The sequence below is a fragment of the Mytilus edulis genome, chromosome 8 (genome assembly GCF_963676685.1).
Source record: "Mytilus edulis chromosome 8, xbMytEdul2.2, whole genome shotgun sequence".
NCBI lineage: Eukaryota > Metazoa > Mollusca > Bivalvia > Mytilida > Mytilidae > Mytilus > Mytilus edulis.
This window is the reverse complement of record NC_092351.1, coordinates 44,355,666-44,417,241: the sequence shown is the minus strand read 5'-3', so window position 1 is coordinate 44,417,241 and position 61,576 is coordinate 44,355,666. Positions and strand designations below refer to the sequence as shown.

The following is a 61,576-nucleotide window of genomic DNA, read 5'->3' as shown; positions in this document are numbered from 1 at the left end:
TAGGACTTTCGAACAGCGGTATACTACTGTTGCCTTTATTTAACTACATTTTCAGGAACACGTTGGTGATTGACATTTCTTATCGGGATGTTTAGGATGTTCTCTACTTGGTTTCACTATATTTAAAAAATTGCAGAAACAATTAAGTTATAGGTCCGTGTCTTTAGTTATGAGATACTAGTATAAGTCATTCTAAATTTTATTTTAAACTATATGTAAACCAATGATGTAAAGAAAAGCAGGAATTAGTGCGTACAAACTTTTTATTGATTAAACCAGAAAAATCTGAATATATGACAAAGATTATTTGAGAGAATTTGGGGTATTCTGTTTACTTTATTCACACCTATACCTATTGTATGTTAACCTCTAAATTCCTTCGTGTTATCGTTGTCGTTGGTGTATTGTCTCTTAAAATTATACCTCACATCTCCTATTATTCATACAAATATGTTCGACAAAATTTTCTCAGGATTGCCATACAGTATATTTTACCTGATTAAGATCAAGTACTGGGTCATTGACTTTAATCTATGTATATCTATTGCGTTAATAAATGTTTAAGATATATATACAAGTCTAAATTGAAAACACCATTCAAACCTATGATTGCGTTGGATAAATACCGCCATTTTTATACGCGTCCAATCCATGTAAATCAAATTTCGTTGTAAAGGAGTCTAAATACAGCACAAACGACATTTTCCAAAAGACCAAAACAGTGAAAAAGTATATTTTAACAAAAAATTTACAAACAGGTCGAACAACTGATGTTCTTAAAACCTGCTGACTGCATTATATATATGTTTATCCTGGGTTAAGCTATTTAAGAGAGTAAACGCGGTAAAACCAGTGGACAGTGTACTTTTTAACGGAAACTACAATGGTACAATCTGAATTAATTTTAGGAGAAAACTATTATTATTGTGTAAACATGCCAAACAGATCTGAAAGGAATATTAATGAGTTGTTCTATGGAACGGATTGTTTCGAATGGTCTGGTTTAATATTTTGGACTATGACTGAAATGACTTTTGTTTTAAGCAACAAAAGAACTTAATATTAATCCACGTATCTCATAAGATTCTGCTTCATGCACATGGACATGACTTAAGTTGATAAGCAGTTGTTCAAAAGTAGGCGGAATCTCCGTTCTTTGTGTCGGACAGAGTTTTCAAGAAGGGTGGAAAGGAATTCATGTCAAATAAATTGAAAACTGAGAACATCTTCAAACATCTGGAAATTAGTTTTGGTAAGCGTAATGTTATGAGTGCTCAATTTCAAAATAACATATATAAATCATGAAGCATCATATATAGTCTAATGTGAGTATATATTTCAAAAATTTGGTTTTCTATATATAAGAATAGAACTGGTTTTCTCGTTTAGTCATATTATAGGTTACTATGGGTATGGTTTTTACTAAATGTTGAAGGCTGTTTGGTAATCTGTAATTGGTCGCATCCTTGTACTACATGGTCTTGATGGATAATTGTCCCTTTCTAATGATGTGTGTGTGTACATCTAAATTAATTTATTTTTACGAAATCTTACTCCGCCGTCCCATAATGAAACTGTATACTCTACATCATTTGATTTCTCTCTTAAATACATGGTAAATTATTCTTTTTTCTAAAATGATAAATGACTGCAATTTAGACTCTGTTCATTGTTGAAGGCCGTCCGGTTACCTATAGTTATCAATTTCTGTGTCATGTCGTGTGTTGTGAAATGTTGTCTCACTGACAATCACACCACATCCAGACAATTCAAAGATTGAAGATTGAAGCAGCTTCTAAAGAAGCCATCCGTATCATACCTTACCTCTGTATCATGACATCATTCAAAGGATTACCATATTAGGGCTATATGTAAAGTAATCCTCCTTTATGGAGAGAGCTTTTATAGGCTCTGCCTGTTTTCTCAATCCCTTTCATATCTTAATAAAATATGTTTAAGATAAAAATAAAAAAAGTAATCCTCCACCAGGTGAATATTCACAGTGATTGTATTATATTCTATGTATAAAGTGTTATTAACTGGCTGTTTCTGTATTGGCCCTTTTATAGATTCGAGGTCAAGTTAGCTGTATTGGACCCGAGACTCGAAGATTTAGGCGAGGGGTCTGGGGGCCGCTTAAGGCTCCCAGAAGCTTTGAGAAAAATAACGCAAAATCGTGCATTCTGAGCGTTTCCCAGACTCTTTCTTGCATTGAAACGGCATAATTAATTTTTAGATATTTCTTTCGACAATCAGGTCTCAAAGCAAAAACAAAGATTCATTGTAATTTAAGACTTTTAGGTATTAAAGACAACATTAAAAGACCGATTTGTAGGATAAAGCAAAAATCTTAATTCTCATAATTATTAATACCGTATAGATCTGTCTGTCTGTTCTTGTCTTGTATTGTGATTAGACTTTGGTGATTTTTTATGACTAGATTTAAATATAGTGACATTGCAGTATTATACTAAAAGTCCACACTTAGGCGAGTGATATGAGAGCCAAATTTACATTTTTAATGCACCTACCTAACACACGGCTAAATTGTATATCACTGGAAAGCTAAGAATGTGTACTTTCTAAATATCCCGGTCGTCAAAAGAAATTATGGTGCATTTTTTTTTAAATCGAGGTCAAAGGTCATGGGTGCAATTTCAATTCACGGATACTTCCAGTAGAAAAATCTAGTCAAAACAAATGCAAAAACGAAACAATTTTACAGGAATGCTGTATTACTGTTGGAAAAATATATTTCTATCATAGTATTAATTAATTTTGGTTGATTTTAACGGTAACGCATGTTACGTAACGCTTTCTCTCGGAATATTTGAAAATCAACCATTAAGTCACACAAATGTATATGTAGTCGCCCTTGCATTATCTAAATCTTATAATACCTCCATATCATTTGATTGCACGTATTTACAAACACATATCTGCAAATTTGATATAAAATAATCCGAAACAAAATATTTGAAGCAAGGGGGAAATATAACATATGACGTATTTTGAATTGTTTAGAAAAGTCCCATGATGAGCTGTACATTAAAATTGAGGAAGTGTATGGTCTCCTGTTAATTTGAAAGCCTGTCAACCGCTTCAAGATCAGACAACCATAGGGCAGAATTATTTTATTATTGTAGTGCAATATGTTGAGTCTGGATCATATCGCAATTTCATTTACATCACTAAATCAGATATGATAAGAGTAGTCTAACTAACATTACTAAAATGAGTAAAGTGCTACTAGTATATTTATATCAACAAAATTGTGACAATTTTAATATAAAACATCACAAGAAAAATATGATCACTCATTGTACATCAAACTAAGTTTGATTTTACTTTAGTCGGCCGCCGTGTATCTTGAGATATCTAACTAATCAAACAACACTTGACAAAGTAGTTTGTACTTATTTTGAATTACGCTAGTGATGACGTTCGGCTTCTTTGGCACTAAGTATTACTTTTTTATATCTTGTTTCACCGTTTCAAACGGAGGACACGGTTATCCTAATATTGAACCTTTTATTTGGCTTTCTTATGTTAAAATTCCGTTAGAGTATAACCTAAATGATCGAAACGTCGGACCAATGGGATGTTGGACCATTTAGGTGTCGAAATCTTGCGATATCGGAATATTATAGCTTCATTTTAACTTGTAATCTCACCATTCTTATCGGTCAACATATCCATACAAAGACAACTTCCTTGGCATGGGCATATATCAGTACAGCAGAGGTTTTGCTCAAAGCAGACACAAGATCTACTATATACAGATTGAATTAAAAATTGGGAATGGACATGAGGGATTTGTCAAAGAGACACCAACCCGTTCAAAAAGCAGGCAACGGCCGAAGATCACCAATGGGTCATCAATGCAGCAAGAAACTCCCAAACCCGGAGGCGTTCTTCAGCTGGCCCATAAACAAAAATGTACTAGTTTGAAATGATAATGGACGTCATACTAAGCTTCGAAATATACTCAAGAAATAATAATAAAAAATCACACAAAACTAAGAAAGGCCAGAGGCTCCTGATTTGGGACAGGCGTAAAATTGCGCCGGGGTTAAACATGTTTTTGGAGATCTCAACCCTCCCCCTATACCTATACCAATGCGTGAACAGATCAAATCTTGTAGCAATTTGGATGACATCATACCGGACCGATGTTGCCTTTTACCAAACCAAAGTCATACGGAGAACTTTTATTGTTTCTGTAGTTAGGTCGACTTGTCTTGGATAAAATGTTGACCCCCAGAAGAAAAATAATGCCACGTAGAATGTATGCCCCATTTTCAATTTTTCCAATCTCTTGAGCAGTCAAACTTGTTAATAGTTATCAAAGGTGTGTCCATAAATACGGTGCATTTGTAATAATAAACCTAAATGAAAAAGATTAAAACAAATATTTATAGATATACATACATTCTACTAACGCCATACATCTAAGAACTTTGTCAAGAGGAATATCGTACGCTTTATTAACTGCGGCAGATGCGCAATCATCCAAAAGACAATACAGAAATGTTTTGAAAGCAGGTGGCATAATTTTAATTTAATAATCCAGTGAAATTTTTTTAGATAATGGATATTCATCTGATTGGATTACAACTTTACCCCATATATGCTTCCGTAAAATACTAGTAGCTGCATAAAGTGCTTGCAACCAGTTTCGCAGTCACTGCTCAGATCTTTGAATTTGACAGACTGTATATAACTGTCATTTTAAACGAGTAATTTTCCGTCATTACGGCATAAGACAAAATTATAGAGCTACTGTATACAATATTGGATGTACCTTGGCCTCGTTGATGCTGTATATATGTAACTATAAATTGACCATATATTTTTAGTTTTTGTTGAAGCTGATAATATGTTCTGTAGTTTTCTCGTCGGCTATTCTGGGGCAGAAATTTATTAAGCCCGGTTAACTGACCAAGTAATTAAAGTTGTTAACCAGAATACTTCCTTGTGTACAGGCACGTCATCTTTAATCGTCGAAATGTTAGTAAAAGCTGTGTTATGTTCAGAATTAAATAGCTCTTTACTTTCTGATTTTAAATTTTGTAACAAATATTTAGCGATGCAAGCTCGATGGTATAAAGATTTAATAGTAAAATTATCATGAGTTATTTTGTAAATCAGATCATTGTAGGAGATATATGTAGTAACACTCAATACAGCTTGCGTTTGCTCCTCAAAGGATACCTTATAAAGTTGTGTACCTTGCTTATAGGCTTTATAAATTTGCAAAATATACAAACAGACAAATCAGAATGAGTTATAGATCTACTGTCCTCGTTGATATATGAGAAGAGACTGGTCGGCAGAATTGGTACATGAAGTACAAAATCTTTGTACAGCGGACAAAACAGAAGATGATAGGTTGTGCTTACTTTTAAAATATTTATAGCAAATCTTATGATATTTTGTATTTTCAAATGGGATGTTTTAATTTTTTTTCATATTCATCGACCAGTCTTCTGTAAACTTCATCTTTTAGTTTTCCCACAGCGGCAATCATTTAAGTGTTTAACTACATAGTTTCTATGTAGTAAATACATGACAGACTTTGCATATCTATGTCAATCAATGGATAGTTTTTGCTTTTTAGCATAGAAATGGTTTCATTGTGAACTGGACTGTGAAAAGTTTGACACGACTCGGAAGATTTTCTACAATTTTCCGATACGATTCCTTTTTTAGAAAGGGGTAATTCTACAGAACTCAAAAATTATGTTTTACTTAAATTTGATCTTAATTTCGGACGATTTCATATCTATTTAAGCTACACTGATGTTAAAGATAGAAATAGAACCGTTTAAATATGATTTATAGTACTCTAATAGCACTATTAAGTACACGGAAATCGACTAATATATTCAGTAAAAAAACGATAACGAAATAGATAAGGGATTCCGGAAACTATAGTGATTTTACCCAACATCATAAAATTACAGAAACTCGTGATTTTAAGAAATGTTGAGATAAAGTCTTGATCCTGAATGAAAAAACGATAACTGATGAGTAATTTGGTGTGTTCTAAAACGGATAGAGTGCAAAATCATTTAATAAAAATTTAATTGTAGATCCGAAAAGGTCAGGATTATGAAAATTTTCGTACAAAATGTCAAATATTTAGAAGGAATGCAAAAGCATGCGGATTTGCATTTGTAAATAATGTTTTTCATTATTCTAAGAATCTAATTCACTTAATTATTCTGTCTAAAAGAAGAGATACGACTAATTTCCTTTGCTTGACAAACATGTCGTAGTTTTATAATATTCAACTAATTTCCGAAATAAACGTCAATTTTACAAAAACTGCACCGTACGATTTTGTGACGACCGGGCAAAAATCAAAGTTAAATCATTATTCTTTCATTTAAAAAAGAAATTAGCCGTGTGTTAGGTGGGTGCATTAAAGTCCTTAACTAGACGTCTTTTTCAAATATTACACTCGCCTACACTAGGGAACATCTTCGCCTTGCGGTTTTACGATCTTTTACGGTATTAATGATTCTCTAAAAGTATTGTTGAAGACCATTCGGCAACTATCAAGATGAAAAACAGGAACACAATATTTGACCATTGATCATTTGTATTTTTTCTACGCATTGACTTTGTGAGTGGTTATGTCCCCATACTCCTTTATTATCTGTAAAAGGGTCTCAACACTACTTAGCGAAGTTTAACCTTTCAATGTAAAAGGTCATACATGGCCGAATGTTTTTTTTCTTCAAATTATTTGATACCGGGAAATATGTGACCTTACTTTAATTCAAACCATGTCAGCTATCTAGTTTTATTATATACAATAAAACAAACTGTTTTGTATTCTTCGATATCAATTTCAATTAACAATGCAGAAAGTACAATTTTTTTTGTGAAAACTAAAAGTCGGGAAAATGGAAACATGGAAAATGAAAAACATCCAGGGGATACAGAGAGTGAAGAGAACTTGCTTCTTGCAAGACACTTTCCGTGAAAACAATTTGATATGAAAACAACCTTTTGTTTCATTTTTTTTTTTACATGAGGCATTTGCCTGATTTGCCTCAATGTAGTTACGGCCCTGGCACATTATGAAGTGTCCCGTGTAATAGGGATGATTTGCTCATATCATTTAATAAAACAATATATAGAGTTACTATTTAAAACCTAGCACCCAATATTTTTTTTTTAATAATACAACTCTGTTGTATTTAAAAGATAAAAAAAATCCGTGAATAAAATGGTCATATCACTGTAGTAAAAAAAATACCGGATTTATTTCATTGCTTTCCGTTACTGTTTTGTTAATATAATGTCGTCCTAAAATAATCTAAAACAAGTCAATATTTTTTTACTTTTACATTTGGTGAGTATTTAACTTCATAATATCGCAGGGACAAATGAAATACTGATGATGTTAAACCTGAAACTTGTTAGCGAATTGAAAACATAGCCCGGCGCGTTTCCAACACTCCAAGTATTGAGTACAGAGAAAACGTGCTCCTGTACATGTATGATGTAATCAGGAAAAAGTTGTATAACGATGCATAGTTGATCGCTTCAGATAATTTACTCTGTTGTCCCTGTGAATCAATATTCAATTCAAAACAATGACTAGAAATGAAATACAAGTATAAATATGAAAAAGGTGTGATATGATTGCCAATGAGACAACTTTCCACAAGAGACCAAAATGACACAGAAATTAACAAATATCGGTCATAGTACAGCCTTCAACAATGAGCAAAACCCATACCCCATTATCAGCTATACAAGGCCCAGAAATGACAATGTAAAACAATTCAAACGAGAAAACTAATGGCCTAATTTATGAACAAAAAATGAACGAAAAACAAATATGTAACACTTTAACAGACAAAAAACACTGAATTACAGGTCCAGACTTGGGACAGGCACATACATAAAGAATGTGACAGGGTTAAACATGTTAGCAGGATCCCAACCCTCCCCTAACCTGGTAAAGTGGTAAAACAGTACAACATAAAAACGAACTATAAAAATCAGTTGAAAAAGGCTTAAATGTATTTATTCAAATTGTTGTGTTGAATGTCTTGAAAACGATAACATTATTAACAATTGTGAGGGGAGTGGTAATGAGAGCATTCATGTCGATCCGGCCAAAAGGCGATCTGTTGCAAGTTGTTCTATCCCAGGTTGATCCGTCCCAAGTGGATCAGTCCCAAATATAAAAATGTTTATAAGGAATGAAAACAATGATATATATATGAATTCAGTGTTATTCTAAAACGTTTATGAATTTTATAATAATATAAAAGGTGGACAGTAAAATAGTTGGCTTTTGACATTTATTTGAATATCAAATTTTCATAAAGATGAGTTGAGAGATTTATTAGAATATTTTTTCAAATCAATTTACCACCTTACATAAATACAGAATAGCATGTGCAGTATGAAACAATTATGTTGATAATGATTTTATTACAATTTTCAAGAATATTGCATGGGTTAGTATAATTGTGATAAACACTTACATTAAATTGTAACTGACTAATATCTGAATATGGACCATAATTTGGTATTCGGCCTTTGGTTTCTTTTTGTATCCTTTTTTATAAGTTCTAAAACTTTAACTTTTATTCTGTGGGTTGTGTTGGTGTTAGAATAGTATTAATGGAACAATTGAGTTTTTCAACAAAAAAATAATACATTTTGATTCACCGTTTACGTGACAGGAAACCAAACAGGAAACCAATCTTTATTTTCTTTATTTTGCACAATATATTTCAAAAGACATAAATAAACACCATTACTAGTGTTACTTGCTTCATGTTAATATTTAAAATCTATTTTCAATGTTAAATTAAAGTTTTTTTTAAACGCGATAGGAAACCATAAGAAACCGAAAGCATTTTTTTAGTTGTATTTTATTGCAAAATCTGCTTAAAATAATCTGAACAGTATACTTTTTCTTAAAATCCATCTTAAATGTAACAGTATTATAAAACTCCTAAATATGTGCTTGTTTTGAAAACAATTAGTACAATTTATTCAGAAATTTCCATATTTTCTTCATTGATACAGGATACCATGATCGTTGTATCTTGATGTTTTAGCCAAAAAAAATGTATTTATATTTGGTTTTGAAATTCCAGTTATATACAATTTATTCCAAATTATTGGCAATGTAAAATTCTTTAAATCCAGTAGAGAAAAAAACTTTTAACTTGGAATTAAAATCTTTAAAATAGGCACCATTTTATAGTTGTGACCTGTACACCATCTACATGGTTTCCACATTTTAACCTACTTTATTGGGCTAAAATCAATAAAGTACTTCCTTTCAAGTCATGCATGGTAAAAGTTTACTTCTCCTTTGACAAGTTTATTGCGTTTCTAAAAAGTGTTTGCAGAACATGAATAAAAAAGAATAATTAAAAATTGTGACAAAGATACCAACTTTGTACATTCCAAGTGTAACGGTATATTAACATGTATTTTTTATTAAATTATCTTTATTCACCTAAAATATCCAGTAATATTTACTGCTGAAGCGAAATCAATCCAACGAGCATCGGCACAATGATAAGAGACGTAATGTCTATTGAATTTTCCAAGGACACTTTACATCCTTATCAGGAAACAAAGTGTGTTATAACGTCTGTCAAATCTGAAATCGATTTCGTCAAGTCATTGGGCATTTATTTTCACACAAGATCGTATGTAACATTATGCACATAGGAAAAATAATAGACCCCCTGCGCAATCTCTTTGAAAATTGTATTTTCCTTTTTTAAACAAGACGAAACAAGTCTACAGATTATGTTTGCTAACATCCCGTTGGAAACAAAAACAATGTTTAGACCTAGTATTTCATACATCCGGCCGTAAGGACGTGATCACATATTAGTCACATGTTTCACGTATGACCGGAAATGATTAGAACTTAACGACAAAAACAATTTTAATAAAAAAAAGGAAATAACTGGACTTCTGTTTCGTTTGAAATGTAACGCATAACGATAACGTCATTTTCTAACTTAATTATTACGAAGAACAAAACTAGAATGTAAATCAGCTCTGATTTACCTGTTTGAACATCTCGCGAGAGTTCATATTTGCATATATATATATTGTTATAAAGAATTCTATTACAACAAAGCAGATTACATCATCTAAAATTTGCGTTACGAAATTGGAAACCAAAGTAACGCTAGTGTTCTTACACCTGCTACAGAAATACTTATAGTTCTCGGCATTTTCTTCTGACTATTCTTATTGGTCGATGTTCTTTATTATTTGAAAGCAAAAGTTACGAATTTGCCGGTGACGATTATCTATAAATCAGTCAGCGTTATGCACTTCGGAAGCGAAAAGTAACGCGAGAAACAACACAAAAATACGGTTGTATAATCTTTGAAATTTGTTAATTTCAATTTTTTTTCTAGGGAAGAGTAGCATACACTTGTATGTTGATAAAAATAAAGGCATCTTTAGATGTAGTTACAACTTTTTTTACAGTAATACATATTTTTATCACTTTTCTATAGTTATAGGAAACGAGCCCAATAGCAAATTATGGTCCATATAGAAGTCATTTTATTTCATTAATTGTTTATGTCAGACCTCTGACTGATAAAACATATTTAACAGAATTTAGTACCATCAACATTACTCATGTTACTCAGCAGTAATTCACATTTTTTCGATTGAGTCTGATTTTAACAAGTCTTTCAACTGATGATATCACAATTTCGATGGTACAAACAAATACAAAACAGAGAAGACAGTTGTGAAAAGAAAGAATAGTTCATTGTACATTTCTTCTTCATCATGTTCATATTACCTGAAAAAAATATAACAATTAATTTTAAGAACTTCAAATAAAAGACCTTGTTGCCAGCCATAACTAAATTTTATCTATCATGAATATGATTGAATTAATTGATTACGACTGGCATTAATTTGGTTAACTATCATAAAACATTTGTTGAAACAACAAACCGATTATAAGAGACTTATGATTTGCTTTAAACAAGTCATTATGATGATTACATGATTATATGTTCCATAGCTATGTTAATATATATTTATCGCTTCTATGTGTGAATTAATTAAATCTTTTTTCCCTATGTAAATTCTAAGTTATCATGGAAAAAAACTTAAATTTTGTATGCTGATGATGCTTTACAAACTGTAGCAAAAACAATCATACTAATTTTTAGTATCCATTTAAAATATTTCATCTGAATGATACTCAAATATTAGGCATACTTCACTAACCTGCTGTCATTAAGCATCCATATTTTTTTTTATAAATTCTATTGTTCCAATTTAATTCATTTAATTATTGCCATAAATAAGATTGATGAAAATGACGAAGGAAAATCACAAATGAAAATATGAATGCCAGTTTTTTTAGCAAACCTCAGATACTGTCACATGTTTGGCTTTATAAATATTTTGATATGAGCGTCACTGATTAGTCTTATGTAGACGAAACACGTGTCTGGCGTACTAAATTATAATCCTGTTACTTTTGATAACTACTTTTTGCAGATAAAAACCTGCAATAATTTCTGAATTCTAAGTAATTGAATTCTTCACTAAGCAGCTGTCATGACCATGATGACTTTCTTATAACAGTCAGGGGTACTACTCAAACAAAAGATTTCAAAATCACTTCTTTGAGTGATTTTGACTGTGAAATATTTAAAATTTTCACACAGACTTTTCAAAATCACCATGATCATGATGATCACTGAAATAAGTAATTTAAGAAGTTAAAATGTAATCACTTCAATAAGTGTTTATAACATTTTTTGGATATTTTCCCCACAAGCTTGATTTTTTTTATTGGTAAAAAACCAAGAATCCCATTGAAAAATCAACTAGGTACATGCAGACATTGTCTTTTGCTTGATAAGCCTGCCAGTTTTTCCAGTTCATTTGAATATTCAAAATCTGTAATAATTTGTAGATCAGGTCATAACCTTAAAATAAATCATTCTAATTCTAAAGAAAACCAATAAGGTCACATAATATTGTTGACCTTTGTCTGATAGTAAGAATAGTTAATGAATATTTATTACTGAACAATTCCCAAGGGCACTTTCCAAAGCTTTAGCACACTAACTTACTGCCCAAGCGCACTGGTGAAATTGATATCCAAAGATAAAGGGATAATTGATTTATGTAGGAAAATTATAGAAAAGTTTGTGAAAATATGGAAAATCAATGAAATTAGCATTTGAAGATCAAAGGAAACTTTAGATTTTAGTTGTCCCTGAGCATTTTAAGTCTTAAGATATAAATGTATATTTTGTTTTTACAGGCAGTCCATCAGCTGTACAAATGTTTATGGTGTTTTTAATTTTACCATACTTTAATTAGCAGGAAGAAGAAACATGACTGACTCACAAACATCAAAATGGTACAAGGTAGACTTGAGTTTGTTGAGAGTAAAAGGCTTTTACTTCTTTACTTTTGCTGGTATGTTTTATAAGGATTGCATATATGTATTATAAGTTTTTCCATTTAATCTACTTGCTAGAATTGTATGAATTTAATAAATTTATGGAGTATTTTTTTATGAGACCGCAACCAAAGGCCCCTCAAAAAAGACATTTCAAGCTAAAGATATGATCTACCAGTAAGCTGGATTCTATAAAAGAGGGGCAAAAGATACCAGAGGGACAGTCAAAATTTTGACTTGTAAAACAATGTTGTTTAAAAAGATATACAGCCCTTATTTTTAGTTATTTTGAAATGGATAAAAAAAAGTAAGATTCTTATACATTATAATGTAAGATCATGTATACATGAAATAAATCAACATGATCAAGCAGGCTTGTAAAACAGCATATATTGTTTGCCCAGGTGCTATTGCATTTTAACCATTCATTTAAAAAAATGAATACATTCAATTTTAAAAGAAGTACTTTGGGAGTAATACATTTATATCCAGATCACAAGTAGGAAACGAAAGCCCTGAAAATCTTTTGATCCAGACTTTTTTCAACTTTCAATTTCAGTGTATATGAATTTTAGTTATATAAGCAGAATTTCATCAGTTTTAGGGAACCAGCAATTCCCTTTAGGTATATTAAAAGAGTCTATGCTCAGTCTCTGAAATGAATCCTTACTTAAAAGAATCAGTTTTATTATCTGTTGGTTTTCTAATTAATTCCTGGTATATTTGCTTCTATTAAGTCATGTAAGTATTACACCATGAGATTTAATTTCTGAAATTTTTTTGAAAAAATTTGCTTTGAATTAACAGTATTCCATGTATTCTGAGGGTTTTACTATTATTACATTAATGTCCATCCTTTTACATACATGTACATGTTAACTAATTTATTTTGTTTTGCAGCTGTTGGTGCTCTTTTACCGTTTATGGCACTTTATATGAAACAGATAGGTATGACAAAATCACAGACTGGAATAATTTATGGTCTTATGCCATTTGTTGGGTTTTTAGTCAGACCTTTATTTGGAGCTGTAGCAGACAAATTTCAAAAACACAAATTAATTCTAGTTCTATGTTGTGTTCTAACAGGGTTGTGCTTTAATCTTATGATTTTAATTCCATCGAAACATACCGAACATACAAAAGTGACGACTGAAATTGTGTGTAGTCAAGGAGACTCATTTTTAAGAGATTGTTACCATGTCAACGAAAGTATAAACATAGAAGCATGCCCCATGTCATTCCATACTTATGTTACTAAAGCCAAAGAGATTTTTAGTGAGGAATCTTTTGTCACAACAATTGTGAACTCAAGCAGCAGTAATGATGTGCCATATGTTATCAGCACAATGCCAAATGAACAAAATGTGGCAACAAAGTCTAAGCTTTCATGTAATTTGAATTGTAATTATAAGATAACACCAGAATTACCTCAAAAAGTATGTTTCACCAATGCAACAGGCACATATGATGCGGCTGAATGCTACAGTGTGAATTTAAATATTGGTAGATGGGAATCTCATATTAGTTTTAAAATTCCAGATCTTGGATATTTGTTAAACAAAGAAGTTATATCAAATAGAATCAAAACAGATGACCAAGTGTGTAGGACTTTTGACCTGAAGGATGTAGTGTACAAGGGTCAAGAGTACTGGCAGATGTTGTGTAGTGATGACACTGATTTTGTGTGTGACCTTGAATGTAGCCATGTTGACACATGTACTCATAAAGTAGCAAAAGATCTAAGTCAAACATCATTTTGGTTCTTTTTTATATTGTTTTTACTGGGAAATATTTTATTTGCTCCTATAATGAGTTTGGGAGATGCTATATTGTATGATCTTCTAGGAGAGAAAAATAGGCACAAATGGGGTAAACAGCGATTATGGGGAACAGTAGGGTTTGCTATGTTTGCTGTTGTATCAACCTTAAGCATTGATGCACTTTCAAAAACCAACATGAATAGTTTCAGTGTATCATTTTATTTATTTAGTGCCTTAAACCTATCAACAGCTTTAATATCTTGTGTAATGAAAATTTCACATAACCTTGCATGTGGACAGTTGCTGAAAGGAACATTAACTCTGCTACGTAATCGTAAAACTGCAGTGTTTCTTCTAGTTGTGTTTTATTTTGGATCATTGACAGGTGCCATAGAGGCCTTTCTCTACTGGTTTTTAGAAGACGAACTTGGAAACAAGCTGAAAATTATTCCAGGGTTATGTTCATTAATAGCTTGTTCAGCAGAAATACCATTATTGTACGTGTCGGGTTATTTTATCAAAAGATTTGGACATATGTATTGTTTATATGCTGCTTTCTTTGCATATACTTTACGATTTACAGCATATTCATTCCTTACAAATGCATGGCAGGTTTTACCAGTTGAAATGTTACATGGTATTACATTTGGAATTATGTGGGCTGCTGCAACATCATATGGCAGTATAATAACACCTGAAGGGATGTCTGGAACTATCCAAGGACTACTGAGTGGGGTTCATTTTGGATTTGGTAAGTACATGTATTGTGTTTGTGTTTTGTATTCATAGCTAGTTGAACATGTTGAAATTCTTAATATTTTACTTTTTGAAATTTTTAATATTTTTCCTGTTAGATCTACCTATATATATAAAAAAGAAGATGTGGTATGATTGCCAATGAGACAACTATCCACAAAAGACCAAAATGACACAGACATTAACAACTATAGGTCACTGTACGGCCTTCAACAATGAGCAAAGCTATACTATTAAACGAGATGACCACATTTTGTGTGTCGTTTCTCTTCTTTCCACACTAAATTAATCATCATGCCTTTGTGTTCTATAGGTAACATGCATAGTTGCATTTGTCATCTATTCTTATGACTATTCAGTTTGTGTTATTTTTGGAGAAAAGATAAAAGCATCCGGATATTGTTTCTGTCATCAGACCAACTTTTAAGACATACAAGACTTCTGGTTTTAAACTTGCACATTATTTTCATAAGAGTACTCAGGGATAAGTCAATAATTTTCGCGTTGATAGAGACTCTCTATATAATATAGCAGTCATCACCGTGGAGAGGAAACTTGGATTTGATAGTTAATCATGATAATAGCAAATACACTTTATTTATAATATACGTATGTTTGTAGTATACAGAAACGTGAAAATAATGGAATTAACAGAAAACCAAAAAATAACGGACTTTGGAAAAAGGGAGAGGCCTTAAAAAAAATTGTCATATCTTCAAGTACCTATGAATTTTTATACCTTTTCTTAAATTCTCCAGACATAAAATCTTTTGCAAAAATTCTCCCTACAACAGTTTACATACTTTCAACCATTTGTCAACCAAGCTCTAAATGGCCGCGATTTCATGGGCTTGTTCTAGTAGTTATAAAAAGAAGAAAGAAACAAAGTGGAATGGAAATTCAAACTCAATTAGTTGAACTCAAACTGACAACGCCATGATAAAAAACTTAACACAACCAAACGAAAAATAAAAGTATACAAACATAGAAAACTAGTAATTATAATATGCGAGGTCAGATAATTTCAAAGACTTAAAAAACTTTAGGAAATCTTTCTGAAATCAATGTAAGTTGTACAGTACGCCCAAGGAGTTTGTAATCCCAAACTCCATACTCCGATATTTTTCCTGGTGTAACACCAGGAAACTCCGACATCCCTCCCAAAATTCTCGGAGAAATTTGGGAGTATTCCCTCCGACTTCCGCGTAAATCCGCTACCTTTTGTTTATTGTATTAGCGACATCTCTCCCAGTCTGGTGTGACGCGGTGTGACACCAGGTAATTAATTGCCCTAATCCGTCTGATCTATGCCGGCACGCGACAGTCAAGGTATGTGAGATTTCTAATGTAATTAAACAATTGTATTTCCTGTCTATTGATTATCAGGTTATATCTGATTGCTTGAAACAAATGAAAGATTAAAATAAAAAGCAAAACGTTGTTGTTAATTCTTTCAATCTTTCAATTACACTGTACATTTTAATCAAGTTTTTAAACAACTATATTTGATTTTGACTTCCGTTTTTTTATCAGTAAATAAATATTTAATTTACTAAAAGAGATATAATTGTGCAACAATAAACGGAGAATAAATGAGGGCAGTTTAAAGAAAAATTACACGTTTCAAAGTTTTTTATACTACAAGTAAAAAAGAAAATATTATTCACTATCTGTTATGCTAATAATTCTACGCCATTTCCATTTTACGATTACAAAATAAAAGTTTTAAAATCCAAAACGTTGTTGTTAATGCTTTCAATTGCATTAAAGTTTTATAAAAAAAATCTATACTTGATTATGACCTCGTTTTTTATTTATCGGTAATTTATGTAACTTACGAAAAGAGACATACTTGCGTGAAAATAAACGGAAACTAACGCTGAAGGTATAGAATGTGAGCAGTGAGTTTAAAGAAAATTACGTGTCTTAAAACTTGTATATGCAAGTAAAAAAGAAAATACTATTCACCATTCGTTATGCTTAATAAGTCTACGGCATTTTCTCTTCACGATTAGCATTACTTTAGGATATAATACATTTCGGCTACAACAGGAATACTGCTATAGCTGCATCAACTCGTCGTTGCATAATATTCATTTACGCACAATGAATGTAAACTTTTGTATTGTATTTAGAACAGTGATCTTTAAATATTTTTTGCCGTGGGAAGACGACACGCATCTCAGTGATCAACAGTGCGTGGTTGAACTTGAACTTGACTTCGCTCACAATATTGAATGCTAAAAATAGTGACATCAATTTTGTCCACGAGATTTTTATTTGGCGGGAAATAGTATCATGTAACAGTAAACTCAGGTGACCTTTCTGGATAACCGTGGGAAAATTCATTGAAAGTTCAAACTTGCTTTGTAATGATTGACATTTGTGTGCGTTAAGATTGAGGCTCTAGAAGGTCCTTTTACAATTGATTAACCAGATTCTAAATTTTATTCCTTTTCTGAATAAACGAACATCAGCCTTTTATTTATACGTTTCTCAGTCAACAGAGGACATAAACCTGGACATTATTTATACTTCCATAGTCAACACTATACATTAATGGTAGATGAAAACAGGATGCATGTCGTTCAGTTCCTGATGGGCGTTGGTAAGATCCTCTGTGAAAATGTGTCGATCGTAAAAATCCGATCCACATTTTTTTTTACATATTTCTTTCTTGTACGATATAATTTCATTTTAATATTCTATAGTATAAATTGTTGAAATACTTCTTTTTATATTTCGCCGAGGACTTTTAACGAGCAGTAAAATACGGATTGCGCTAATCCAATTTTATTTAAAAAAATAAAAGATCAATAACAGATCATAACAGATAAAAAAAACACATGATTTTATTTCTTCATATAATTAAATAAGGTTGTGATTATTGTGTTGTGTCTGGGCGGGGAATTATCTCAGTATTTATGAATATAGGGCTGCCACATTGCATACAAAACTATTTGTTTCTTTTTTAAATTCAAATATTTTAAGTCGGTAATCTACCGAGGTAGTGAAACATAATATTTTACATTTCAAAATAAATTGAAAGTAACAGAGTTCACTTGTTGGTCCGATAAATTAACTCTAGGGTTTGATTTAGATTGGACAAATTACCGTAAAAACATCATTTTGTTTTAAGCCAGTTGATATTAATTATATAATATTAAACTATTAATGAACCGGATATTGCTTACTGAGTAGGTCATAAAAGGTTCTAATTGTGGTAAAATCATCTTTGTTGAAACTTTGTTGAAAAAACAAAAATTATGACCTGATCGGACTATAATGAAAATACTAAATAAGTGTTTTATTCGTATTTTTATACGTTTTTACGTTTTATTTCATATGACAATGACATGGGCATATACATACAAGAATAATTATCTTATTTTAAATAAAAATGTCACACTTTTATCTGACAATGAATGGACATTTAAATAACGTATTTTAAAGCACACAGGTGCAATCAAGATCGATTAAATGTACAAAGGTAATAAATCTGGCTAATCCGATTATGTTGTCACGCGTCATTAATTTTCAGTTCATCCGATGGGCAATAAACCAATTAACAGCCACGCGGTGTTGGGAGAGAATCTTTGGAGGAAATTGGGAGTAGAATCCGTGATTCGCGGTGTCACACCGCTACACTCGGAAATCGGTGATAAAAGTTCGCGATTACAAACTCTCTGGGCGTACTGTAAGTGTATACTGATAATTGCAGTTGATTTGTACACATTTACATGTACATGTATATCATGTATATGGAGATCAGTAAAATGAAAGGCCATATTAAACATTAATTATTTCTGTCCTTTCCTTAATAAACTTGACACTTTTAACTACCTGTGTGTTATAAATCACCAAATCAAGGGAGGTAATAAATTAAATATTACCCATGCCATGTTAGTTAACTTTTGATATCATCTTTGGACAACAATATCGTGAGAATTTATTTGCTTATTTGAACTTTTCTTTATTTGGATAGATGAGGCCTCAAGAAAACAATGTATGCTGGATTGATTTGCTTTTTATCAGATTTATTTAAAGTGGTTTCTGAAATACATAAAATAGTTACATCATGGTTCATTTGATACATAAACACTAAAACTTTCAAATCTTAATAAAAAATATTTGTTTTTGTTTTAGGTAAAGGGGTTGGTAGTTTGGTGACTGGACAGTTGTACTCACAGATTGGTATAAGATGGACATTTCGTTTATATGCAATCTCATCATTTGTTCTTCTCATCTTGTATGTGCTGGTGAACAAGTTTGTTTTTAAAGAGGATAGCCCTACAAGGCCTGGTGAAGAAGTTGAATTGAAAACTGGAGGTAAGATAAACATGATATAACAAGGTATGCCAGGCTTTTCAAATGTATAAAATTCAATGTTGAGTGTAGAGAAATATGGTATTGTACCAGATAATTATATATATTATGTTTCTTTAACTATTTTTAGATAATATGTAGATAATCTTTTTCACTGAGCTGCAAAACAATGTGTTTAAACTGGACCAATTATTGTCACATTATATATATCAGCTTAATATGTGAAGGTGTTTAGAAAAAGGTCTGTACAATTGCTCAGTGCAGAATTAGGGAATGACAGAGAAGGGTTAAACTGTATGGCCCCTCCACTAAGTGACGGGCCATACAAACTTGTAACTCAATGTTATGTAGATATTGAAAAAAGTGTCAAAATCATATCATAAGAAGAGTTAGAAAATATTATACCTGTGTTTGAAAATGGATATACTAGTACTCCAAAATGAAACCATTTACAGGTGAATTTAGGTAGACAAGCTTGTACAAAAAATGAAGATCTTTATAAACTTAAAATGCAACTAATATTTTTATTTGTTTTTAGTTTATAACCATCACCATAGCAAACAATTTGTTTTAAACTTTACATGCAACTTTAACAATCTACGAGAAATGTACATGTTTGTTTCAAAGTCCACTTTGGCTTTTTGTATTGTCATGCTTTCATTTTAATATAGAAAACTCATTGTTTTTTTTAGGAGAAAAAGAAGCAGAAGATTGTCTCCTTGACAACAATACAGCAGAGCAGAATGATACACATGCTGAATTTCATGATGAACCCAAAACAGATGAGAAGACAGACAGTTTAAGCACAGAAGATATTTAAAGATGCATTCATATTGGTTAAGTTATCACATCTCCCTGTTTAGATGCTGTTGGTTTTTTTTTATCTGTGCTTTATACTGTTAACATCCATAATTTGTGGTAGTTATTTTTAAAAAGTATGAAATGCATTGATTGCATCTGATTAAGTTTGTGGTAGAGGTTGCCATTGCCAGCAACTTGCAAAAGATTATTGGTTCATTCTTTGTAGAACAGCAGAGACAGTCTTGTGGAAGCATATGCAAAAAACAGGATATGGTATGATTGCCAATAACACAACAATTCACAAGAATCCATATGACATGGATGAAAGCAACTATAGACACTATATAGCTTTCAACAACGAGTAAACCCCATGCTTAAAAGTCAGCTTTAAAAGGTTCATAGTAAAATTTAGAAATTGTCCCTTATTTTTAATTTTTTGCAATTGTTTAAATAAATTATTATAATAAGTATTTGAATGAAATTTTGCTTTGAAGTTCAACTTATATATAGTTGAATTTGTAGTAAGGAGTTTTAGCCATATAAAAGGTAACCACTGAGACAGAATGACAGTATTTTTTAATAAACAAGTGCCTTTAAGCAACTCTCATACATTGATTGATATATTCTTTGATATGTTTTATTTTTTATAGAAACTATAAATAAGCAAAATTTTCAAATGCTTTTAATAAAAGAAACGTCAGAGGGGCAAAACAAATAAAAACAAGAGGCAGCCATGACCAGTGATTATTCTTTAGTTTTGATTTTTTACAAGTAGATTTCATTTGAACATTCCAATTGTTTTTAGATGTTATACATCATTATACATTGTTTTGTTTACACTAGTTGTTTAGTAATCCTGAATATGCTTTGGATATTTGCAATTTGGCATTAGGCATTAATAAAGAATGAAGAATGAAGGTATAAAATTCCATGAACTAGCTTTATGTAAACACATGTGAAGTAAGTATTTTTTTGTATAGATAAAAGTAAAATTATTCCTATAAAGACCATAAAAACAGACCACTCATATTTTGTCGGCAGCATTTTTTTATTTTTTTTATTTTTGTTAATTGCTTGCAGAAATGAAGCTAAAGAATAATTTGTTTCTATTGATAATTAGTACCCGATCTCATGCCAAAATTATTTTTTTTAAATGGGTAAAACGAAACTTCTGTCCTGAGAACTTCCATTTTAAATGCATATTAATGAACATTTGTTTTTCTTTTCTATTGAAGGTGGAAAAAAATTGTTTGTCCTTTAATTAAAAAACAATGCTCCCTCACCTATTATGGTAAGGGATGAAGTATAGCAGCATTTTATTTTATTGTGTAACAATGTTGTTATCTACATGACTCATGTTGTGACCTCATGATTGACATGTGTGTAAGATTGTTTTTGATACATAATAATTCATTTTTATGTATGATGATTGTTAAGTTTATTACATACTTGTAATATATGAATTTTGATATGTGTTTTAGTTGCTTTATGACAGTAAGTCTCATCTTTTCTTGTCTCAAATAAAAAAATATGACATTTTCATAAATTTTGTTGAAAAATGAAGTTTATAAATTTGTAAAAATATTGTTTATAGACAAATTACGACATGCTTTATTATATTAGTTATTTTAAGCTAGATGAACAAAACATGTTTGATTTTCTTTTAATGTCAGATTTGTTTCTAAAGTTTAACATTTGTTAATTATACTAAAAAACAATCTATGTCAACTCATGCATATGCCTTAAATATTGTTAACTCTCAAGTTTTATTAGAAGTGTTTGCCATCTGGGCATGCATGACATGTATTATTATTTTAACTTGTTAAGGTAGGTTTTATGTTAAATCTAGCAAATGTTTACTGAGTTGTAAAGTGTATGCTATTTTGATGTTGATTGTACAATGCCTAGTCATTATTTTTTTTCTCAATGTAGATCACTACTTGTCTTATTAAGAAGTGACATTAGAGAACTACAACCTTGAACAGGACACAGCTATCCTTTTAAAGTTTCATGTGAAAATTTTAAGAAATTTAAAACATATCATGCATATTGACCATTTTCATCAAACAATGAACCCATTACCCAATAGGTATATTTGTTTTTCAAATATTTGATATGACATAGGCAACTAAACAAATCTCAAAACTAAAACCTGAACTAGAGTAAGCATTTCAAATTTCACTTAAAAAGTCTGGCCAAGAAAATTAAAGAGGATCAAAGTCATCATTAGTTATACAGACACTGAGACCATAACTTGTTTTTATAAATGTTTGAAACAAACACAATTTATCATGGGCATTTAAAAAATCCCTATTTGATCATCTTTCAACCATCATCTGTTGAACATTTTGCCTATTAATAAACCAATGTTGAGCAAATTAGACTTTTTCAACAAGGACAAATGTACACTAAGATTTATGTGTATATAAATATTGTCCAGGCAAATTACTTTGATTTTAAAAGAAAGCATAGAAAAAATATCCCATCTTTTTTCCACCATTATGAAACCACCCATAAAGAATCACCTCTAATAAAGAAATAATGTTTTTCAACAGGGACTGACTAATGCATACTGCTTTGAATATGCACATTTAAAGCCCACTGCTATCTAGCAATTTAGCTTTGATATTAAATTGTAAAAATTACAGAGCTTTGATGTCTACTCTCACTTCTTTTTAGCACATGGTCATTAAAATATTTTGAATTTACTTTGAGATAAAATTCTGAATTTGACCATACACCACTACATATTTCTCAATCTTTCTTACAAGATCATTTTACATTGTCTTTTAGGTTGATACCATACTTTTAATCCAATGAAATTTTTCAGCAGGGAAATGTACTCTGCCTTTTGCATGCACATCTTTTCTCATTTTCCTTCAATTATATGAGCACTAACATAATTTTTTAATACATCACTATTTAGCAAATGCTGTTTTGAAGGAAGTGCTAAATGAATATTGCTGAATGTATGCACATTGTCCCACAAAAACCTACTATTGAATGAGTTTTTGATATTTTATTTAATGTAAGTGTAATGAATTTTGCCCAATGTTAAAAAAGGGTTGTATCTGATTCTGAATTAAGGGGGCTCGCGGGTCTAAATTATTTTTTTTAATCTAATATAAGATTTTACTAATTTTTTCTATAAATGAGCTTTATTTTATACCTGATAGAAAATAAAATAATTAAGAGGGGTCAGCGATAATTTACGCTCACAATCTGCCTTTGAAAGAAGCATACATTTTTGTAAAGGTACTTTTTTTCTATTGAACTAATAAAAGAAAAACAGGTAATATCGAAATAAAAAAAGAATTTAATTACAGAAATTGCTTAAATTTTACAATATTTAGTTTATGTATAGCTTATTTGAAAACAATAATAAAAAATATAGGTCACAGATGAGTAAAACAAGATATTTCAATTCTAATGCCAAAAAATAGCATTTTTGCACCAAAGGGAGATAAATTGGAGCTTTTTCAATGATATAAACATATTAAAAGTCATCTGGGGCCAAACCTAATTTTTTTTGGGGTTAATTTTTGTATCATATCATAAAGTAATAACTAATAGTGTAATAAATAAAATTTGTTATGAAAAAAACAAATGTTTAATTTTTTTATGACATTTTTGTACCCGTGAGCCTCCTTAAATAAGTACAACCCATGTACACGAAATATTTTGACAAGTTTTCATGGTATATTATGTTTTTGTGTTGTGCATCTCTAGCTTATTTTTAAACTTGCATTTATAAAAAGGTCAAACATAAGTTTTATGAATATCACATGTTGTTTAATATGTCCATGTTGTTTAACTGATTATCATAATGACATATATGATACATCACTTCTCACTCTTAAAAACCACATCATTGGTCTCATGGTAGCATGTTAAAAAAAATATACTTAAAACTTGGTATTTTCTGCTTTTTTCCTAAACACACAGCATTAAGTAGTATCTCACTCTTTAAACACTTCCTAATACAAATAATAAGGTTCTAGTGATGTTGGACTTTAGACTACTTCTCATTCTTTCAACTGCCTAGCAAAAGTTATGGGATTTATTTGCATGGAACTTATATAATTACTGTCTTTTGATCAAATAAATATGTGAACTTCACACTCGTTTAACACATCTTAGCACAAATAATGAGATTCTTCTGGCATTTGACTTTAAAGTACTTCTCACAATTTTTCACTACCTATCACAGTTTATAAAATTCTAGTGGCATTGGACTCAAACCAACTACTGTAAATTAGTGTATTTTCGTGGGTACCAATTTTTGTGGATTAAGAAAAAATTACCTGTTCGTGAATATCTAATTTCGTGGTTTTGCCGAAGTTTGCATACAAGCCTATAAGAAATCGGTTGTTCATTAAACATTTAATTTTGTGGTTCATCTTGACCAACAAAATTCACGAAAAATGATTTCCGACGAATAATGATGAATCCACAGTACTTTTTTAACACTGTCTAGCACAAATTACGACATTATTGTGGCATTGGACTTTTAACTACTTCTCCCTCGTTTTACACTGCCTAGTTATGAGATTCTAGTGGCATTGCACTTCAAACTACTTCTCACTACTTTAGTACTGCCTAGCCAAAGTTATGAGATTCTAGTGGCATTGCACTTTAAACTACTTCTCACTATTTTAGTACTGCCTAGCCAAAGTTATGAGATTCTAGTGGCATTGCACTTTAAACTACTTCTCACTATTTTAGTACTGCCTAGCACAAGTTATGAGTTTCTAGAGGCATTGGACTTTAACCTTCTTTAAACTCTTTATAACACTGTCTATCAGAAACCATGAGATTCTAGTGGCATGTACTTTAAACTACATCTCATTATTTTAACACTGCCTAGCACAAATTATTAGATTCTAGTGTCATTGGACTTTAAACTTCTTTAAACTCTTTATAACACTGTCTATCAGAAACCATGAGATTCTAGTGGCATGTACTTTAAACTACATCTCATTATTTTAACACTGCCTAGCACAAATTATTAGATTCTAGTGGCATTGGACTTTAGACTACTTCTCACTCTTTTAACCCAGGTTATGAGTTTCTTCTAGCATTGAACTTTATATAATAACTGTCCATTGATCAAATAGATATGAAGTTTAATGACTCTTGAAAAACTGATATTCAGCAAAGTTATGTCAGTTTTTCCAAAGTCAGTTAACCACATAATTTACCAAAACAAAACAAAAATATTATTCATTCTGTATTCCAAGAAAAAAATGTTTGTAATGACAAATATTTGCCAAATCCATATGTACATCAACAATTACTATTGTTATATACATAAGAGCATGTGACGTAATTCATGGTAAATAATACTTTTTCCAAAAGTGAATATGCTGTTTAATTCAAAATATTAGTTCATATAGAAAAAAAAACTACTAAAGTTTTATCAAAATGGAATTAAATTCTTTCTTTATACTTCATGGCATATTTCAATTGTTATCCTATGTTTTTTTTTATAAATCTGTATCAAAAGTGAGAGGTTTTATAAAGTTTTAAAGCAAATACAAAACCTGTATGATACAATGCATTTGTTTATTTTTTTTATGTTGAATTCTCACTCTAAAGATCTGTCTTTGGAGAAATTAATTCCTAGTTTTTCTGCCCATTGCCTTTGTTATTATATGCAAAATTGTATTATTTTCTGAATTCCATGATTGCAAAAAAACTAAATAAAATAGTAGAGCCTACCAAGCTAATGAGTCAAAAGCATTGTTTTGTACTGAAAATAATATGTTGTTGTAAATTAGGTATCTAGAGCTTAAAGACGATTTTTATTTTGACAAACATGGAACTGTTTAGTTACTATAGGAAATGAACTTGTTTTACCTTGTTTGTAAGAATAATGGAATGGTGATTGCTAGACTTAGTTTTATTTGTCCAAAAACTTTCTTTCACAGTTTGAGTTGAAGGAGTGTAATTGATGTTGCAATTATGTTTTTATTTGTTGATTATGTATTTTTTGTATAGAATTTATTTTAATGTCTTTTCTAACAATATAGTCTTTGTAATACATTTTGTTGCATATTGTTTTTAAATCGGTTTTTTTAAATAAAAATAAAATGAGCATGTTTTCCATATCACATTTTTTCATTAATCAGTCTTTGTTATTTCTTGTATATGAAATAATTGATAAACGAATCAATAGTGAAAAATTAATGACTGATCAGAAATATGCTATATTACTATCAGATTATTCAATCCATCTTGTATAGGAAAAGTAAAATAAAAAAAATCCAAATCCTAGAAAAAATTTAAACAGAAAGTCCCTTAGCAAATGGCAAAATTAAAAGCTCATAAACAGAATGAATAACAACTGTCATATTCCAGACTTTGAACAGGCATTTAGATATGAAGAAAAGGTGGATTAAAACTAGTTTTATAGCTAGCTTAACCTTTCTCGTGTATGGTAGTTGCATACAATTCCATTATATTGACAACGATGCGATACAAAATAAATAGACATAAACAAGTTTAACCCCTACGCATTTTTGCGCCTGTCCCAAGTCAGGAGCCTCTGGCCTTTGTTAGTCTTTTATTATTTTTATGCCCCACCTACGATAGTTGAGGGGCATTATGTTTTCTGGTCTGTGCGTCCGTCTGTCCGTTCGTTCGTCCGTCTGTCCGTTCGTTCGTCCGTCCGTCTGTCCCGCTTCAGGTTAAAGTTTTTGGTCAAGGTAGTTTTTGATGAAGTTTATGTCCAATCGACTTCAAACTTAGTACACATGTCCCCTATGATATGATCTTTCTAATTTTAATGCGAAATTAGAGTTTTTACCCCAATTTCACGGTCCACTGAACATGGAAAATGATAGTGCGAGTGGGGCATTCGTGTACTGAGGACACATTCTTGTTAATTTTAGTTTCTTGTGTATAATTTGGAGTTTAGTATGGCGTTCATTATCACTGAACTAGTATATATATTTGTTTAGGGCTTAGCTGAAGGACGCCTCCGTGTGCGGGAATTTCTCGCTGCATTGAAGACCTGTTGGTGACCTTCTGCTGTTGTCTGTTCTATTGTCGGGTTGTGGTCTCTTTGACACATTCCCCATTTCCATTCTCAATTTTAAAAATGCCAATATAGGGGTAGAGCAGTCAATATTGTGTTACGATATTAATCACTATAAAAAACAAATAAAATATGTAAAAAAAGAACAGCAAAAAGGCATATAGAAAAAGCAAACTAGCAAATATGAAAGACAGGATTTTTTTTTACCATAGCACAATAATACAATGATTGGATGTATAAGTACCGAGCCACGTCAAATGGATATTACCAAAAATAGACTACACAGTAAAAGTAATAATTAACAAAGACACATTAAAGGATACTATATTACGTTATTAAGATTATAAACAACGTCAGTACCTAGAAGCTATTCGCGAAGACCATCGTGTATAATACTATCATTTGTGATTTTGATACGGAATATTTACCAACAAAGTTTTGGTATCTTCCAATTTTAAACTCTATTAGAAAAAAGACGAGACTTTTTTTGAAATGCACTTGGTTCATCGACTTTCTGCTCAAAAACTGGTAACTTTTTAAGTCTGATTAGCAACTGAAAGCTCTTGAATACCAAATGGTTTCGGAAATTTGTATCCCATATGTAGGCGAAGTTGGTACTTTGCTACATAGGTTTGGAAATTGAAAATCTCAAAATTTGAATCATCTTATTTGTCATAGATTCTAAAACTTAAATGACTTCGTATGTCAAAATCGAGGTAAAAGTATAACAATGAGGCAGATGAAGGCGTGTCTGTTGTTTCTTTAATTTCTATGAATGATTTGTATAGGCGCTGCCTTTTGTCCAATCATTTTGTTTAAATGTACTATTAGTGTTGTATAGAGTTTTAATGTCTCAAAACTGACAAATATAAGAGTTTTTTGTTTACCCTTTTTTCATATTAATCCAGAAGTAATATACTATGTTTTGGTTGTATTACACCTTTAAAACTTGTTCCTTTTGTGGCAAGTTCTATTGAATATGGCTGAAGAATTTCATAAGTAGTTATTAATAATGAGCGATCTGCTTATTAAATTTTTATGAAATTAATTGAAAAAAAGGAAAATAAAAAAAATACCGAACGCATAGGAAAATTCATAACGGAAAATCACTAATGAAATGGCAACATCAAAACCTCGTACACATCAAACGAATGGATCACAAATGTTATATTCCAGACTTGGTACCCATATGGTTAATTCATTGATAGGATGAAACAACCAATTTTGCGGTTTATTAAACATACCTTTATTTGTCATTTGTTGACTTGGATAAATGATCATTTGTGTCGTATATTTGAATTTTATACAACATGTACAAAGCGCAGATTTTTAAGTCGATGATGCTAACAGTTTATCTAAGCGACCAATAACTGTGAACAAATATCATTTTTACGTTCTTTTATTTTAAGTTCGTTTATTCTATCCCTGAGCCAACTGTTTCATTCTAATTTTTGAAAGTCTATAAACCCTTTTTTTAACTAATGAATTGATTAGTTCCCTGTTTAGTTGAACTGTAGCTACTGAGTATATTATTTTTATCATAAGGGGCATTGTGTTTTTCGGTCTTGTCCGTCGTACGTCCGTTCATTCGTCCGTTTGCCCACCCGTCTAATCGAGGTAGTTTTTTTATGAAGTTGAAGTTCACATCCGTGTACTATGGACACTTTTTGTTTTCTCAATGTATAGATGTATTCAAAAGACAGATATATGTTACATAATAGTTTTATTAATTCTAAAAACAGAGAGAAGCTCTCCTGCTATCCAAATAACACTCTTTGTTCACACACCCAACGGAATCTATACAGATTAGAAATAGATAATATTCCTTTCTCTTTAAAGTCTTTATTAAGTTACTAGTAAGCTATCTATCGAGTAGGTAGAAGTCTATAACGAAAGGAAAAACATGGAAAATTCATGTATCATAGTTTCACTTTGTGTTACTTTTGAATACATCAGCTTTGATCTTTTTCTCCCATTATGTAATCAACTTTCTCTTCTACCCTCTTGCAACCTGTCGATGAGAACACTTTGTCTGTTTCATTTGGGTAAAAGTGAAGTTGCTGAGCAATTTCTTCAATTTTATTAATCGGAGTGTCATAATGCCCTTTCGCTACTAGGTGATGCTTAATGCAATGAACCACATGCTCTTTTTCAATAGGTAGAAATGGAATAAATGCTGTGATAAGATGATGGGATATAAGATCACTCTTGTAATATCCACCTAAAAGAAAATGTAATATTCAAATTTTTGAATTACTTTCAACTTGTATAAGTTTTAAACGAACCAAAGTTATACATTTGTGACCAATTTCAGATCAAAGTGAAAACATTCACTTTTTAAACTGTTTTAATTATATCGAAATTAAAGATGAATACTGTAACAAAAATAGTCTTAAAATTGAAAACTAATATATTTTTGCTTAACATTTACTTATTTGTTACTGTAATAAACCTATAGCTAGTACTATAGAAAAACACACACTGAACCACTTCTGATAAGATTTTATCAAAAAATATATACGACTGATTAAATTGAGTTATCTTCAGTTGTTATTCAATCCTAATTGACTTCGAGAAACTAATTTAATGAGTATTTAAATATCACTTTATCAAATATGGTACTGACTGTGTACTAGAGATCTAATTATCCATATTATTACATGGAACGTAAAGAAATGATTCTGTAAAACTTATTCTTAATTCAAAACGAGCTAGTCATAATATCCTTGATTATCAGTACATTATTATTTTGTTATTCAATCCAGACATAAGTGAAGATTGCTGCAAGCAGCCATAGATATTATCGGTACTACATTTTCTCGATATGTTATAATTTTGAACTGCACAAGCATAATCTTCTAGTTGTGTTGACGCCTGGCTTTACACTTAATCCATCAAACGTGTACTGATTGATACTATTCTTTACTAGTATGTATTGGTTTGCACTGTGAGTACTCTATGGAAGGCACTTAGAGTCTTTAAGTTTGTTTTGCGTGAGTGTGTGGATCTGGTGAATCAACCTTTTTTTCAAAATATTCCTTTATTTCTTGTTTTTATATTGTGCTGTAACACCATTCATCCATTTTTAAGGGAGGTTTTAGCGCACACAAACATATTGAACCCTCCCCATAAAGTATTAAGTTATGTATGTGTACGTGTTAGTGTATTTAGTTTGTTTTGTTAAACTCACTGTATAAAGTGTTCATGTTTAATTCAACAGGTTTTTAAAAAGAACATTGGCGCCTGTATATAATCGAAGCAAAACAACAGAAAACACAAATGTGTCCTTCTTTATTGTACACATTAAGTTTACTCACTTCCTGCAGAATTAACAGCAGAGTTAGCAATTATATATTCCAAATCCTTTAAATTAATTTCATCACGAGTCTTGCCATCACGCCAGAAATCAATCATGTGTTGGGTCAACATTGGGCCAGCTGTGTTACTAAAACAAAAAAATTATTGATTGTCTTTGAGTTTTGAAATGATTAAAGTTATAAGACACAACCTATATCAAAAATAAAAACGCAAACTAATGAGCACCACGAATCTAAGGAAAAACCGAAGGAGGTCTCAGTTATTTTGCAAAAAAGTATTTACAAAAAGTGTCCATCTTTTTTGTTTAACCTTTGGTAACCTTAAGTTTTTGGTGACATCGTAACGTTGAAACTATCTATAGAAAATACATACGCAGTGCATATTGAAAACAATAATTATAAAATTGAGACGCTGAATCCACTCGAGCTCGTGCATCAGGACAGACAATATACATTATTAACGTATCATGTGTATTCTAGATTCCAGAAAACCAATGCAATCCCGAAGGGAATTCTCTAGATAACAAATTTTTCACTACATGTACATTGTGATCTGAACAATAGATATTTTGGTAATATTTCAGTCATTTTCAATTTTATATTCTGTGGTAAATTCAGATATGTTTAGACACAGTGTTATGTTCACTCTATCTGCAGACTGTTGGATGGTTTTGATTTGACTGTACACATAAACATCAAACTGAATTGTTCGCTGTTAAGCAAAATGTTTAAAATAAATTACCTCAAGAAAATGAAGATGGCTTTTCTATAAACGATGTTGTCAATGTGCTCGTGGTGATCCAGATATGGTTTTAATATGTTTAAAAGATCAGGTGATAGTTTATCCGCTTCGTCAAATATAAAGATTGATTGCTCACATCGTTTTATTTTGTCTTCTATTAACTTTTTAAGTTTTACCTGCAAAACAGTCAAACGTTTTATCTTGATACAAACGGGTGTAATATAACAAGAGGCTTTCAAGAGTCTGAATCGATCACCTGTTATTTTTTGCTTTAATCTTTCATCAATAATTATTTTCGCTTTTCAATATTTATGAGTGGCTTAAAAATGTCATTTAAATGTTCATTGTATCTGTCATATTTTCCTCAAAAGCAAATAAATGCATTGAACCCATATGTTTCATTTTATCCATATAACTAGTGTCTATGTTTCTTGACGTACAAGGAAATAAAATACAAATTTTATACTTGATTCATTTGGGAAGATTTTTGAAATTTAAAAAAATCATAAACAACGTGTGTTGAATTGTCCTTAAAGGACAATAACTTCCCATGTGTTCAATTGACAATTTTGGTCATAAATGTTTTTGTAGATCTTACTTTCCTGAAGATTTTTGCTGTTCACAGTTTATCTTTATCTTCAATACTATTCAAGATAATAACCAAAACTGTAAAATTTCCTTAAAATAACCCATTAAGTGACAGTAACCCAAGGAGTTGTTCGGTTTGTCTGAAAATTTGAGGGCTGATTGATTTTGACCTTTTGGACAATTTTACCCCCTATGTCAGATTTGATCTAAATGCTTTAGTTTCTAAGGTATAAGCCAAAAACTGCATTTGACCCCGATGTTCTACTTTTAGCCATGGCAGCAATATTTGTTGATTGTTAAAAAAAATCGGATACAATTCATAAACTAGATTATTGAAGGAATATTCATTTAAAGTTAAGAAGAATTAGTCACAATAGTGTCAGAGGAGAAGATTTTTAAATGTATTTAAACTTGATGAACAAATATTGTAAAATTGTCTTTCAGGGGTCAATTGACAATTTTGGTCATACAACTTTTATCTAGATCTTACTTTGTTAAATATCATTGCTGGAAACAGTAAATATCTATCTATAATAATGTCCAAGATAATAACAAAAAACTGCAAAAATTCCTTAAAACTACAAATTTAGTGGCAGCAAACAACCAATGGGGTTGTTCGATTCGTCTGAAAAAAATCAGGGCTAATAGATCTTGACCGATTGAACAATTTTCTCTAAGCAGATTTGCTTTAAAATTTTTGTCGATCGATCAAAACTGCGGATACAATTTATTTACCAGATACCGTAAGAAACATTTAGTTTAAATTTGAAGGTATTTGGCCCAGTAGTTGCAGAGATAATTTACGACGACAGACAACGACGACTGACGACGACGGACGCCAAGTGATGACATAAGCTCACACGGGGCCCTACTGGCCCTTGTGAGCTAATAATCAGATGACGTGGTATGATTGCAAATGGGAACATTTCTACCGGAGACAAAATGACATAGAGGTTAACACATATAGGTTTCCAAGTGGCCGTCAACGCTGTGAATACCCATATCGCGTAGTAAACTATAAAAAGCGAATAAATCACAGTTATGAAACAATTCAAAATAGAAAATCAGTTATCGGCATGATTGAAGTACGAAATATTAAAGAAAGTAAATATGATATGTAAATCAAACGACCACCACTGAATTACAAGTCACTGACCTTGGACATTTACATACATAATGTGGCAGGGTAAAACATTATTGCTTGATTAATTACTTGTGCCAAATTCTTTCCTAACCTGGGACAATGGAGGAAAGCACAAGAAATGTACACATACTAATAACCAATAACAATTGACCGAACTACACAAATTAGTACGCGACACACAACCTACTTACATAAAAGTACGTCAAAAGAATACTGCAGTTACTATTTTGTAGAAAGCCAAGCATAACTATTAGATTAATCATGGTTTCTCAATTAAAAAAAGACTGAACTCCGAGGAAATTCAAAACCAAATGATCCTAATTAAATGGCAAAATCAAAAGCTCAAACACATCAAACAAAAAGATAACAACCGTCATATTCCTGACTTGGTACAGACATTTTCTGATGTAGAAAATGGCAGATTAAACCTGGTTTAATAGCTAGCTAAACCTTTAACTTGTATGACAGTCGCATCAAATTTCATTATATAGTAGCAATCAGAACACATCCAACATATTAAACACAAAAACATTTTTTTTTAAACATAATCAATGTAAGTACCAATAAAACGAAATTTAAAGATTTGACTAAGGTATTAAATTGACAACCTTTGATTATAATGTTAGTCAAAGAATTAAGTAGTTTATATGGATCATATCTAAATTTATGCGCTTTATAACACCATTATCGTAAAATTGGGATGTTATATTCATTTGTTTAGGAGAACAACATCCAAACTGTTTGTTGATACCTTCTATCTTCGTCATACTCGATAAAAAGAAAACTAGTTTAAAACGAAATATAGTTTATGCTATATTCATCTTATGACTATCTTATCACTTATTTCACCAATTAAATTAGATTGGAAAATAGAACCGAATTGTACTTCACCTTAGCATTTCCTGTTGTCTGTTTGTGAGGAAAATCTCTAGTAGCTACAACCATATTAACAAACTGACTTTTAAAGCCTTTTTTGTACAAATGGTTCACTAATATTTTGGTGATCAAAGTCTTTCCTGTTCCTGGTCCACCATGGAAGGAGAACGCCAAGGCTTTTGACGGATTTTCATTCATAAAATGAGCATTAAGGTGATTCACAACTGTCTTCACGGCGATGTGTTCTCCATAAACATTGGCATGCAATACATTCTTTAATTCTGGAATTAAATGTTGTAATTAAGAAGATGGTTATCTTCTGTAAAACTGAGTTCGTTTTCAGTGCAGAAAACTAGGATTTAAGGTAATAGGAATCACAACACCAAGACCTTTTGGTGCGTAAAAAGATAAAAACGGTATATATCTCCATTTAGAGGGGACTGCAGCCCCATCGCCTGCAAGGAGCAATATTGAAGACATTTGTTTTGTGTATACATTAAAATTGATAGTGCATTTTAAGAGAAACGATTTCATGTTTAAATATTTCATGAAGATATGTACGTCGATACTTTATGTAGATGTCAACCAGTTTTAATAAGTTGCGTACTTAATTTACACAACATCTGCATAGTCAATCCAAAGAAAAGTTAAACAGTGTAAGTGCCAAACTGTAAAACGTTGTGCATTGTCAAAGGTACCAGAAATAAAATTTTGTACACCATGGCCAGACCCGTGTTTCGTCTAACAATTATACGGAACGCTCGATGCAAAGATACAAGTTTTTGTGTATGTAACAATCTTTTTAGGTGGAAAAAAAAACCACACGCATGTTATTTTGCAATCAAATGTATTGATATAACAAATGTATAATAAGAAAAATTTGGTATACATTAAAAAATGAAAGTTATAGAAAGAATGTACAATGTCATTTTGAAAATTCAGTTAGGTATACAATTTTCGTGAGATACACATAGCGATTATTTTACATCTTTTATAAATCTACATAGTTTTTACATGAAAATCGGCAAGTCCAGCAGGAAAATTGTCATTGTCACTTCAAATGTTTTCTTTACAATAATTTGTCATGATGATGCCAAACTTGCTATCCTCTCGAACTGATATTTCACAAACAACTTTAATGGAATAAGTTGTAAAAAAATGCTTCTATGTTAGTAACACTTTATAAGAAAAACAATTATGTAAGGTAATCAAAACAGTTACCTGTCGTATCTAAATGAATCCATCTTTCATTGCAATTTTCGTTATATATGTTGTGAACGGAAATACTTAGGATCCAACAAGTGAAAAATAACGTTGAAAAGCCTATGCTCGTTAAAATTATAACTAAGCATTCACTTCCAAGGAATACTTGAGAGTTGTTTTGAAGAGTAGGTTGATTATTTCTAAACATCCTTCTATTACAACTTCAAATTTCAACTTCCTGTTTCCAAAGCGCCAATGGGAAAAACCGAGATTTCGTTTTGATAAATTTCCAAAAAATTGATCTACGGTTATTTTTACTCTTTTAAATACCTTGTTCTATTCTTAACAACTAGATTTAAAAGGTCATGTTAAAGACGAATGGATATAATCAACAATGAAATCGTCGGCACTTGTGTCGGTTATTTTTATCGCTGTCCCTTTTTTGAACATTATACCTCTTCAGGCAACACCTGCATTTGAGTTCTAGGAATAACACAATTGGGATATACAATATACTTGATGTTATTTGTCCAAATTTTTTTGCCACAGTTTGAACTTAAGGAGTGTAATTCATGCTGCAATATAAGCTTTATTATTTGTATATTTTATATGTTATGTCTATTCTACAATACCCTCGTTTTACTACGTTTTGTTTTTTATTGTAGTATACTATCGTTTTTTATCCAATGTTTTGTTCTTGTTTATAAAAGAATTCAATGTCAATTAAGTTATCCTTCACTTGAATATTATATAATTACTTATTTGTTGTGGTTTTCAATCCTGGTACAAAAATGTATCTATGATGAGTTTATTTGAATATTATTACTTCTAATTCTTTTAATTATGGCAATACAGGGACTTTCTATACTAGCGGGACTCGTCTCTATTGATTTCAACTGATTTCTAAGCCGCCTGTTTAAAGCTACCCCCCCCCCCCCCAACAATAAACATAGTTTCGTATCTCTGTTATACGATATGCTAGTAGTTTTTTTGCGTATTTCACAGTTCATTGTAATTATATAATACTTATTAGTTGTTAATATAAAATCTGATTAATAGCCATTTACGATGACAAAAAGATTTTGAAAGAATGATGAATTATAAAACTTAGACGTATCGTTTTAAAGAACATCCTAGTTGTGTAAAATGGTTTCCATATCAAACAAGATGGCGGATACTGAAAATTCAACGGACAAATACCTCAAAGTTCAAAGATCAATATACAAAAAACGATCTGAGAAATCTTTTAAAAAACAACATTTTGCAATGACAAATTGTATAAATTTTCATAAAAACGATTTTTCTGTTAAATCTGAACATGAAGTTTTGAAGAACACATCGTAAATGTAAAATGATTTGCTATAAAGTCACGTGACATCAGCAACGGCCGAGATAAGTTTGATAATTTGTATAGACATCGTTAAAATGACCAGTACTGGTCAATACTATGATACATGTATTATTAAGTGAGTATTTCTGTATTAACCTTTTTATTGGTCCGAGGCATGCTGTATTGGACTGAATCGAAACCGAGGCTTATAAAGCTGGATGAGGACCAATAAAAAGGCCAATACAGAAATACACGTATTAGTTTCTTTATTAATTAACTACAGAGTTATCATATGTTTATCGGTATCAATCTAAAAACTAGAGATGTTCCGTAATCCTGCATTTGCCGGATCAGAACTCGGCTAATACAGAAAAATCTATATTGGCTGAGTTATTCTGTATTGGCCGAGTTGACACTTTTATATTGCATATGCAGTTTTCATCATATTTTAAAAGTCCTATAACAGTGTAGTTAATTAGTAAATAAAGGTTGAATTTAAGATATGCTTCTTCTTTTTGGAGTTCTATTAGATATGACTTTAGGATTTCACAAGTAGTAATTGATGATGGAAGCAACTGTAATGATTTGTTTATTGAACTTTCATTGGTAGAATAGATTAACTATTTTTTTCTGTATATGTAAAGTGCCTTTGTTTGCCTTTGTTTGTCATTTGTTGACTTGATTAAATGATCATTTGTATCGTTTATTTGAATTTTGTAAAATTTTTAATTGTTGTTGCAAACGTAAGTACATTTGTTTTCTTTTACCGAAACACATTATACATGTGCTTAACTGTGCATTGTGTGTTTATAACATAGGTTTTATAGCATCCTCCACTTATTATTTCTGGTCACGCTGCCAATTACAATGTTCCTTTGTGATTTTGTACGCAAGAATAAAAAATCAGTATTGTGGAGCATCACAATCTGTGGGAATAATAATACAATATATAAGTTTTGTGCATCCAATGCAATTTCATATTTTTATTATCCCCAACAGGAACGCTCAAATCAAAGCACTTGAGATGTTTAGAAAGCCTAGAATGAATAAATACAATTGTACCTAGAAACATTGGCATCGTTATGACCAAAAGTAACCTTAAAAGCATGGCCAATTCATCTAAGTTTGCCTTAGAGGGTTGGACCCTCGGTTTCTGAATAATTTCAAATTTATTAGAAAACTATGTTAAAAGTCATGTAAAATGCGCAGCCTTTTAAGCTGATGATGCTAAACGTTTACCTAAGCGACCTATAATTATGAACACATATCATTTTACGTTCTTTTTTTAAGTTCGTTAATTTTATCCCTGAACTACTTGTTTCATGCTAATGTCTAATAAGTCTATACACTCTTTCTGAACTAGTTTAGTTGAAATTATAGTTTCTAAGAATTTTTTTTATAGATTATGTCCAGAACCTGGGTTTTATGTATTTCGGTCTGCGCCTTTCTTCGTATATACGTCCATTCGATTTACCGTCCGTCTATCTATCCTGTTTCAGGTTGAAGTTGTTAGTTTAAATGTTTGGGCAAGAAAGGTTTTGATAAAGTTGAACTTGAAACAAAATACAAAAATGTACACATGTTCTGTATGGTATAATCTTTCTAATTTAAATGCCAGATTAGAGTTTTGACCATCAATGTCACGGCAAACTGAACATAGACAATGATAGTGGTTGTGAGGCATCCGTGTACTATGGATACATTCTTGTTGTATTAATGTTTTATAGATATATTTAACAGACAGATCAGCTGTTCCATAACAGTTTTTATTCATTCTAAATACAGAAAGAAGCTATTATGCAGGCATCAACACTTTTTGTTCACACACAGAACGGAATCTGTACGTAATAAAAAGATAATATTCATCACACTTTAAAGTCTTTTAAAAGTTAAGCTAAATCTTCGAGTAAGTAGTGGTCTATAACAAAAGGAAAAAATGAAAAATTCTTGATTATTATATTTTCACTTTGTGTTCATTTCAATACATCAGCGTTGATCTCCTTCTCCCATTGGTACGCACTGAAACCCGGACCGGACCGGACTCCGGACCCGGACTTATGTATGGAACCCGGACCCGGACCCGGACCGGACGCTGGACCCGGACTGGATACCGGACCCGGACTGAATTATTTTTACCTATTTAATGATCTTTAATGCAATTAACATTTATTGACGGTCAGGTTTAAAAATTATAAATTACTCAAAGAAGATGTTTTTTATTAAAGAATTTCATAAAAAGTCGCAAGAAATTACATAATATAATACACAACTTTAAGTTTAACATAAGAATGTTCACTCCTCAGTTTCAAAATCACATGTTTTAAAAAAATCTGTTCAGGATAAACAAAAAATATTCGTCAACTACTTTTGGGAATAAAGAATTTCGTCCATTTTTTTGTTGGCTTTAACGAAAGGAAACGATTTTATCTTTGTTTTAGCTAATCATTTTGCTAATTGACGTCTTGTTGCTTGTAAGTAAATTTAAAAACCTATGATTTTGTTGGATAAAAATCTCATTTTCTATACGTGAACATGCAAAACAAAATTCTTGTTTAAAAAAAACAACATTTTCTAAATTACCGAATAGTGATAAAGTATATTTTAACAAAACGCCTTTGCCTAACAGGTCGAACATTTGATATGCTTAAACCCTGCTGACTTCCATTGGCGCCTATCAAAATAAACGGACAACGGGATGTAACAAAATGGATGAGTTTATCCAATTGCAACTAAGTTTTATAGTTTTTTCTTTTGTTGTGCTATACCATCTCTGTCCGAGATTAGAGGGGTTGGATGCTCAAAAACATCATTAAACTTTAATATCTAACAGAAAGCATAAACTTGCGAACAACATGGTATATCGCAAACAAAAGGTGGAAAAAAGTACACAATAATTCCTGATTTCGACAATTAATGTCTCTTCATGTGTTCATGCAAAACAAATTTCTTTGAAAAGGGGTGTGCATTCTGCACGGACTTAGACAACTTACAGGGAGATAGGTCACCAGAGAGAAATTCTTAAAGTATATACTTTCATACTCAACGGCCCTTTTCAGGGCCATCCTAAATATTTCAAAAAGACATTTGAATGTTGTCACATAATAGTTCAGCCAATTGCAACTAAGTTTTATAGTTTGTTAATTTGTTAATTTGTTGTGCTGTATAAATACAGGTCTTTATTTATAGCACATTAAGACTTGATGCAATACATATATACTGTATGATATTCTCAATTTTTCATGTGGCAATGACTTATCATCGTGTGCCCATACACTTATTCAGCATGTACTACCTTTCATAACATTCCTTAACTTCGGTTGAGTTGTATTAATATGTGTTTGGTTGGTTTTCATGTATCGTATGTTATAGGATGTGGTATCGTGTACATGTTACAATTCCTGCTACATATAATCGTTACTTTTGGAAGGTTGATCGTCTTTTTACCGTTATTTTTAAGGCACAGTGTTGTGTATTTTCATTCGAATAATGGTTTTTCCTTCTCCCTTTAACTTCGTGAATAATTTTTCTAATATATACAAGGACCCTCTATTTTCAAAAGGACGTGAAACTGAGACTCTCCATATTTGAACTATAAACCTGATTTTAGGGAACAGTGTTCAGGCGGCAGTAAGTGTTTGAAATGTTTTATTCTATTAAAATTAAAGTCGGGACCGTTTGTTTCGATCATTTAAGCTAAGTATATAATTGTACATCTACATGCCGAAGAAAATCTAATAAAATATTGAATATGAATCAATAATTACAATGACACATTTTTTATGCGGGACAACTGTGATTGAAATTGCAGTAAATTGCAAATAAAATGTTCTACTATTCTATTATTGAACACGGATCAGTGTCTATACAAAGTCTAATTGCTGCAACCAACACAGAACCAACTGCTGTCCATCGTATGATCGAGACTAAAACACTTCTTGTGGAACCATAATGCACATCGGTCGCACTTTATCATGTCACTGAATACCTCTGGCATGTTACAAATGCAGTGCAGTCTCAGTCTTATGTCTTGGCATCTTACATTAGACCGAAGTTTATGTGATATTTGCGGAAAAGATGTAATATCACCTTTCCCAAAACAGCGCAACAAGTGAGAGCGAATTTGGCTTAGATCGAAGTTAGCAGATAAGACACCTTGGTGTCCTTTTTGACAAAACTCCACCAAGAATGCAATACACATAACACCACAGTCAACGCTGTTTCTTTGCTGCTGAATATATGGCATGTTGATATTGAGCAGCTTATCCGTGTGACCGTACACTGCTGCAAGTTGTATTTGCAAGGATGGCGACAAGGCCTCCCGTGAACTTCACATACTGTCAATAAGGTATACTGATTGACTGTCAACTGACTTGTATGACAAGACCCAATGACCTTTTCCTGGATATGCCCGTTGGAACTTTTTACCTTCGTAATAATGCCATGTGTTAGTGACCTTACATGACCCCGGACTAGGTGTAATTGCAAAATATGCCATTTAGGACAATGATACAAAACTGCTGACATTATTTGACGAAGAGATGTTTTTCATGTTTATTCATTGACCCTTTTAATAATTTGATTATAACGGGGGAAAAGTTACAAAAGCAGTTCATAAGAGAAAGACAAAAAAAAAACCAAGGTGAGTCCGGCCCTTGACCTGAAATAACCCCGGACTTATATAAACAGCAATACAGAAATAAACTCCAGACCAGGTATTCTAGTGATTTCCTGTCGGACTTTAAAACACATATAGTACACAATTACGTAATGCGTGTTCATGCATCGCGTCACTGCTGTCCATATAAACTACTGTCACGGTATATATCAGTATATGGGGCCGGTTATACAGGTTTAATTAATTTTCATAATTATTATACATGTAATGCATCTTGTTTATTCCTGCCAAAATTAACTTCCTTCTGAATAATTTTAATAAAAAACGGAAAAAATGATTCTAAGAAAATCCACTTTCTCCCTTTGATTTATAAAAAAATAATTCCATGTTTTTTAAAGTCATTTGTAAACATTCATACTGTATGTATAATTTTTTTTAAAGTAATTGCACAACTGTAAATTGAAGATACAGAATCATTGCAAGGCTAACTTGCATGCTTGTCTTCTCTTCTAGACTATACAAGAGTAAGAGCAAAATTTGATTATCTTATCATTATTATAATGTACTGTGTTACAGTTCTCAAAAATTATCTTCCTTTTCCTGATTAAAAAAAGAAAAGGTGATTCTAAGAAAATTCATAATTTTTACCCAGTCCGGCATTTGGTCCGGGTCCGGCGTCCGGTCCTGGTCCGGGTCCGGGTTTCATACCAAAGTCCGGGTCCGGAGTCCGGTCCGGTCCGGGTTTCAGTACGTACCTCTCCCATTATATAATCAACTTTCTCTTCTACCCTTTTGCAACCTGTCGTTGAGAACATTTTGTTTGTTTCATTTGGATAAAACTGGAGTTGCTGAGCAATTTCTTCAATTTTATTAATCGGAGTGTCATAATGACCTTTCGCTACCAGGTGATGTTTGATGCAATACACCACATGCTCTTTTTCGATAGGTAGAAATGGGATAAATGCTGTGATAAGATGATGTAATATAAGATCACTCTTATAATATCCACCTAAAAGAAAATGGCATATTAAATTATTTGGAATACTCTCAACGTGTAGAAGTTGATAACTAACCAAAGTTATACAGATATGTCAAATTTAAGAATAAAGGGCATTGATCAAATCGAAATTAGAGATAAAGACTGTGACAAAATAAGTCTCAATATTGAATTCCAGTACCTTTACTTTTCTTTATGTTTTGGTCTAATAAACTAGTACTTGAATAGAAAACATAGAGAACCACTTCTGGTCAGATTTGACAAAATTATATCAAACTGATTTTTTTTTTTATCTATCTTCAATTACTATTCACTTCTAAATGGACTTACACAAACAAAACAGACTAAATACACAAATACACTAAAACACATACATAACTTTATACATCAAAAGATGTGATATAATGGCTAAATGAGACAAGTATCCACCAGATACACAAGGACGTAACATTAAACATTTATAGGACATCATATGCCCTACGACAATAGTTCCTATCTATTTGTAAAAAAAAACTATTTGAGGGGTGCATTATGTTTGTGGGCACCGAAATCTCCTCAATCAAATGACTAGTGGTGTAACAGCACAACATAAGAACATAAAAACAATAAAACTCAGGTTACAAAATGTTGATTCACCAGATTCATACACATACACTCACACAAAACAAACTTAAGAAACATTAGAGTACTTGCAGTTAAAACCAATAAACACTAGTAAACATCGTATATCTAAGTTTACAGTATCAATCAGTACACATTCAATGGATTAAGTGTAAATGCCTGGGTCAAAACAATCAGAAGATCATATATTCTTGTGCAATACAAACATATGAAATATCGATAGAATGTAGTACTGTAAATATGCATTACTGTTTGACAGCAATCTTTACCTATGTTTTAATTGTAATACAAAAGAATAATGTTTTAACCGATTAAAACAATAATCAAGGATATTGTGAATAGCTCATTTTATAGTAAGAATACGTTTCTTTTTGATCCTTGTAATTATTCAGAAAATTAAATCTCAAGTACCCAGTAACTACCATATTTAATTAAGGCATCGTTTAATACTCATTATATAAGTTTGTCGACAGTCAACTATGGTCAGCATGCTGTTTGTATTAAGCGTATAATTATGTTAAATTCAACAGGATTTTTTTTTAAATAGCAGTTGTACCAATTAAGGTTTACTCACTTCCTTCAGAATTGATAGAAGAGTTAGCAATTATATTTTCCAGATCCTTTAAATCAATTTCATCACGAGTCTTGCCGTCACGCCAGAAATCAAGCATGTGTTTGTTCAACAGGGGACCAGCTGTGTTGCTAAAAAATAAATCATAGATTGTCTTTGAGTTCTAACATGATTATAATTATAAGACAACAACCTATATTCAACATAGAAAAAACAACGACTGAGCATTACAAATCTCTCAAAAAATCGAGGGAGATCTCAGTTAAAAGTATTGACAAAATGTGTCCATCGTTCATGTTTAAACATGGTAAGCTTAAATTTGTTACATTTTTACGTTAAAAATATCATAAGAAAAGATATACGTATTGCATATTGAAAACGATCAACATATAATTGTGGCGCTGGAACCGCGCGAGCTCGTGCAACAGGACAGACAATATATATTCAGAACGTAACATGTCTACTCCAGATTCTAGAAAAAAACCCAAACACAAATCCAAAAAAGGTTTTCTAGTTAAAGATAACTGCGGTTTGATCAAAATATCTCTTTCAATGCTGAAAATGAATAATTTAGTAATTTTTAGTCGTTCAGTCATTTTTCAGTTTTATCCCGTTTAGACACTATTATGTTCACTGTATATTTAGACTGTTCAGTGTTTTTTGTTTTTTTTTAACTGTAAACACATCAACATCATACTGAATTATCTAAAAAGCATTAACGATAATGTTAAAACCATTATGAAAGCTTATCACAAAATGTCTATATTTCGCTATACTACAAAACGTATAAGATAAATTACCTCAAGAAAATGAATATGGATTTTCTATAAACGTTGTTATCAATGTGTTCGTGGTGGTCCAGATAAGGTTTTAATATGTTTAATAACTCAGGTGATAGCTTATCCACTTCGTCAAATATAAACATGGATTGTCCACATTGTTTCACTTTGTCTTCGATTAAATTTCTAAGTTTAATCTGCAATACAGTCATTTTTTTTTATATGCACGGGTGTAATATAAAAATCAGATGACGTGATATGATTACTAATTTGAAAACCTATGCCTACGATTACAAATTACAAAGAAGTAAACAGCTAAAGACATATAAATTGCCTTCAACGATAAGCAAACCCCATATCACATAGTAAGCTACAAAAATCTAAGAAATCCACTTGTTAAACAATTCAAAAGGGAAAACTATTTAACGACCAGATTTATGTACAAAACATTAAAGTAAACATGGTAAAGTAAATTTGACATACAACAATAAACGACAACCACTAAATGACAAGTCCCTGGCCTTGGACAGTTACATAGAGAATGCGACAGGGTTGAATATGTTTGCTGGCGCATAACCTGGGACAATGGCGTAAAAGCACAAGCTATGAACAAACACCAAAACCTAACCACAAAAATCGGTACGAGGCACAAAATCTGGCTACATGCACATAAAAACAAGTACAGAAAAATGAGTACTTGAATTTCTGAAATCTACTTCATAGCCAATTAGAACTATTAGATTAATCTGATTCTCTCAATTCAAAGTATCAATCAGAACACATAAAAAATTATCAATGTAAGGACGTACAAAACGCATGACCTTATAAAAAGCCAAAATATAAATAAACAGTATCGACATGATGTAGCATAAGTTCTTATAAAACTGTCTGTCCATAAATAGCAATATACATGAATGATATTCAAATATTCATTCATTATAAATTTTCGCGCTTAATAAACACCGTCATCGTAAAATTGGGACGTGATTTAAAGCCCAAATGTTTTTTGTTATCTTTTATCGTCGTCACACTTGATAACAGGAAAACTAGTTTTGAACGAAAAATGTTATATTCTATATAGATATCATAATCGCTTACTTCACCAATTAAGCTATATTGAAAAATCCAATCGAATTGTACTACACCTTATATGTATCTGTATCCTTTTCGTTAGGAAAATCTCTAGAAGCTACAACCATATGTACAAACTGACTTTTAAAACCTTCTTTGTACAACTGATTAACTAATATTTTGGTGATCAAAGTCTTTCCAGTTCCTGGTCCGCCATGGAAGGAGAAAGCCAAGGCTTTGGACGGGTTTTCATTTAATAAATGAGCATTGAGGTGATTCACAACGGTCTTCACGGCGATGTGTTCTCCATAAACATTGGCATGCAAATCATTCTTTAATTCTAAAATTAAATGTTGTAAGAAGATGGGAAATTAAATGATAGAATCTTGATATATATGATCTTGAGAACATTGTTTAATGGTAAAATTTATTTGGTTTGTATGTTCACCTTCTGTAAAATCATTTTTATAGTAGAAAACTCGAACTTAAGGTAACTTGTTTCACAATCGTAAGAATATTTGATGCGATTAAGGTACAAATGGTGTATTTTTCGTTTAGTGAGGAGCGCAAATAGCCTCTCCTAAATTCGACCTGCCACTGTTTTCAAGGAAACAGTATTATACGAGCTGTGTATACATCAAAACTCATTAATTGATTTAAATTGCATTTTTAAATTCATGATTTGATCATTTATAAAGATACTTTATGTAGTTGTGAATTCCATCAACAAAATTTGTAATGAAAATTTTGTAGGAAAGACGCGCGTTTTGTCTTCAAAAGACTTCTCAGGGATGCTCAAATAAAACATACAAGTGTTTGTGTATATTGAAAGCTAATAGGGTGATAAAAACACGGGCATACTACATAATATGCAATTATAGGCATACTTTACTTCAAAAAAGAAAGATATCAAGTTAAAGTTATAGGAAGAATGTACATACTATTTCAATTAATATCCAGGTTAATATAGGATAATTTAGTCAGGTATTAAATGTGTATGATACATATAGCTATTATTTCACATCATTTATAAATCGACATGTATGAAAGTCGGCATGTCCAGCAGGAAAATTGCAATTGTTAAACAGATTTTTTTTAAATATTTTGTCATGATGATGCTTAATTTTATTTTATATTTTCAGCATTATATTTCACAAAAAAAATCGTTCGAATAAATTCCGAAAGAGCGTGAGTCTATGGTGGTAACACTTTATCAAAAGTAAAACAAAGTATGATAGTCAAAATAGTTACCTGTCGTATTTAAATGAATCCATCTTTCATTGCAAGTTTCGCTCCATATTTTGGGATCTTCAAGACTTATAATCACGCCAGAGAATAATAACGCTACAAACCATGCGCAAGCAATAGTTGGAACCAAGTTTTCACTTTTAAAAACCCCTTTAAAGAAGCTATGATCAGTGCGTTGAATATTTCTAGACATCCTACTATGTCTCTCAACGTTGACCATGTGACCTCCTGTATTTAAAGCGCTAATGTAAAAAACCAAGGTTTCGTTTGTAAAAATTTCAAAAAATCGATTTTAAAGTTCTTACTTCTATTTTTAACAACTAGTGTTAAAGTCTCATGCATATAACCAACAACGAAATCGTGTGCACTTATATCGGTCAACGGAAGAATTATACCTTGACTATGGGGATAATGATAGCTTTTTGAATTTAAATCGCACCACTTTTTAACACTGCCACAGAAATTCTGTATACTTACTTAATTGAAGTACTTTTATTCATTTTGAATATATTTGATGACCATATACTTTTTTTGCTATTTGTAGTAATTCAAAGTCACTAGTGCTAGTAGGTATTTTATTATGCAGTGAATACAACATTTCCAAATTTTTAAACATAAATGGGTTATTTTTCGGTTTAAAACATTCCGATCTAGTATCATATCTAACCAGGAGTCGTTCTAGATCTCATTCCCGATACAATCTTCAAAGAGGTAAAATGAAAACAAATGATTTCATTGTTGTAACTTTTAAGTTTCATGAACTGCATAAACATAATTTTCTGATGCTTTTGCGCACCATCCTTACTGACAATCTCCATGTCAAAACGTTTTAATTACGATATACATGATATACTAGTAGTCTACCTCAATGTTGATTGAATTCAACTACGAAACCCTACTTACTACTTCGTTTAGTTAAACTAGAATGATATATTTTATGAAAGATTAGCAATATGCAGTTTTCTACATGACGAATCCCTGGTAATTAAGAACCAGGTACTTTCTCTAAGGTGCCTGTGTTAGTGGAGTTATTGTTAACAGCGTGTGCTATATTATTGTTGAAAAAAAAGTAATGATGATTTCCTGTCTCAATCAGACTCGGTTTTAGTTTGTTACTCCGATTTTGTTTTTTGTCCATGAATTTATGAGTTTTGAACAGCGGTATACTACTGTTGCCTTTATTAATTGTATTTTTGTATTTGACGATATATTGCTATTTTATTACTGTACTGAGAGGTGGGTGACACGAGGGTGATTCTTTCTCCGATGTTTTTAAGGGTGTTTCACCAACCTTTTTATCTTTCTATACCCAGGATCCCAAGTTTTCCCCTTCTATTCCACATCCTAAATTTTCCGCCTTACATCCAATATCTTCATACAATGCACAGCCTGTTAAGCTGATGATGCTTACCGTTTACCTAAGTGACCTGTAATTACGAACACATATCATTTTTAATTTCTTATTTAAGTTCGTTAATTGTATCCTTGAACTACATGTGTCGTCCGTCCATCAGTCCTGCTTCAGGTTGAAGTTGTTAGTTAAAGTTTGTGGGCAGAAAAGGTTTTGATAAAGTTGGATTTGAAACAAAAAACACATGTCCCATATGGTAGAATGATCTTTCTAATTTTAATGCAAAATTAGAGTTTCGACCCCCAATGTCACGGTCAACTGAACATAGAAAATGATAGTTTTCGTGAGGCATTCGTGTACTATGAACACATTCTTGTTGTATACATGTTTTATAGATATATTTAAAAGACAGATATTAAGCTGTTTCATAACAGTTTTTATTAATTCTAAATACAGAAAGAAGCTGTTTTGCAGGCAGCAACACTTTTTGATCACACACAGAACGAAGTCTGTACAGATTAGAAAAAAAATAATATTCCTCACACTTTAAAGTCTATTCTAAGTTAAGCTAAATGTTTGAGTCATTAGTAGTCTAGAACGAATAAAAAAACGTGGACAATTATTGATGTATCATATTTTCTCTTTTTGGTTCATCTTCAATACATCAGCATAATCAGCTTTTTCTCCCATTACATAATCAACCTTTTCTTCTACCCTGAAAAGATTTTGTCTGTTTCATTTGGATAAAACTGGAGTTGCTCAGCAATTTCTTCAATTGTTTTAACCGGAATGTCCATGTAGTCTTTATAATACCTTTTCGCTAGAAGTTGAAGTTTAATGCAGTCAAACACATGCTCTTTTTCGATAGGTAGAAATGGGACGAATGCTGTGATAAGGTGATGGGATATGAGATCACTCTTGTAATATCCACCTGAAAGTAAAACGCATATTGTTTTTGTTTAAATTAGTTACAACGTAATTATAAGTTATACATGTGTGCGAAATTTCGTATTAAAGTGACAGCATTAACGTTTTAAAACTAGTTTATCATGGCAAAATTAAGGCCACATAAATACATAAATTTTCTCAACAATGAATAAACATAATTTTGCTAACCATTTCTTAATATTATGTGCAATGTACATATGGCTATTATTTGCATGAATAACAGACAGAACCACTTCATGGTCAGCTTGGACAAAATATACCAAACTGATAAAAATTGATATTCACTCCAAATGACATTCTACTTTAAATGCACAAAACAAACAAAATGCACACCTATTTTCAAAGCATAAGAAGATGTGTTGTGATTGCAATAGGAAGAATAAGAAGAAGAAGAAGAAGAAGAAGAAGAAGAAGAAGAAGAAGAAGAAGAAGAAGAAGAAGAAGAAGAAGAAGAAGAAGAAGAAGAAGAAGAAGAAGAAATTCTTTATTTAAAGAGGATAACTCAATTAGAACTAGTATAATTTACATTGAGGCCCTCAAACAAATTACATGCATATAGTTAACATTCATACATTAAAATACTATTAATATATATTATATTCTTCTAGAGATGTCCAATAAAATGACTTTACTCGACATAACTGACCTAACTCAACGTATTTCGTCCTATTGCATTGAAGCATGACACAGGGGAGAATGCACTGCATGCATGTTTTGCTCTTTGAACACGCATTTTTGCTTGAATAAATTTTATGTAAAAATAACTATTTTTTTTAATTTTTAAATATTTTGTCATTACATTTTGAATGATTTTATTGACACAAATATTATAGTAGAACAAGTAAGTTAGCAACTTGTAGTCAAATATACCCATCATTTCGTGTCATTTTACTTGACCCATATTTTGGTTCTTCTCAAATTATGATTTTTAATGCTTAGTCTGTTGCTGTGTGTGTTACATTTTAATGTTGTGTCGTTGTTCTCCTCTAATATTTAATGCGTGTCCCTCAGTTTTAGTTTATTACCCCGATTTTGTTTTTTGTCCATAGATTTATGAGTTTTGAACAGCGGCGAACTACTGTGGCCTTTATTCAATAACTACCAAGACAATGAATTTAGCATGAATGTATTAAAATAATGATTTTCGGAGCGAGAAAGTTGTCTTTTAGTTTTGTTAACGTTCAAAGCAGATTCAAACACAGCCGAATGTAAAACGTGCGCTCGACTATTTAAAAACAATTTCTTTAATTTAATAGAAGATAATTTGATTTGGGCAGACACTCATATAATATATATATTTATCAAATAGTACTGTTTCGTCTTTACCTATACTGACGAGGTTTTTGTATGTGCATTCGATGATACAGGGGTAGAGGGCGAATTTCCCACTTTTTGATTGCTAAATAATTCTGAAAATCTCATGTTTTCCACATTATCTATACAAATATTTAGGTTATAATCGTCCAAATTATGTTTGCATCGCTCCGCTCGTCAGTATCAGTTCAATTATCGGGGATACGGCAATAATCACAAATTGTATTGCACGAAATCAAACTTAAATGATTGTCGTTTGACTTTGATTAGTACTTTTTAAAAACAACAATGTCTGAAGTTAAGACATCTTACATGAGAAAAAAAAGTTTAAGGACTTACATGACCTAATACAGAAATGTGATACTGACGTGTAATATAATTGACATATATTCTTGTTTCTGCTATTTCTTATAATACAAATACTAGTATATACATCTATTTATTTATATTCCAAAAAACAAATCATCATGTATCTTTTGCAGATAAATTATCATTACATTTTATAGAAGGTTAGAAAATTCATAAAATCTGCTATACAGTTATGACCAATAATAGTCAAACAAACACCCTGTAAATAAACTCAGCATAGAAACCAGGACTAAATTTAGTATATACGCCAGACGCGCGTTTCGTCTACAAAAGACTCATCAGTGACGCTCGAATAAAAAAAATAAAATAAAAAGGCCAAATAAAGTACGAAGTTGAAGAGCATCGAGGACCACAATTCCTAAAAGTTTTGACAAATACAGCTAAGGTAATCTATGCCTGAGATAACAAAAGGTCTTGCTTTTCTAGACTCTCTGTGGATTTTATATACTTAATGTACAAAAAAACAAAAAAGTGATGTAGTATGATAGCCAATGAGGCAAATTTTCATAAGAGACCAAATGACACAGACATTTTAACAACTATAGGGCACTGTAATGCTTTCAACAATGAGCAAAGCCATCACAGCATAGTCAGCTGTAAGAAGTCACAAAATGACAAATTTAAAACAACTAAACCGAGAAAAATAACGGCCAAATTAATGTTAAAAGTTAACGAAAATCAAACAAAAAACGATAAGCACTGAATTACAGGCTCCTCATTTGGCACAGACACATTTATTCTAGGACAGTGGTGTAACAGTACAATATAAATGATCAATACTAAAAACAGGATAATTTTTCTCTATTTATTAGTTGTAGTTGTTTTTAAGATAATTTTCAGCAGCTGTGAATACTATCAGATAGGATATTAAGTTCATTTTGAAAAAACTAGGAATTGCTTTTTTTATGCTCGATTCATTCTCATGAGTCAATTTCCTTTCTGACTGTCTTAATAGTGACATGATCATTTGATTTTGATGATCTCTAATGGCTTTAACTTTGACATTTATTAAAACTAAGTAGCTTAGAGATGTATGCGTAAAATCTTGACATATATTGGCTAAAACATCTGATAAGAATTAAGCCTCAAGCTATAATACTTACGACTAAAAAGCCTCAAGTTATATTTGATACATGTACTTACGACGGAGATTTTGCCTCAAGGTATAATATCACTAATGATGATGGTGATATTGATGTATGTCTTATGACCAACGACAAATATTACATATATATTAAGGATGATGAAATAATAGTGATAAATTCATACACCTTTATGTACATGCCCAACACAAAGAATCGCATTTGCATTGCTATATAACAAGAGAGTGTAACCGCTATACAAAGACACACTTGTCTTCCTACGAGTAAACTTATACCGTACCTTCTTTTAATCGTGAATGCATCAAACCGAAAAAACAGTCTTAAAGCCATTCGATCATGGGGTCCAACGAAATAATTGAACCCGTATTCGAGGCTAGCCTGCTACCAGTCAATCCAATATACTAGTATGTAATTATGAATATAAAATGATTTTTTCGTGTATCACCTTTACTGGTTATCCTGTCCATGAATAGGTCGCAAAGTTTATATATATTTACCTCCGGAGCGAGACAAAAATTGAAACTATAAATATTCGCTAACTTAATCTATATATGTGATCTTTGTAGAATCCACTTCTAATTGGATAAGTAATAGAAAATTCCCGTAGGATTGAAGTGACATTGTAGCTGTCTCAAAAATTATAACAAGTATATAAATTGGCATTCGCATCTTCTTTTATTCAGAGATACTTGGGGACAGAATATTTTTAAATTGATACCATGAAAGACAACTCAAATGAATCGTATGATAGGTTAAGATACGTATACGTAAACGTACGTGGTCTTATGGCAGTGAAGTGTATGCAGGAATCTCAATAATCACGTGATATATATAGAAATCATGATATCTTTCGTTTTTTTAATCATCTTGGTAATACTGGATATTGATAAATTTTATTAGGTCTTTCCACTTTTCTGTGGAAAGACCTATTGTTTTTCTTCTGATTATTTTTTTTTTTTCTTCCGCCTAATTTTGTTCTTGCGATAAACATTGGTTTCGCAATATGTCGCTTAGATATTTTGTATATGATATCGAACAGTTTATGCGCTTTTGAAATTTACCCTGCGTAAACGAATACTTTTCTTTGTAGGAGTTATCTCCCCAAACACTGTTTTCCTTGTTAGCGCATCTCCTTCGCAACCGTTAAAGATTATGACAAATTTATTTTACAAAATTGCTCGTTATATCCTTGGCATGATTTGTCCTGTTTTGCCCGAAGCGATATGACCGCTCCATATGAGAGTTATTTCCCCTTATGCATCTGATATAAGTGATATGAATTTCTATCTTATAAATCATAAGTGATAGAGACCTAGGATCTTTTGATTTGAGGTTCTTGGTCCCAAAAAATAAAAATTAGGTCAAGGTCAAAGGTCAAGGTCATATTCTAATATTTGAATTTGGCTTATTTTCACTTATATCCAAAGACTGTATAAGATATCAACAAATTATTTTTACTAAATTGTTAGTTGCGACATGTCGTAAGATGTAAATTTTGATTGCAAGCGTACGTTGAATGTAAAAGGGAGTTTTCTCCCCTCTTGTATTTAAAAATACGCGTTTGGTGATATAACTCATTAACTAAATATAATTAAGACCTATGGTCTTTTGATTTGAGGTCCTTGGTTTATGACCTTGAAATTGATCTCAAGGTCATAGCTTAATTTGGCGTTCTAGATTTTGACCTTTGCTTTTATTCTATATGTATACATGATAAAGATATACAACTTTTAGAAAAAGGTATCAAACCATTTAACCTTGAAAAAAAACAACCGGAAATGACCTTTTGTAAACCGGAAGTAGCTATTTTTTTGTACTTTATTAATATAAAAGTATATAGAACCAGATATTTTTGGAATTAGTGTCAAGTAAATATTCAAATATAATCGGAAGTAACATTTTTCAAACCGGAAGTAACAAATTATCTCCCTTATTTAAAAAAAATGTATGGAAACAATATATTTTTGGAATCAGCTTACTAGGAGCTATCATTTGACGATTGAAATGACATTTTAAACTTAGTTTCACAACTTTTCATATCAAAATACATTGTTTTGATGGAAAGACCTTCAATTGTTCTCTGAACAATTGGTTTTTAATTATGAATGGGATTAATAGTTTAGGAATTGTTTGTTAAATCTTGAGTGACGCATTTAACAAACTTAATAGGTAAGCAATAACCGGTTCCGTTACATGCGTACGTCGAGTAAGATACGTATGTCATTTTATTGGAAATCTCTATTATGACGTGCTTCTTTCGTTTTATGAATAATCCCATTCTCTAAATTCAATATTTTTTTTTGGCACATGTGTATATTGACTACTGCATAATAATTAATTTTATCAAATGGGCATGCATTTAATATATTTCATTAACTTAAAACACTTCCAAACTCTAAAATGATGCATATGTTGTTACTTATTCATTTATCATGACTGTAAAGTGTTGCATTCCGAAATTAACATATTTGACCTGGATACGACAACCGTTCATGCTGGCTGTTCAAAAACTCCTCCCTCTGCAAAATCACAGTGCCAAATGTTTGCTTCTTTACAAACAAGAAAGGGAGGTTTATGGAAGAGCCTACACAACGGTTTACCCTTATACACATCGGACATAGAAATTACTTTGATTAATTGTCCTAATCAGAATCGAAATAATTGATGCCAGCTATACTTTATATTAACCCTCACTATCGCTCGGGCAAAAGTAATCACGAATATAATGCCTACCCATGTTAAAACTACAATTAAGTATAGTTTGCTTTAATTATTTCTTAAACAAAAGATAATAGCTAGCATTAACGTCTTGAACCGTCTTTATCCTCATGGTACCACATAATAAGTTATAAAAGGCCGTACATTACAAAAAAACCCAAAAAAAAACAAAAAAAAAAACAAACGAGAAATGATATGAAAGCAATAGAAAACAACAACTGAAGTAAATGTGTATGACTTTGGACAAGAACAAGAACATACAGAAAAATGCAAGGTACATCATGTTCACGGATGTCCAACCCTCCCCTAAGATTTGAAAGTGATGAAACGAGAAACTTTTATAAAAGCATATGTGTCAGATCGATACAAAGCACACCCAACCTTACAAAGTAAAACTCAAATTAGGCCTTTCTTATTTGAGAAATTAAGATTCACTCACTTCCTGCGGTACTAATAGCAGATTTTGCCATTGAAAATTCCAAATCCTTCAAATCAATTTCTGCACGCTTCTTGCCGTCATACCAGAAGTCAACCAGTTGTTTGTTTACCAGTGGAACAGCTGTGTTGCTAAAGAAATACAGTCATAGATTGTCTTTTGAGTTATGAAATAATTGTAATCATACATTAGTTGATCTTGTTGCTGATTGTTTCGAAAACTTAATAATCCTACTAGTCCTAGCAATATACTTCAAAGTCTTTTCAAACAACTATGAGGTATTATTCAGGATTTTTTATTCTTACTGAATATAATATGATAAAATATTGATATGTTTTGTTTTGCTTTCATCAATAGACTTCTTCAACAAAACTACGTTTAATCTACATTTGAAGAAAACAACACGTTATTCCTGTTCTTTTTTCGAAAGCACTTGGTTGAGGTTTCGAACTATCAAAACTATTCATGTCGATGTTAACAATAAATGTTCTTCGTTATATTAAAAAAACCTTTTTGTAGAAACGTAGAACATTTGCCAGAGATATTTGATTTTAAAAGTTTGAAAGGATATCAAAACATTAAAGTACAATATTCAAACATCGAACATAAACACTATAAACTTGAGTTGAGATTGAAACACATTTTCAAAATGACACGTGTTTGATAAATTAATGTCAATGAAATTATCCCTTGTTTCATATTAAAGCATTAGAAGTCTACATTTGCTATACTAGTTGAACAGAGTATGCTTGGCATTTAGTAAACTCATATACACCCTAAATAAGTGCGATAGGGGAATATCGCACAGAGGCTCATATAGAAAAACAATTTTGAATAGAAACGACCATTGTAAAATCTGAATAGCTCTTAATATCTATCACAGGTAGCAGGATTGTCATTTTATACGCCCGACGTGCGTTTCGTCCACACCAATGTAATTAGAAAGTCATAAACGAGACTGAGAAAAAAAAATATTATTAAGATATTTCCAGTCTTTCATTAATAGTTTAGACTAACCACGGCGGTAACTTCATGTCTGTGTAGACAATCATTTTGCAAACACGATCTATTCATCCTATATCCATAGTTCAGAAGGTATTATTTTAAACGTACAAAGCAACATTATACATAATTGTCTACAAAGCTTTTATTTATGGATATAACAGATGTTATCAAATAGTTCGTTTCTATGTGTGTTTGCGTTCGTTTTTATTTGCACTTCGGTGTTTATAATCCGGATTTGTTTGTTCTGTTAATCGATTTATGACTTTTTAAATACCGGTATACCAGTGTTGCCTTTATTTAACGATAATGTTAAAACCATAATGAAAGCTTTACACTACATTTCTAAAAAACATACATAAAAATTACCTCAAGAAAATGAAGATGGCTTTCCTATAAACGATGTTGTCAATGTGCTCGTGGTGATCCAGATATGGTTTTAATATATTTAAAAGATCAGGTGATAGCTTATCTACTTCGTCAAATATAAAGATGGATTGTCCGCATTGTTTTGTTTTGTCTTCTATTAATTTTCTGAGTTTAATCTGCAAAACAGTCAAAAGTTTTATTTTGATATGCACGAGTCTAATATATTAATCAGATGACGTGGTTTTGATTGGAATTGGAAACATCTCTAACGGAGACAACATGACATAGAAGTTATACTTAACGGCATTTAAGGCTATGAAACACCATGACGCATAGTAAGCTATAAAATGTTAAAAAGTTGAAAAACAAATCAAAATGGAAAACTAGATGTAACAAAAATGATGGATAAAACCTGGTTTTGTAGGGAGCTAAACCTTTAACTTGTATGACAAAAGCATCAAATTTCATTATATTTTCACAATCAGAACACATCCAAAAACGCATAATGTTGTGATAAACAAAATGTTAGTAAACAATTTTGACAGGATATAGGATAATGAGTGCTTATAACTGTTTGTAAATAATAATATATTATATATATATGTATATATTTTTAGTAATTTGTTTTTCATTTTTGAAAACAAAATCAATGTAAGTATCAATAAAGCGAAATTTAAAGATTTTACCAATGCATTAAATTGACAACCTTTAATAGTTATGTTATTCAAAGGATCAATTAGTTTATATGGATCCTTTCTAAATTTATGCGCTTTATATAAAACCATTATCGTAAAATTGGGATGTGATATTCATTTTTTCACTAGAACTACCCATAAAATGTTTGTTGATGCCTTTTATCATTGTCATACTTGATAAAAGGAAAACTAGTTTGAAACGAAATATATTTTATGCTATATACATATTATGACTATCTCATCACTGTTTTAACAATTTTATAGTTTAATGGCTGAATCCAATCAAATTGTACTACACCTTTTTGTTATCTGTAGTCTGTCTGTGTGAAAAATATCTAGAAGCTACAACCATATGTACAAACTGACTTTTGAAGCCTTGTCTGTACAAATGATTAACTAATATTTTGGTGATCAAAGTCTTGCCTGTTCCTGGTCCACCATGGAAGGAGAACGCCAAGGCTTTCGACGGGTTATCATCCATAAAGTGAGCATTAAGGTGATTCAAAACTGTCTTCACGGCGATGTGTTCTCCATAAACATTGGCATGCAAGGCATTCTTTAATTCTGGAATTACATTTTGTAAGAAGATGAAGAATGTAATGATAGCATCTTCAAATAATTAATTATAAGTTCTTGAGAATTATGTTTGTTGCTAGTAAAATTTATTTTGGTTTTCATGTTAGTCTTCCGTATAATTGAGTTCATTTAGATGCAGAAAACGTTGATTTGCAATAACAGGCCTCACAGCCCTACGATCTTTTTGTGCGTTTTAAAATAGACATAGTATATTTCTCCATTAAGGGAGGTTCGCAGCCCTTCATAGATTTGAACCTGTGACGTTTCCAAGGACACGAACTTTGTTTTGTATATATATTTGAAAAAAAAAATTATTATAATTTTGATTTTAATATGAATTTTAAAAGAAAAGTTTTAAGGTTTTAAATTCTACGTCGATACTTTATGTAGATTTCAACCGTCAACATAATTTGTTATGAAATACTAATTTATTGTCATAAAAGAGGTATGAAAGATACCAAAGGAACAATCAAACTCACAGATTAAAAACAAACTGACAACACCATGGCTTAAAAATAAAAAGACAAACAGACAGACAACAGTATACAAGACACAACATAGAAAATCAAAGACTAAGCCACACGAACCCCACCAAACACCGGGGTTGATCTCCGTCGCTCCGGAAAGGTAAGCAGATCCTGCCCACATGTGACACCTGTCGTGTTGTTTATGCTATTGCAAATCTGGTAAATAGTATAATTTGGTAGGTCACATTCGTGAATAGGGAAGGGATTGCAGGTACGACGTAAGGAACATATCCGATGTAATCTTTGAAACGGTTATTCCTTAACGGTGAACCAACTCGTGATCTTTTCTTACTTAGTTTAGTATGTTTAGACATCATACGCATACATAGTCAATCAAAACTGTAAAACGCTGTAAATAAAATTGTGAAAGATACGAGAATCAAAATTTTGTACACCAAACGGGTGTTTCGTTTTCAGAAGACTTATTATGCACTCTCGAATCAAAAGTACAAGTTTTTATGTATGCTATAATCCTTTTTAATCATACATGTTATTCTGCCATCAAATTTAATAACATAATATGAAAATGTTGGCATATTTTACCTTCAAAAAGAAAGTTATCAAGTTAATGTTGTAGGAAGAATGTACATACCACTAGTACTCAAATTAAAAATCCAATTCATAATGATAATTTAGTCAGGTATCAAATTTTCATGAGACAGAAAGTAATTATTTTAAAATCATTTATAAATCAACTTGCATTAACCATGTTAACCAGGAAAATTGTAATTGTTAAAAAGTTTATTTTTACAATATTTTGTCATGATGCTGCTGATTTTCTTTTTCCTCTGAGCATTATATCGCACAAACAACTTGGTTCGAATAGAGTCCGAAAAATCGTGTTTCTATGGTGGTAACACTTTATTAAAAGAAAAACAATATATGATAATCAAAATAGTTACCTGCCGTATCTAAATGAATCCATCTTTCATTGCAATTTTCGTTATATATGTTGTGAACTGAGATACTTAGGATCCAACCAGTGAAAAATAACGTTGCAAACCCTATGCTCGTTAATGTTGTAACCAAGCATTCACTTCCAACAAATAATTGAAAGAGGTTATGAATAGTGAGTTGATTGTTTCTCGGCATCCTACTGTATATCACTGTGTTGGCTTCCTGTATCTAAAGCGCCATTTTGAAGAAAAAAACAGGTTTCGAATATTAAAATATTAAATCGATTTTAAGTTAAATTTACTTTTGAAAAGTCCTGATATCTATTTTTAACATGTTTCACCACTAGTTTAAAGGTAACGTTAATAGAGTCTCAGGAACATATAATCAACAATGAAATCGTGTGTACTTATATCGGTTATTTCTTTAGTTTGGAAATATCTTACCTGTTCACGTCACAGTAGTATTATGTGGCCGATAGGGATATAATAATAGCATTTAGAATTTAAATCTCACCACCACTTTCTAGCAAAAAATCTGTATACTTACTTAATTGAAGTACTTTCATTATTATATTCAAAAACTAATTTGAATATGATTGATGACCGTTTACTTTTTGTGCTATTTTTAGAAACCTCATGTCTCTAGTGCTTGTAGGTCTTTTATCATGCAGTAACTACAAAATTTCGTTAAACTGTATATGAGCTCATATGCAGTATAACAAAATTAGAGATCTACATTTTAATTAAATTGTACATATATATTTTCGTTTTCTTTTGCGCACCATTCTTACTAACAATCTCCATGTCAACACGTTTTATTACGATATACATGGTGTACTAGAGGTCTTCCTCAATGTTGATATTATTCAACTACGAGTACCTACTTACCTGGTTATAGTTAAACTGGAATTGATCTATTTTATAAAAGGCTAGCAATATGCAGTTTTCTACATGAAGAATCCTTGAATTTATGGTACTTATGAAACGGGGACCTTCACTGGGGTGCCTGCATTAGTGGAGGTATTGTTAACAGCGTGTGATACATGGTTGTTAAAACAAAGACTGGTGAGTTCATGCCTCAATCCGATGCCACTGCTGGTCGACGTTTCGTCCCTGAGGGTATCACCAGCCCAGTAGTCAACACTTCGTTGTTGACATTAATATCAATAATGTCGCCATTTTTTAATAAATTTTCTGTTCATTTTGAAATTTTTGTGCAAAATACGGCTAAGGTATGTTATTCCTGGGATAAGAAAATCCTTAGTTTTTCGAAAAATGCAAAGTTTTGTGACGGGAAATTTATCAAAATAACCATATAATTGATATTCATGTCAACACCGAAGTGCTGATTAATCAAGTACGTATATGTAACCTTAACAAGAATGTTTGATTGTATTTTGTTTACCCATGAAAGTAATACATAGAAACCACTGCATTTTAATTTACATTTTACATTTTGAAAATATGTACTTGCTCAGAAATATTAATTTGTTTGATGAGAACCTCAAGTCACATCGAAACCTGCTAATAAAATATGTTTCAGGAATGTTAAGAATTGTCTTGTTGACAAAATAACTACGAAGGGACTCTTTTGAAATCAGTCTGTACAGAATAGAGATTAGAGGCTCTCAAGAGACTCTGTTGCTCACCTTGGTGCATATTAAACAATGGACACAGATAAATTCAGATAAAATTGTGTTTTGGTGATCGTGATGTGTTTGTAGATTTTACTTTACTGAACATTCTTGTTGCTACAATTATCTCTATCTATAATGAACTTGGCCCAGTAATTACAGTGGAAAATAATTTCTAAAAAATTTACAAAAATTTACAAAAATTTATGAAAATTGTTAGAAAATTTCTATAAAGGGCAATAACTCCTAAAGGGGTCAACTGACAATTTTGGTCATGTTGACTTTTTTGTAGATTTTACTTTCCTGAACATTATTGCTATTTACAGTTTATCTCTATCTATAATATCATTCAATATAATAACCAAAAACTGCAAAAATTCCTTAAAATTACTAATTCTGGGGCAGCAATCCAACAATGGTTTGTCTGTTTTGTCTGAAAATTTCAGGGCAAATATATCTTGAACTGATATACAATTTAACCCCATGTCAGATTAGCTCTAAATGCTTTGGTTTCAGAGTTATAAGTCAAAATCTACATTTTATCCCTATGTTCTATTTTTAGCCATGGCAGCCATCTTAGTTGTTTGGCTTGGTCACGCCACACATTTTTTAAACTAGATACCCCAATGATGATTGTGGGCAAGTTTGGTTTAATTTGGCATAGTAGTTTCAGAGGAGAATATTTTTATAAATGCTAACGACGGACGACGGACGCAAAGTGATGAGAAAAGCTCACTTGGCCCTTCGGACCAGATGAGCTAAAAAGGAGTATGACGGTTCATTTCGTTTAAATACTTAACTGTAAATGTTTTTTTCTTCTTAATTTTGTTTGTTTTTGTTGCCTTTTCTTTGCTTTTTAAGTTCTAGTCTTTCTTTTGTAAAACCCTGAAATCAATCATTCTACCCTATTGTGTCATTTAAGTATTATAGCTATATGGAGTATATAGTTTTTGCAGTTTTGATGAGTAATACAAATATATAAGGATTGATATTAGAGTAAATGTTTACTCTCAAATTAATAAATTTAGAATAAACTATACGACGAAGGAAATGTTTTGTTAAGAGTATGATAATTGATTTATTGGTCTAAAGTTGTTACAATAACCTTATTATTTCAGCTTTCACAAACAAGGTACACTTGTATATTAATATCTTTAAGAACAGTGTGTATCAAAGATAAGTTTTACTTTATAATTGTTAGAAAATTGCAAATACAAATATACTACACTACAACATATACAAATATACTACACTACAAACATATATAATCGCAAATCACTAAAATTTGTAATTACGATTTTTTTTGTTCCGTCTTTGACCTTTACTTTAACATCCTTATAGAATACAATCTTCTGGATTTTAGTATGTGAAACAATAAATGTAAATCATTACGTTAGTAA

The 61,576-nt window shown here is 31.3% G+C and overlaps 3 protein-coding genes across 6 annotated transcripts; 1 reads left to right on the top strand and 2 right to left on the bottom strand.

The window, feature by feature from the left end:
* The first annotated feature begins 569 nt into the window (after nucleotides 1-569).
* LOC139485662 (major facilitator superfamily domain-containing protein 6-like) lies at nucleotides 570-23,409 on the top strand. 2 transcript variants are annotated; one of them, XM_071270290.1, is made up of 5 exons: nucleotides 570-1,252; nucleotides 12,373-12,471; nucleotides 13,355-14,965; nucleotides 19,117-19,299; nucleotides 19,989-20,753. In XM_071270290.1, the coding sequence occupies exons 1-5, from the start codon at nucleotides 1,198-1,200 to the stop codon at nucleotides 20,114-20,116; spliced, it is 2,076 nt and encodes a 691-aa protein (XP_071126391.1). In that variant the 5' UTR covers nucleotides 570-1,197; the 3' UTR covers nucleotides 20,117-20,753. The 2 variants fall into 2 exon arrangements, with proteins under 2 accessions (XP_071126391.1, XP_071126392.1); XM_071270291.1 differs by lacking the exon at nucleotides 570-1,252 and adding an exon at nucleotides 7,292-7,366 and having other exon boundaries at nucleotides 19,989-23,409.
* A 5,433-nt stretch (nucleotides 23,410-28,842) lies between these two features.
* On the bottom strand, nucleotides 28,843-58,968 carry LOC139485677 (torsin-1A-like). Of its 3 annotated transcripts, none has more exons than XM_071270311.1 (5): nucleotides 58,549-58,813; nucleotides 33,819-34,084; nucleotides 31,196-31,371; nucleotides 30,454-30,581; nucleotides 28,843-29,357 (listed from the first exon to the last, which is right to left on the bottom strand). In XM_071270311.1, exons 1-5 carry the CDS (start codon nucleotides 58,736-58,738, stop codon nucleotides 29,089-29,091), a joined length of 1,029 nt encoding a protein of 342 aa, XP_071126412.1. In that variant the 5' UTR covers nucleotides 58,739-58,813; the 3' UTR covers nucleotides 28,843-29,088. The 3 variants fall into 3 exon arrangements, with proteins under 3 accessions (XP_071126412.1, XP_071126411.1, XP_071126413.1); XM_071270310.1 differs by lacking the exon at nucleotides 58,549-58,813 and adding an exon at nucleotides 35,025-35,284; XM_071270312.1 differs by lacking the exons at nucleotides 28,843-29,357; nucleotides 30,454-30,581; nucleotides 31,196-31,371; nucleotides 33,819-34,084 and adding exons at nucleotides 48,005-48,520; nucleotides 54,481-54,608; nucleotides 55,849-56,024; nucleotides 56,842-57,107 and having other exon boundaries at nucleotides 58,549-58,968.
* On the bottom strand, nucleotides 41,380-46,463 carry LOC139485676 (torsin-1A-like). The gene is made up of 5 exons (XM_071270309.1): nucleotides 46,242-46,463; nucleotides 45,065-45,330; nucleotides 43,941-44,116; nucleotides 43,144-43,271; nucleotides 41,380-41,960 (listed from the first exon to the last, which is right to left on the bottom strand). The coding sequence occupies exons 1-5, from the start codon at nucleotides 46,456-46,458 to the stop codon at nucleotides 41,596-41,598; spliced, it is 1,152 nt and encodes a 383-aa protein (XP_071126410.1). The 5' UTR covers nucleotides 46,459-46,463; the 3' UTR covers nucleotides 41,380-41,595.
* Nucleotides 58,969-61,576: the final 2,608 nt, after the last annotated feature.

Excerpts from the sequence above, each read along its gene's own strand:
- LOC139485662 (XM_071270290.1), top strand. The coding sequence starts at position 1,198 with ATGTCAAATAAATTGAAAACTGAGAACATCTTCAAACATCTGGAAATT. Across the intron at positions 1,253-12,372 it reads ACATCTGGAAATTAGTTTTG|CAGGAAGAAGAAACATGACT; the intron begins GTAAGCGTAATG and ends TACTTTAATTAG. Across the intron at positions 14,966-19,116 it reads TGGGGTTCATTTTGGATTTG|GTAAAGGGGTTGGTAGTTTG; the intron begins GTAAGTACATGT and ends TTTTTGTTTTAG.
- LOC139485676 (XM_071270309.1), bottom strand. The coding sequence starts at position 46,458 with ATGGTCAACGTTGAGAGACATAGTAGGATGTCTAGAAATATTCAACGC. Across the intron at positions 45,331-46,241 it reads GATTCATTTAAATACGACAG|AATTAAAGAATGATTTGCAT; the intron begins GTAACTATTTTG and ends ATTTAATTTTAG. Across the intron at positions 41,961-43,143 it reads TTCTATCAATTCTGAAGGAA|GTGGATATTATAAGAGTGAT; the intron begins GTGAGTAAACCT and ends ATTTTCTTTTAG.
- LOC139485677 (XM_071270311.1), bottom strand. The coding sequence starts at position 58,738 with ATGCCGAGAAACAATCAACTCACTATTCATAACCTCTTTCAATTATTT. Across the intron at positions 30,582-31,195 it reads GCCATCTTCATTTTCTTGAG|TAACACAGCTGGCCCAATGT; the intron begins GTAATTTATTTT and ends TTTTTGTTTTAG. Across the intron at positions 29,358-30,453 it reads TGCTGTTAATTCTGCAGGAA|GTGGATATTACAAGAGTGAT; the intron begins GTGAGTAAACTT and ends ATTTTCTTTTAG.